We start from the raw sequence: 72,089 nt of genomic DNA, 5'->3' as shown, positions 1-72,089 counted from the left end.
AGAAAGGATACTGTCTATTTAATAAAGTGTTTCATGTTCAAGTATATCAGGTTTTACTATTATATTTTTATTAGCACTTAGGAAGTGAGTATTTTGCAGCACTGAAATTTTAGTGATAGTGTAAGACTTTACCCATGGATAAGTCAAGGGCAGTGGCTCCTTCTGTAGTATGGATTAGATCTCTAACACCTAGTTTAGTTTTCTCCAGTTTTCTGTGAATCGCCGACAAAAACACCCAGTTTGTTTGCTTTCTTGCAAGGGTGTGAACAAACTCCTTTAGAAAGTCTCCAGTATTTAAAGAATTGTGTCAAAGGGAGTTTCCCATGAGTAAGGGATACCTTGCATACATTTTGCAGATCACACCCTTACCACACCTTCTACAAATGCTGCAAGGCTAAAGTTTTCTAGAGAAGTCTCTAAGAACAACTTGCCTATAATTCCTTTTCACGTGATCTATTCACACAGTGAAAACAATGGACATTTTGGTATCTAGGATAATTGGCTATTACTTGCCCAGTTATATAGCCATTAGGGTCAACATCAGCAGTAGTACTAATCTATTATCCATGGGTGCTGACCATGCTTTTAAATGTCTAAGGACTTGTTTATACTCTGCACTGCATTTTTTTTTAAAGCTAATGTTTTAATTTATACCCATCTCACATCTGGATTTCATATTGCCCTATATGTAGTAGACATTAATCTACCTTAGAAATCAGTAAAAGTCATTCTAGGGCTTTGCATATTATTTGTGAATGACTTAGACATTTTTTCTTGTTCCTCCACCTTAATCCAGGCTCCTAAAGCTACTAAAATACATTGTATAATAACAGTGTCCTTAAATTGCTTCTGTTTATGACCAGCAGCATATTGACCTACAGCTACCATGTAGCATATTGACCAGACCATTTGATCTTCCATGATACAGTGCATTCCATAAGTTACTACCAATTCTTTAAAATGTTTAATATCTTGTATTTTAACAGAATTTTAGGAAAATTGTTCATTTTATGATTTTTTTTTTCACTATTTTCTGACATTTGTTCCCAGGTAACTGGGAAAGCTACTGGTAGTGGTCACTGTTCCTCAGTTTCCTTAAAAGGTGGTGCTGTAGGTTCAATAAAATTTCTGTTTTGATACTCAATGTCATTATTTTCACAATTAAGCACCTTCGTTTCTTTTATTCTTTCTCTCATTCTCTGGATTGTTCTGTCTTCACCTATATCTAGCTTGTCCTTCTTGCAACCTGTCTCTGTAGAACCATACTGGTACTGGAGTGTTTTTGGATGTAAACTCTTGCCACCACACCACAGCCATGTTGCTGATTAAAATTCCGATAAGTCACTCTACATAAGAATCACTTAAAAATGGGCCAAAAACCATAATATAAACCCTGAAACCAAAAAAATTGCAGAAGTTAAAATTAAATAAATAAATATATCACAGTTAACTCATAGGCAATGATTCTTTTTTTTTTTTTTTTTTTTTTTTTTTTTTTAATTCAGGATTCAAGTAGTAGAAATGATACCTCAAATTGACGAACCAGATAACATGTAATTCAGGTTCCATTATAGAAGCTAGTAGCGTAGTTACTTTATTTGTGTACTGCTTAAAATTAAGCATTACTTTGCTGTGCTCATTCGAATTATCTCTGCTTAAAAAGTAGTGTCCTTCTGTTCTGTTTTGTCTAGTGCATGCTTGAACAGTGTATTTGTCTGCTAATATACTTTCATCAAAAGGAACAAGTAACCTCTAAGGGCAATTCATCACTTTAGAAAAGTAAATTTCAGGAAAAATAAACAGACTCAGTCACACAAAAATGCTTCTAGCAAGGATGGCACTTTTTTTTTTCTTGTTCAGATATTTTGCAAATAAAATGAAGTAACAAAAGAAACATGTTTGGGTAACATCTGCTTTCTTCGGTTGTATAGATTGAAACAAAGGGTGTGCTAGAGTATTTCCCATTAATTGTTTCCATTGTCTGTGAATTACCCTGAATATCCAATTCACTTTATTCTACAGCTTTCCCATTAAAACCAAAGCTGCTAAAGTTTGTGGGCCATCATTTTATATGCTACATTTAATATGCAAACTAATTTTGAAAGGAAGCAGCACCTGCAAATTCAATTGAATTTGCATAATAAATATAGTAGAGATTGAAAGCTTGCTCTGTAGAAGACAATGATAGAGGTAGACACAGTTATGGGTGAGTACTGCATAACAAAATTTTACTAAGGTTTGAATTTTAACGTCAGAGTAGGACAAGTAGTTTACTATAAACATTTCCTGTAAGTGGACATTTTACATTAAAGCATCCAAGATTTAGTCTTCATTCCAACAGTGACAGAGGGACCATTTATTTTGTCAACACATCTTAACTTATTTGCTTGAACAGCTCACTGGCTCAATTTATTGTTTCTGAGTTTTGTAGATGATGTCTGTAATGGCTATGCTAAAGAAGCTGAAGTGGGAGAAATACCACAAGTTTGGAGCCAGGATTGGATACTTATTGAGTGTTAGACCAAGTCTAAGATCTTGACAAAAATAAAAAATAAGACAAGGCAACAAAAATGTCTTACATGTTAAGAAAAGAATCTGTAACTTCATTTCCACAAGACTTGGCAGTAAGTAAGTTTAATACTACCACTTTTTCATATTTATTTTATTTGTTGAAATTATTGAAATTTGTATGAAATGTTTTCTTTTATGTGACAGTCATAGTATCAAAAAGCAAATAAAAATGTTAATTGATATAAAATAATACTGCACTTTTTTGATATTTTTGTCTTTTTTTTTTGTCTTTTTTTTTTTTTTTTTTTTTTTTTTTTTTTTTTTTTAATAAAGAAGTAGCCGCAAGGCTTGGTGGCACATGTCTTTAATCCCAGCACACAGGGAGTCAGATGCAGGCAGATCTCCAGGTTTGTGTTCAGTATGTCTACCAAGGCCACACAGAGAAACACTGTTTAGGGAAACCAGAGACAGAGAGAGAGAGAGAGAGAGAGAGAGAGAGAGAGAGAAAGAGAACAAGCATGAAGGTGGGAATGTGGTGATATCTGGAAGGAGGTGCAGGAGTAGTGATATGGGGAAAATCTAGAAGGCAAACAAAGTATATTATGAGTAGATATGTAAAATTTTTAAAAAATATGAAAATGAACACACTTGAATTTTTCTTTAAAACTCATTTTAGGAAATTTAACTTCCTATTTAGCTATTTTACTTATTTATGAAGTGTGGTGTCTCTGACAAAAAGGAGAAGAAATATTGTGGACAAGCTTCAATCTCCTACCCAAAATCTTACATTGAGATGCCACTAAATGTAAATATATGAAGTTAAGTAACATATATATGTTTTAAAATTAAATATATATTATTATATACTAAACATACACGTAAATTACTGTACTAATATATATATATTACACATTATAATATATAGTAATATATTAATAAGAATATATCCTAATAGTTAACAGAGAAGAGGAGGACAAAAGATCATAAAGAGTAAATCCACTCATACTTCTTATGTTCCCAGGTGTTATAATTTTTCTTAGTCATTACCACTCACCCTGAGTGTTGATTTGTTATTTAACTCCTATGCATTGCAAACCACTTTCCATATATATCACATAATTAAATCACCAGAAATATATTGTTTATGGTTTTATATCAGATATGACTTAAAATAACTATGTCATACACACATACACACACACACACACACACACACACACATCTACAGAAAAGAGAAGGGTGGAAATATACTCTATATTGTATGTTTGTATACTTTATGCATATATATGTGACATAATAGTTAAAAATGATAAGCCAAATGTCAGCTTTAGTTCTTTTTTGAGTTGCTGGTCAGTAAGGTCCAAGAGACACTTTTCCCCAAATGGTAAAGTGGTTGTAATGCTTCAGTTACTCCCAACAACTTCTCGGTATGACCAAATTTCTGATGAAACATAACACTTGAATCCTAGTGTGTGGAAATACACACTTGTACTTAGTGGAAGATTTATCTATACAGACTACTGTCCATAATGTTATAGATTCTATATATGCTAACATGGGACAACAAAATATATTTAATAATATAACTCAGCTTTGATTTTTGCAAGCTGTATTAGAATAACCATAATTGGCCTAGTAAAATATGCCCACTGGTGCATCAGTAACACAAATTTTATTGAGATGAATGAGAACTTTACTACTAGATTTAATGCCTACTCCATAAGATAGGACATGCATTTCTGATACAAATAATTGATCCAAATACCTGTGTCAGGCTAGGACATGAACACTAGGGGAAAATCGAATACTATCATTTGCTAAACAGTCATAGTAATAAACTGCCACACTCAGTTCTTGTGCCTAAGCACGAACATAGGATGGCTGTGAGGTCTTAAAGAGGAGCTTCTTTTTAAAGTAGACAAAGATCAAAACAGAGACCTATAATTGGTCAATTTGTAGAGACTAAGAGACTGTGGAGCTAGGGATGGTGACACATGCCATTAATCCCAGCTCTTGGAAGGCAGAGGCAGGTGAATCGCTATGAGTTTGAGGCCAGCCTGGTATACAAAGAGAGTTGCAAGCAGCCAGGGCTATTACATAGAGAAACCCTGTCTCAAGAACAAAAACAAAGAAAGAAAGAGCAAAAGAAAGACAAAACAAAACAAAACAAAAAACAGAGGATGTGGAATTCCTAGCTCTATATGAGATATATGTATCACTGCCTTGGTCATTCCATCTTCATTCTTTGGTTGCCTGGGTTGCCCCAGGGCAGGGCTGCCATACTGTGTTTTTCTCCTCCAATATGCTACAGAAGCACTCAGGGCAAGTCATGTGTACAAAGGGGAGGCTCCTGATCTCACAGGTAGGCCTGTCTAGGCACTGTTTGCTTCCTGAAAGGAACAGAGAAAATTATAGATCAAAGCTTCTGTTTCTTTCTCAGAGCTGGCTTAAAGCACTCAGGGCAATGATTAGAGTTAGGATTAGCTCTTTTAAAATGTGATTGCTGGTGCCAGACAGCAGTGGATAATAAGGCAATGCAAAATCCTGTAATGATACTGAGGTGCTATAGGCCTTCAGTTAAGCCACTGTATTAATGGAGGGGTGATGATGAAAGCCCAATAGCAATGGGTAGACAGGCCCAGTGAGACACAGTTCCTGTGGGAAGCAGCTCAACCAGTGCCTACCAAGGCAGTTCCTTACACCTTTGGTCAGATGAACAGCTGAAGCTTGATGGAAGTCAAAACCCAGGCAGTCCAGAAATGGGCTTTCAGTGGCAATAGCTCAGGAAGCCTTTCCTTACCCAGAATATGGTGGAGGGAGTGAGAAAGCAAGAATGTATGTCATTAATCAGGAACCATATAAACCTTGGCCAGTGGGAGATGTTTCAAATGTGAATGTGTTTGATTCGCTGGGGCCAGGGGTGCCAGGAATACTTGATGTACATGTAACAAAACAGCCGTATCATCCGAGGGTGAAAGTAGTGCTTAACTATCCTGTGGGTGAGGGCAGAATTCCAGGTCATTGGGTGGAAGCGAAGACACCAAGTGTCGGTTCCCAGCCCGTGGGAAAAATCCAATCAGGATTCACCTGAAAGAGAGAGTGGGAGTTGAAAGTAGGATACAGAGACACGAGAAATAACGAATCAAGTCAGGAAATTTCTGGTCAAGATTCCTCTTTTTTTATTTTTATTTTTATTTTTGTTATTAATTTATACTTGTTACATCTCAATGGTTATCCCATCCCTTGTATCCTCCCATTCTTCCCTCTCTCCCAATTTCCCATTATTCCCCTCCCCTAGGACTGTTCCTGAGAGGGATTACCTCCCCCTTTATATGCTCATAGGGTATCAAGTCTTTAATGAGGACCAGTAAGGGATCTATTCTGATCCCTCTCTCCCTAACTCCCAAGGCAAGAAGAACACAGTAGTCTGAATAGCTCTCTGTAAGAACTTCCTTAACCCTCCAGGTGTTTCTCAGTAGGGATTTCCCTACTTCTTTCAAAGGTAAATAATCCAAGGATGGCCTGGAACACAAGACCACCTCCAGCAGAGGTCAGCAGCTGGAAGGTCACAGCATGCAGCCTAAGCACGGGATTTCTGACATGGCAGAATTTAGCAAGGCTCCCCACAACCAAGATATCTCATTAGCATGCCCCTGTCCACATTGAACTAGTTTCTTATTAGAAAAGGGTCAGGCTTGGCATCTTACTATTCTTAGAGGGTCTGCAGTTCCATAGATCAGGTAGAGAGGATGATGAAGGGAGTCTGTAGTTTGTTGTCTTATACCTAGTTTAGAGGCTATCTGGAAATGCCAGACTTTGACCCTAATAGCAGGGTTCTCCATACTTCTTTCCCCTGAAAATTCAGAATCATTTCTGAAGAAGAGTAGGAAAGATTATAAGAACCAGAAGCCTTTTATATCTGTAGTGTAATATTATTTTCTGGGCATGACAGGACAGTGAACACAAGAATGCACAGTAGTTGTAACTGTACATACAAGACCTTCAGTAGATCAAACCAGGTAAATTACCAGGATGGAAGGAGAAGAGGCTCATGAAATCCTATCCAATGACAACTGATGAATGACTGCTGGGAGAAAGATAGTACATTTATTTTAGGAATGCATCCCCTGTGAGCTAGCCTGTGCTCTAATGATGATCTCATATGCATGCATATAGTAGAAGCACTAAATGAACTCAGTTGCTTTAAAAAGATAAAAGATCACTAACATCCGTAGGGATTGAGAGAGAGGATTTTTAATTAGCATTAAAGCAACCAGAACAACAGAGCTTTCTAACTCATAAACCCAAAAAGTTAAGATTGCAGGTTGGCAGGTATGCTAGCCCAAGGCCCCAGATGATAAGTCACAAAGAATGCGGAGCTAGGAGACAAAGGCCTATTGAGTGTTCCAGGGACCGGCTGGCAGTAAAAGATAGGGAGGATACACAAGGACAAATTCCTGAAAGAAACAGGTACCGGACATGGTCGAGTGAGTAATGAGCTAAGACCCCTCATCCGATCTTATGGTGTTTGCTTAACCCCCCTTGAGGCCCGCACACAATGTTCCAGGTTTGAGTTTAACCAGATGTGTCCTTAGCTCAGATAAACATCTGCCCTCGGGTTCCGAGAAAAACAAGAACCAAGGACTGTTCCCGTGTGATTAAGTCTGACCTTACCCCAGATCTGCCTATGCAATTTGCTGATGTTCAAATGTTTGAAACAACCAATCGTTTGTGGCCGCGCCAAAATTTCCCGCTCCCCCTGACCTTTGTCCATATAAACCCTAAGCCCCTGGGCTTCTGGGTCGACCTCTCTGTCTCCTGCGTGAGATACGTGTCGACCCGAAGACTGCCTCCTGTGTTTACAGCAAGATGGGTCGTTTGTGTGTCTTTGGGTGCGCGCCATCCCGAGGCTTGAGTAAGGGTCTCCCTTTGGGGGTCTTTCAGGACAATGGTGGGAAAATAGAGAAGAAACTAGAGGCAGGGGGATGAGAAGCTGTGACGATTTGAATGAGAATAACCATCATTGCTTCATTTATTTGTATCCTAGGTCCCAAGGTGATGGGATTGTAGGCAAAAAATGAGCAGGTATGGCATTGTTGAATGGGTCAGTTTTCAGGTGTCAGAAGAATCACACTATTCCAGTATTCTTTCCTCAGCCTAGTCTCACATCTGTGTCTTAAGATCTGAGTCCTCAGCTACTGCTTCAGTGGATGCCTGTCTGACTGCTATCATTTTCCTTGCCACGGTGACTGTTAACTCTAACCCTCTTAAACTGTAACTCTCACACACCCTCCAAAAAAACCCTTTTTTCATTTAAGTGGTCTTGGTCAAGGTGTCTTATTACAGGAATGTTGGAGTATTTGATAAAAACACACTGTATGTATAATGTTGTCGATTAAAATATTGTTATAAAATAATAATGTTCAACATGCTTAGTGACAAATAAAAGTTAGTATAAGATGACTTTTATCATGTATTCATGACTCATGATTAAAGGATGAATTCACAACTCATCCTTTAATCCACAAGGAGTAAACAAACCAAGGTGTGGGAAACAAGTTGTAAATACTATTTTAAGCCAATGGGGAGTTGTAGGAACAAGATTACTTAACTTGCTGAAACCAACAATATTACTGGTAAAATAAATAGAACACTAGTTTGTGTGAATCGGGACTTTGAAAGAAATTAGACCTTGAGAAATGGAAAACAGGCTGAAAAACTGATTGTCCTGAGTACTTAACTTGAAAGAATTCCCTGGCCAAATTGTAGAGTGAAATTACAGGTGTAGCATATTATACTCTGGAGTTAAGGAAACAAACTAGAGCCCTGGGAGAGTAAGAGGCCAAAAGTCTTCTGGACTGAGGAACACAAATGAAAGCCTTGTGAGGAGAAAATCCCTAGAGGTCTATAAACACTCTCTCTCAAGAACTCAACTGAATACCAATGAATGTAACGAAAACATTGCAAATGAGGAAAGAATACACAGATCTGAGGATAATAGAGAGGCAATTTGGTTTGTTTACTCCAAAATTGAAAAGTATTATTATTCATGGGGCATGGAAGAGTAAAGAAATGTTGGCATAGATGGTTTTATAAAATAGAGCATTGCCTTATTTCAGTGAAAACAAAATAAAAGAAACTCATGGAACAAACTACTTCTAATAATTTACTCACCTCCCTCCATCAACCATACTATAATATTTTAGGTTTTACTTTATTTTACAATAAATTTTTTATAAAAGTCCTCACCAAAACTTAAGCATGACACACAAAAATAAATCAGATCTAAAGTTTATTCAATTTTGTGAACTTATTTACAACCAGAAATGACATTCAAAATGGATGCTATGAAGCTTTACATTCATTAACTATTACACTTTTAGTATTGAATATATTTTATACACTCCCCCCCATCAATAAAACTCAATAGTTCCAGACAGAATTAGTGCTAATAAAACCAATTACTTCCAATTCTTTTTTTTTTTTTTTTTTACAACGTATGTTATCTGTGATTATATTTGTGGTAGTATGAAGTTATAAAGAAGCACAAGATCAAAATCACATCTTGGTTCTAATAAAACAGTTACCTGCTTTTCAAATTAACAGGAAAAGAAAACTAATGTTCAATTGGAATCAACAAAAAACTAAGAGTTAGCACGTGACATAATATTGAAACTTCATTTTACTAAGTCTAGTATATATGTTTAAATTTTCTAAAAATACAAATGAACTAAATCAAACTTCTAGAATACAAAATGAGAGAGGATCTACCACAACTGCAATTAATAAAAGACTAGAGAGCCAGGCGTGGTGGCGCACGCCTTTAATCCCAGCACTTGGGAGGCAGAGGCAGGCGGATTGGCGTGAGTTCAAGGCCAGCCTGGTCTACAAAGTGAGTCCAGGATGGCCAAGGCTACACAGAGAAACCCTGTCTCGAAAACCAAACCAAACCAAACCAAACAAACAAAAAACAAAACAAAACAAAACAAAACAAAAGACTAGAAAATGGACTAGTTATAGATTAACATGGACAGTAAATATTAATAAATTTGAAGGTATAGTAATACAAAATTAAACATAAAAATAAGTGAAATGAAATTTACTTTTACAAATGAAAATTAGATGTTATCAGTGACTCATGAAATGAACATTTGGGCATGTGTTATGTGTATAGTGTATACTCAGTCAGAAAAATATTGTGAGATATATGGATAAACTATTGATGTCCAGCTTGGACATCAACTGGGGAAAACTGAGGTGGGGGAATGAATCCTGCGGCTGGCTGGCTAATGACCCTGTAGACTTTCTCTGAGGGCAACCTTCCAAGCTGGAACTGATAGTTACCGGCAATAGCTTCCACTGATGGTGGCAAGCGGGGGCTAGACCTGATGGCTCCTAGCTGGGGCTAGAGCTGATGCCTCCTAGCAGGGGCTTCCACTGATGGTGCCAAGCATCTAAGTAAGAAATGGAATGAGAGAAACAAAGTGCACATGCACGCACGCACGCAAGCACGCACGTACACACACACACCACACACACATACACACTCTTACACTAGACGATGAAGTAAGATGTAAGACAGACTCCAGTTGGTAGCTTTCATCAAGCCATTTCTTCTTCTTTTATTATTATCTTCTTACTTTCAATCTTATCCCTATTCTTATCTTTCTTCTTCTTCTTTTTCTTCTTCTTCTTCTTCTTTTTCTTCTTCTTCTTTCCTTATCCTTTTTCTTCCACAGTTCACATACCCCAACAAAATCTTTCAAGCAGTACAAAAATCACAATGTATTTACATTCTATTTCTGTATAAATAAATGATTACAATGGATATACGTAAGAAAATCATGTTCCACAATGCCTTCACATGATCAAGTGTTTTAGGTATTATGGGTGAGGAACAAACATGAAAACAAATTATTTCTGAGAACCCACATACATTTGTACATAAGCGCCTGGCTACATATTAAGAGCATAAGCAACCAAGGGGATGTCTCTGCCAGCTTTTCTTTACTGGCAGGCTGTAATTTGCGGTTACAAAGAAGGAATCAATTATCTTAAGACGTAATCATATGAAGATCTTAACGGAATCACAAGTCTGAACTCCTATATAAAAATAATCAGCCATGTCTATTTTAAGTCCTAAGGGTGCTCCTATTTACTCATTAATATGTTTTATTAAATTATATTAGTAAAGCTTAGGGAAGAAAAATAGAATAAAGAAATCAATCATCATCTCAGTCACCAGCCCACCTTGAAAGAGTCAGCCAGTGCTGCTATGGGCCATTGTTCTTGCTTTGCCAACCTCAAAAGGTCCCTAGCTTTATGAATAAGAGTGTATTTTCTCTTAACTTCAATTGTTCCCTAAGATTACTTGCATCAGGGACAACAGCAAAAACATCTTTACTTTACTTTGCTAAACAATCTATTCTCCCCTAAGACTTTCTACGTCAGAGCCATTAGCAAAAACACCTTTACCTGACCTTGTTGTACAATCTACTTTTCCAAATCCTTTCTAAGGGTAGTTATCATTGTTAGCAATTTACATCTGTAGGTTGTTTTCAGAGATGGTGGTTGAGTGGAAAGCAGGGACTGACTCAGATGCGAACTCTGGTGCCCCATATCTGACCACTTCCCCGTGGTGGGGAGGCCTGGTGGCACTAAGAGAAAAAATAAGCAGGCTAACAAGACAAGATTTGATAGCCTATGACCATTTAGTGGGGGAGGATGTCCCCCTCTGTCACAGATATAGGGCAGGGGAATAAGGTGAATGCAGGAGGGAGGGAGGAAGAGGAGGATACAAGAGATGGGCTAACAGTTGAGATGTAATCTGAATAAATTAATTAAATAAAAAAAGAAAGTAAAAAAATTTCCCTTTAACTATTTCCTGTTCTTTTTTTTTGTTCTTTTTGAAAATGTTTTTATCATGTTTCTTTTTAACATATACATTTATATTATTACACATGAGTAAAATAGACTACATACAGCAGGAAGAACCATGAGACAATCAGGAATTACATAAATGTTAAATTCATAGTGAGGTTTTAGTATTTCTTTTTTATTACTTTTTACATATACATTTATATTATTACATACACATATATTATATTACACTATTATATAATAATATATAATAATTATATTATATAATATAATTATAAATATAATATAATTATATAATATATTATTATATAATATATTATTATATAGTATAATATATATACATATATGTATATATATATTAAACTACATACAGTTACATACAGCAAGAAGAACCACGAAACAACCAGGAATTATATAAATGTTATATTAATAGTGTTTTGGTGATTTGTATTTGACAACCTTGAAGAAAACAACTTTCCTATCTTGATGAGCCTAAAATTCTGATTGTAAATCAATATCTAACATATCTCACCTCTATCAACTTAAAATATCTATCTAGACCTAAAAACATTTTAACCCCTAAACAACTAAGCTTATTTGTAAAACTAAACTATCTGGTCTTCAAAGCCATGAGAGACTTGAGAAGAACTAAAATTAATTACCTGAGTAAACAGAAAGTGCAGATTAGCAGCTTCCAAAGTGAAAAAAATGACAACAGTTTGCTGCCTGAACCATCACCCATAACTCTCTATAAGATTGGAGCATCATCTTCAGCTTTCTTGCTCAGCGTATCTGACAGGCATATTTGTGATGCAGGAACTATTGAGGACTTGCTTACCCTGTCTTGGCTGAGTTTGGCCATTGACTCTGCCTACATCGGAGCTTGCCCATTTTTAGACTGAATTCTGTCTGTGGTCAAAATGAGGATATTTTGCCCAGTGGCTGGTTTGCCATATTTGAAGCCATTTCTGTAAGCAGGTTCTTTGATGCTCATCATCTTTGTTGAGGTAGGCTAGGTGTTGCCAGGAATTAACCAGTCTTATTGTCAACACATATTTAAAATAGTAAAAACATCTTCAAGTGCCATATTCTGTAGCTTTCTGAGGTTTGAAGACTTACCTATTTTAACCTATTTATCTATTGAATGATATCTATCTGTGAAACGTAGGATGTATATTCTTGTGATATAAGGACAGCTTTGAAGAAAGTCTCAGATCCAATTTGGACCAGCACAGTACTTATGTAAAGCCAGGAATTCCTCAGTGTTTAGAAACTGGACCACACATGGTATTCTTACCCTGTTTAACCATTTTCCTCAATTTTATTTCGGCCCCTACACAGATACTATTTGTCCCAAATCATGTAGAAAAAAACTTAAGAGAACAACGTCTCATTTCTCTTAATGGGGGTTGAGTAGATTTTTGGTCGCTTTCTTGGGCTATAGATGGTTATTTTCATAGAGAGTTAGTTATAAGTTACTATTTGTCTTATTCAGAGAGAAATCAACATTGGACTTTCTTTATTATGTTTGGAGATTGGGGTTGAAAAGTAAGAAAGGGGAATTTAGAAACATATAGGGATAATAGGACAAAAAGATTGGTGAATCTACTCCTCAACTTAAGACCTTGTTACTCACAAATAAGATTATTTTTAATTCATTGGTATGGAATTTTGAATATTGATGCACAGTAAGTTTAAATTTGATACATTGGTATAAAACGCAAATTTAAGACCATTCTTCACACATGAGTTATATGGTATTGTAACCATATAACTCAAGTAGATACAAGGTTTACCTCCAATACTTTGAAAGTGCTATTGCAGACTGTTTAGGATAAGTAAGTTATGCAAGTTAATTGTTAGTTGATCAAACCTTGGTCATGCAATTCTTGTTCTTATTTTTCCTCGATCATTCTTTTTAGAGTTCCCTATTCTACTGAAGTTTCATTACTAATCTCTATTGAATGTTATATTGACTGACATGCCCATATTTTAACCCTTGTTAAAGCAAGTCATCACACAGAACACATGAATAAACTGGGTGTGTGTTGAAAACTACACAAATAATTTTATGTTTCATATATAGGTCATTAAAATGTAATACTATAAATTGCTATGTGGTTATATTAAAATTATTTTCAGGCAAGCAAATATATCTGCATATTCATAATCAATTGTTTTAATTATTATTGAATACCTTTAAAAACTGCTTATATGGACAACCTAATAAATAGTATTGTATCTTTATAAAACTCTACTTTCATTATTGTTATCACAAGCAAAAACATTAAAAATAATAAAGCTGAGAGAATTTACATGTATTTTACATGTCCATCATGTATCTGACTTCTGAAGGAGAATTTGTAGTAAATTATCTGTATGTAATAGTGGAACAAAGTATTTGTCAATATCAGTATCTTCTAATTGAAGCCAAATTTAATTAAAGGGATAAGAAAGTGGCTACTACAATCTTAATGAAATCCTGGAGGTCAAATAAAAGGACACTGCCAACTTGCAGCAGCTTCTGTGTAAGTTAACTTTTCACAATCAAGATTTACAAATAAAGTTACACCATTAGGTTTCATATGATTTAGGAGTCACTTTTGAATAGTGTTTTCTCAAGTCTTTGTTTTACAGTCACTCAAGCAGATGTTTCAGGATTCTGATGCAGTGTACACTGAAACTGTTGAATTAAATAAAGGTATCCTAGTAGAGCCACTGAAACAGGACCTTTTTAAAAATCTTGTATGAAAAAAAAAGTATTTAAATGAAATACAAAAGTCCATGTATTTACATTTTTGGAGTCAAATAAATCTGACAACCCCTGTTAGAAATTTAAACATTAGACATTAAAACAGAACTGTATACCTTCAGTTAGTATTTTCAAGGCCTTTAGTTAAATTCAATATATGATGCAGAAAACTTAACACAAAGTATTTATTTTGTAACTTTCAGAAATTTATTTTCAATATATGATATTCTGAATACATATCAATTGTTCAAATAAACAGAGTCTCTATTTAATGTTTAAATTATGTGTGTGTGTGTGTGTGTGTGTGTGTATGTGTGTGTGTGTGTGTGTTAAATTACCCTGTATGTGTCTGTTAGTGGTGGTGTGCATGTAACTCCGGGAGCTCATAAAACTCAAATCCCAGGGAAATAGAATTACAGGTGGTTCTGAATTTCTCACTGTGGGTGGTATATACCAAACTTAGTTCCTCTGCAGATCAGTATGTGCTCTTAAATACTGTGAAATCTTCTAGTCTCTGAACAAATGCTGATAGTACAAAACAGAATATATCGTGGACTGGTTAAGAAACATTATAATATATCAGACTATGAAGAAGAAATAAAGTAAATTTTAGAAAAATAATTACTTATGTGCTAAATAAAGGAGTGACACCTATCCTAGCCTCATTAGTAATATAAAATCAAATACTATAATACTATTGAAAATAAATCAAATGAATATCCTAGGAATGTATTTTTGATATTATACAATTGAATTTCAGCATCTTCCTAAGAACAAAGCTAAAATATGAAAATAACAAAAAGTCCTCTATAATAAACATTTAAAAATATAAAATAGAATAATTTTGGAAACTTATGCAACATATATCCACATATATATGACAAATATGTATACACATATAGTATACATGCATCTGTTGTTCAGAATCCCACACAAAGACCAAGTTTCACCTAAAAACATCTTAACCCATAAACATAAATATATATGTAAAAAGTAAAAATAAAATAAATAGACAAATTAAAAAAAAAAAAAGGCCATGTTTTAGAACTGTCTGTCATTTGCAGGCTTTCTGGTTGTCAGTTCAGACTCTGTGAACCTCTATATGCCCCAGATTAGTTCATTTTGTGGATTTTCTTGTGATGTCCTTATGCTCTCTGGCTCCAACAATCTTCCCTCTGACACTTCTGCAGATTTCCCCAAGTTCTACATCTATATTTTAACTTGGGTCTCTGCGTCCCTCTATCCTACTCTTTTCTCCCTTTCCTGTCACCTTTTCTTCAGAAAAAGGGAGCCCTCCCCCACCAATTTGCTCAATACATCAAGTTGCATCAGGACTAAATGCACCCTCTTCCATTAAGGCCCAACAAGGCAGCTCAGCTCGGAGAAAGTGACCCCAAAGATGGCAAGAGAAGTCATGTCAGAGACAGCCCCTGTTAAATTGCTAAGGGATTCTCATGAAGCTGCTCATCAGCTACCTAGGGGACCTAGCGCCAGTGAATGCATGCTCTTTGGTTGGTGGTTTATTCCCTGTGAGCCCTCATGATCTTTGGTTGGTTGTCTTAACTGGTCTTCTTGTGGTGTTCTTGTCCCCTCCGGGTTCCTCTTTGCTTCCCCCAACACCTCCAGACAACATTGCCTAATGTTTGGTAGTGGGTCTCTACATCTGTTTTGATCTGCTTCTGGGTGGAACCTCTTAGAGGACAGTTATGCTAAGTCTCTTATCTGTAGGCACAGAAGAGTATCATTAATAGTTTCAGGGGCTGGATCTCTCCCATGTCGTGGGTCTCAGGTAGGGCCAGTCATTGGTTGACCCCTCCTACAATCTCTGCTCCATCTTTATCTCTACACACCTTGCTGTTAATTTTGGATCAAAGGTTTTACGGGTAGCTTAGTGTCCCCCTCCCTTCACTGGAAGTCCATCCTAGGTATAGGATGTAGCCACTTCAGTCTTCAAATCCCTTGTTGCTAGAAGTCTTGTGTAGAGTCACCCCTATGTCCTCCAATGAGTGTACCCTGTTATGGGTCTCCAATTTGTCCCAGAGATGTCCCCATTACTTTTCTTTCTCCCAGCTCTCTCATTTCCCCACCCCCACTCTCCCCAAGCTTGATATAAAATATATGTTAACCTCATGTAATTTCCTTATTTTATTTTGAATGCTTTAGAAACTTTGATTATTTCCTCAATTTCACAAGTTTTTACTGTACATGTATTTTTTCAATATAATTCCTATTTTTAAACTGTTAAATTTATTGAGACATCTTTATATTATAGAAAGTAGCATTTTAGGCCAATATTTCATATTTACTTATATTATATTTTTGTATCCATTTTAAAATATCAAATTAGTATAGATTACTGTTGAAATGGCTATGCTATGCATTTTGCTTGCTATTACATCAAATTTGTAGTTGGACTTGCTAAACATAATAAAACATTTTCTATTTAATCTTTCATTTTTATTTAGTTTGTTAATAAGTTTTATGTATGCACATATAAAAAAGAAGTAGTATCCTTGATCTTGAGAGGGAGATGAAAGGCAATGGAGAGAGTTTAAAACGAGTGGATGAAATGATACAAAGACAGTTCTTGTATATAAAATTCTCAAAAAACTAAATAAACCAGAAAGAAAATTTGTGAGTCAACTCAACTCAGGTGTCTCAGTTCCATAAGCAAAATCACAAGCAATAAAGACCACATAGTGACCAATCTAATTGTAATAGAGCCAAGTGAGAACAATTTATAGAAAGTTAACAGGACATTGCTCATAGTAACCATTAAAATATATCCAAAGAGTACGGGGAGGATGACTAAACACATTAATGATCTTCAGGTATAGCAATACACTCCTACTTGTAGCACATGAAAGCAGAAAAAAAAAAAAGAGAAATAATAAGGGTAATCTATGATACAAAAATCTGAATTAAACAAAAATATCAGTACTAAAGAAATACCAATAAACAAACAAAGCTGACAATAAAATTTCTGTAAGTTTAAACAAACAATGGAATAAAGCAAAGATCGACTGTGACATGAAAGTGTAAAATAAAATAAACATTTCATTCTCCAAGTTGCATTGGCCAGTTTCACTGTACTTAATTTAATTAATTAATTAACTTCATACCTTGATCAAAGCTTCACCTTCATTTCTACTCTCCTCTCAGTTCCCCCTTCTTATCTCCAGTCCATTTCTATCCCTCTGTCCTTCCTTCCTTATCAGAAAAGGGAGGCCTCCCTTGCATATCAACCTGCCTTTGCGTATCAAATTGCAGTAGGACTAGGCATATATCCTCCTATTGTGGCTAAGCAAGGTAGCCCAGTTAGGAAAATGGGATTCAAAATGGGCAACAGAGTCAGAGACAGGCCCTAGTCCTACTGTTAGGAGTCCCACATGAAGCTTCAGCTGCACAGCTGTTACATCTGTGCCCAGAGACTAGTTCTATCCTGTACATACTCTCTGTTTGGCTGTTCAGTCTCTGTGAGCCCCTATAGGCCCAGGGTTATTGATTTTGTAGGTTTTCTTGTGTTGTCCTTGACCTCTCAGGTTCCTTCAATCCTCCTTCTTCCTCTTCCACAGGATTTCCAAAACTCCGCCTAATGATTGGCTGTGGATCTTTGTATCTGTGTCCATTGGTTGCTGAGTGAAGCCTCTCTGATAACAGTTATACTATGTAGTTGCATGCAAGTGTGGCAGAATATTATTAACAGTGTCAGGGAAGGGAATCCATCTCATGGCACGAATCTGAAGCTATACCAGTCATTGGTTGGCCCTGCCTTCAATTTCTGCTATGTTTTCTTTTGTTACATTTATTTTCGAATGAATGAATGAATGAATGAATGAATGAATGAAATCTTAGTCATTAGCTTTAACTAAGGTTAACAGTGGAACTGTTCTTTACACCTTTAAGAGAGAAAAAAAATCAGGTCTTTCCAAATGAATGAGAATAGGAATATTATCCGCATCAGGGAAGAGCTCATATTCAGCAGTAGTTAAACAAATAACGGACTGCATAGGTTTGTTGTTGTTGTTGTTTGTGGTGGGTGGTGGTGGTGATGGTGGTGGTAGTGGTGGTGGTGGTGATGGTGGTGGTAGTGGTGGTGGTGGTGGTGGTGTGTGTGTGTGTGTGTGTATGTTTGTGTGTCTGTGTGTATGTGTGTGTGGTTAAAGTTTGGTGTATTTTTTAGGGGGGGTGATTTACTTTGTTTCCTAGGCATGGCATTTTGTTGTTATATTGGGTTTTGGGTTTGTTTTTAAAGAAAGAATTTAGTTGGATGGGTAAGGAGTTGTGGGAGAAGAATATGGTAAAGATATATTTAAAATTAAAAATTGTTTTAAAACAATAAGAAATAAAAATAAGGAAATAAACAAAATTGCAAAAAAGAGAGACATTTTTCATAATGGAACAAAGAATAGAAAAAAGGCAGACTGGTTGGAAACTAGGTGAAACCTCTCAGGCACCTGTCTGCAAGCATAGCAGAGTGTCATGAATAGTGTCAGGGCTCTCGCTCATCACATAGGGCTCAAGATGGGCAAATTGGTAGGTGTAAGGGAGAATATTTAGCACGTAGTTAGAAATTTTGGTGCTTTTGTAAGGGATAGCTTTGATCTATCACTTTCTCAGCCTTCAGTATTTGGCTTGATTTCCAGAACCTGCATGATTTCTCTTTTGATATTAAGTCCAACTAGAGAGCTATTAGTTTCTTCCAAGGAATATGTGTCATTATTGCATCTTCAATGTTATCATGGCATGCTGCTTATGGTTTTGGCATAATAGGCATCATAGATAAGAAAGACTGTTGGTTACTTCCCTCTTGTTGATGGTTTCTTTTGGTATCATGAAAGACAGTTCACAGGGAAGAGGATTTCAGGTCAGTCTCATCTCAGGAGCTTTGGACACCCTTTTACCAACAATTCAGAAGAGTGTCACTTATTCTTGGTATACTTTTAAAGTGGCCATTGTCAGCTAGATGGGAAATTTTTATTTAAATCCTATGTGTATATTTATACACAGTCACATGTATTATAATCTTTTCATACATAATTGTATAATTGTTTTTGAGTTCTTTACATATCATTACAATTATTTCACTATCCTCCATACTTCTTTTGTATTCATCTCCTTGACTAATCCATAAAGAGTGCCAATTTCCCCAATTTGGATCATTTGCATAGTGTTGTTTCCTACTACCTGGTGAACACATTCTTGTTTGGCAGATACTCAAGAATATGGACTCACATCTCAAGATTTAGAGGTAAAAGCCTCCAATGAGATGGAACATACAACAGTTCTCCTTCAGAGTATGGATTACCTCACTGCATACAATCTTTTATAGTACCACTAAGTTACCACAAAAGTTCATGATTTCAGTTATATTTACAGCTTTACAGTGTTCTATAATATATATGTACCACATTTTCATTATCTATATGTCAGCTGAAAGAAGTAAGGTTGTTTCCAATTCCTATATATTGTGTATAGAGCAACAATGCACATGGCTCTGCAACTGATATAACTGGGTCATATCAGGTTTGTTTTTAGTTATTTGAGACTTCCCCACACTTAACCTTCATAGTGGCTTTACCAGTTTGCAATCTCATCAATAGTAAGTGAAGGTTCTTCTTTTTCCACAAAGTCCTTGCATTTATTGTATGTTTTATTGATCTTTGCCATTCTGATGAAGGTAAGATGAAGTCTCAAGATCATTTTTATTTGGTATCTTCTTTAGTAGTGACTGCACATGTTCATAAGGTGACTATGTGTCACATATATAGAAAAGAAATGCCAGTCTCTAAGGTGCCAGCACTATCAAGCTTTTGTTTGATTTTTTTTTTTTTTTGTATCACTGGCCTTTTAAATTCAGAATATCAAGACTATAGCCAGATTATGAAGCTCCAATGGAATATGTGTCTTCATGGAAGTTTAATTGACTAGAAGCTATTTTTAATCATATACTAAAAAGAATAAAATCAATAAAGAAACTGAAATGCCATATTAGTTATATTAAAATTTTGTATACTTAATAGATTGACACTAGGATTACATCATTATTTTCTTGTATTTTTCACATTATCTGAAGCCCTACCATATACTATTTCTTGCTTTCTGATTAACTGAATTAATTGAAAATAATTGTTCACAATTAATATTCTTAAATATAATATTATCAGCCTGAATAATGTTAGTTTTATGTATATTTTTATGACTAATTGTTGGTTTATTGAATAAGCAATTTGTGTGTGTTACCCTGGGGAAGATGATTTCTTTGGCTCTCACATGCCTTAACTTGTAGTATTTTCTGTAGGATTGAGGCCTCAAATTCTGTCCCCATATCCATTTTGGCATGTCTATTGGTGTTGACCTTGTTTAGCTTAATGTTTTAGCTATCCTGATTAGTTTTCATCAATCATTTTAATTTTTTTAATAGATATTTTGTGTTCCATCATGTATTATCTTGGTTTATGTAAAATATGTAATAAATATTCTAAATTATAATAAACTGTATTGCATACGTGCTGACTAGTCATTTGTTACATATGTACATCTTTGTAACAAACCATTGTTTTTGTCTAATATATTTTTCCCCTAAATCAAGGGAAAAAAATACTTGACAATAATGTGTAGCTCAGGTGGACATGGAAATTGGCATCTGTTAGATCTCAGAAACTCAAGACAAATTGCTACCTGAGGTGCTATTTCACATATCAAATCTCAGTGTTGACAGCTCTTCAAGAATTACTCGGTCTCTTTTCACAAGACTTCTCATTGCACCTCCTATCCTTAACCTCCCACTCCCAAAGGCTGGGCTTATGTTTCCCTTTCCTCAGCCTGATCCATCTCATCCAGCATTTTCTGTATGCTGGTCTCTTGGCCTCTTAGCCTAGGCTGCTGTTTAATCAGTGGTTTCTCTCTTGCTCTCCTTCCCCCAGTCTCCTCTAGTGGTCCAGTTTAGTCTCTCAGCCATGTTCAGTCTGGACTCTTTCCTTTCCTGTATTCTTCCTTGTAACTACAATAAAAATATTCTTGATTCTATGGGAGAAATTTATGTCCTCCTTCATTTTCTTCATTTTTTCATTCACAAACCTCTTTCCTCAGCTTCAAAAATAGCTGGGAGAGAGAGCAGTCCAAATTACAAAATGTGTTGTCTTTATTAAAGTAGTGAAGAAATAAATATTTTTTTCATGAAAAGCAAACAAACATGTTTCTTCAGGTCTCTGTGTAATCTCTAAGACAAGTCTTTTGTTTATTCTTTTTCTTGAAACTACATTGCAGAAATCCAATATAGTTTAAAAAATGACAGTAATGCGGTGCCAGATGTGATACTTTTACAAGTTACTCTTAAATTACTAAGAAGTAAAATAAATACAATTTACATATAGAAAACATAAATTACTGATGAAGAACATGGTATTTTTCTAAATGTCTGATAAGAAAAATATCCTATATTCATAAAGAGCCATGACACTTGAGGCTCATGCATTGTTTTACGATGTGGATTTGATCTTTGAGGATTAAAGTGACGAGAAAAATACGTCCAGGAACTTTAATTTATTTTACTCATTTCTTTTGAAGAATTTTATTAATAGAATGTATTGTGTTTTATCAGTGAATGTGAATTATAAAGTAGCATACTTCCAAGGTTAAGCAACTTGTTCATTATTTTAGCAATATTTTTGGAAATTTATTTTATCTGAATTTTGGGAAATTAGCTATATTTTTGGAAATTTTGCCAACACAGGAAATCAGGAAGAATGTAGTAGTCAACTACAAAACCTCCATGAGATGGCTTTAACAATTATCAAATATTGCACACATTTATATTTTAATTATTCTCATTAATTAATCCAGAAATTTGATACTTGAAGTAATAGCCTCATTAAGCATAGTTTACAGGACAGGAATTCCTCAGGATAATCACGGTGGGTGGTAGAATCCCTGTGCTCTATTAGAATTCTAGTGTTCTATTAGAAAGTAGGATGAGCAAGCCATGAAGCAAAAGCCAGTAAGCAACATTCCTCCATTGTCTCTGTATTAGCTCTTGACTGCAAGTTGTTGCCCTGTTTGAGTTCTTTTCCTGATTTTATTCAATGGTGAACACTGATGTGGAAGTATACGCCAAATAAACTCTTTTTTTCCCTAAAGGCACTCATGGTTTTTCATGATAACAATAGACAAATTGGTTATCCCCAATTAGGAGAAATTCATACAAGTAATGGGGGATTTCTGTGACAGATCTGACCATGTTGTTTTGGGGATGATTACAGAAAGGTTTTGGAGCGACGCCCTAGAATAATCACAGGGTGTTCAAAGCTTGGAGAGATATTCTGTTGTAGTTGGAGGAGAAGAAGGTTGAGAGCAAAGCAGACAACAGAAACCTGGATGATGATGTTCCAGAGGGAAATATGAGAGTCATCTAAAAATTCTGTTGGGGAGGTTTGCTATTTTGAGCTGAGAATCTGTGGTTCTGGTTAGCTGGGACTGAAGAATCAGTGTGATTTACAAGTCATCAGCACAACCAAAGGGAACCCTTTACGTTACTGAGGCAGCTGATGCCGATCAGCTGGAGTTAAGAAATTGGTGATGATTAAGATGAGACCAAAATCACAGAGGTGATTTTTTTTTTTTTTCTGGAAAATGTGTTATCAGAGTCAGAACATAGAAGCTATATTCCAAAGACAGCCAAAATTTTCACATGCAATGGTATCCAAACTGTGTAATATATAAGTGTTACCCAGTAGTATTCCTTTTGAAGACATGAAAGGGGTCATAAAAAGCAGCCAAGACTTGGCACTATGAGAAATCAGGATATGATATTGGATAAGGTGCATCCTCAAAAGCAATTAAAGCCCTAGTATTGACATCGTCCTGGAAAGGAGATGGCAGTAATAGATTCTCTGGAGAAAGTTCAGGAGAATCTATTAGTGAAAATGCAACCCAGTTTCAGCAGGGACCTCAGCATTATGGTGATGCCAGTACCATGGGACAACTACCATGAATGGCAGCGATGGTGTAGTGAGGTCTGATAGAGCTTAGAAGACAAAATGTGTGTGTTGCAGAAGACAATGTCAAAGTGGGTCTGGAGGAGCACAGAAGATTGAGAGTGAATTCCAGATATTAGACATTGGTTTACACTGTCCAATTTGATTTTACTTTGATATGATTGGGGCCATGCTTGTGTACTTTCATTTTAAACAAAGGACATATTTAACTAACTTGTAATTTTATAGGAGTCCACAATGAGAAACTAAACTTACAGGAAGCTTTAGGTTTTAAAAGAGACCTTGTAGGAGTCTTTAATTTCTGGAAATGGTGGAACTTTTTAAGAGTCTAAAGAGTGTGATACGACTTTCTCACGTACTCTGGTGCCTCACATTTGACCATGTCCCCTGGAGGGGGAGACCTGGTGGCACTCAGAGGAAGGACAGCAAGTAGCCAAGAAGAGACTTGATACCCTATGAGAATATATAGGGGGACGTAATCCCCCTCAAGAACAGTCATAGGGGAGGGGAATAATGGGAAAATGGGGGGGGGGGGGAGGAATGGGAGGATACAAGGGATGGGATAAACATTGAGATGTAACAAGAATAAATTAATAAAAAAAAAGGAAAAAAATATTTTATATGGGTATATTGATATTAATGCATAATTTGCAGAATCAACATGAAAGAAAAGACTAGCTAAACAGTGATGTGCTTGTATAAGGTGGACATGCAGTCATTTGTGTTGGATGGTTTTATATCAATTTGACACAAGTTAAGTCATCTAAGAATAGAGAAATACAAATCAGAAAATTTCTACATAAAATTTGTTCATAGGCAAAACTTTAGAGCATTTACTTAATGATAGATGAGGGAGCACCCAGCCCATTGTGGTTGATGCAGTCCTGGGATGTCATCCTGGGGTCTATAATAAAGCTGGATGAAGCCAGTAAGTGACATCTCTCCATGACCTCTGCATTTGTTTCTGCCTTCAGGCTCCTACACTGTTTGAATTCCTACCCTAATCTATTTCCATAAGGAACAGTGATATGGAAATATAAACCATATGAGTCCTTTCATCCTCAAGTTGATTTTGGTTATGGTATTTCTTCATAGCAATAGCAACCATCAATAAGACAGAGACATTTTTGTTTTAATAAGTCCTAAAATTATGTGACAAATTTCTGGTCCAATCAATCTTTCACATACTCCCTCACTCTTTCACACAACCTGAGATCCATGAAACATCCATGTTTTCTAATGAGGATTCATTATGCATTCTTCCATTCACTGGTCCTTTAATACTAAACTTAAGTGGTCTATTGAGACTAAAAGTTTTGAGATCATTCTTCCACGATCAATTAAGGCAGTAAAGTCAGGTTTTAGACTAATATTTCCCCAACCTTCTAATCTTTGTGGCAGACTTGGTGACCTTTCCAGCTCTAGCATTCTTCTTGCCCATGGTTATGATGACACCCATAACAATTATCTATTGCTCATCATGAACAACAAAATGACACTAAGGAACACAGCCCAAGAAGCTCTCAATGCAACGAGCTTCTCGGGAGCTACATAAACCATGGCAGCATGAAGAAATTTCTGGAATTTAGGGCCATCTTCCAGCTTCTGACTAGGACAGCACACTCACAAGCTGTTTAGTTAGTAATCCTGCACAGGAGCACAGCCAGCATGGACTTGGTCTCAGCGGTTTAGCATAATCACCTGAGCAGAGAAGCCAGCTGCTCCCATTGACGGGTCGTTTTTTTTTCTGTCAGTATCAATATTGCTGCAGTGAACATCAATGACAGACACAGTTGACATGGAGGTCCATAATGTTCCCTAGAAGAACTTCATATGTAATATCTCAGTGCACTTCGAAATATTTTATTTTGAATGACATTGACTGGAACAAAGGTGAGCACCATGCCAGGGTTGAGAATGCCATTCTCTCCTCAGCCGACAAGGGCAGAACCAGGACTATCAATTTTTACAGACTCTTGGAGAGGTAGGCGCAAAGGCTTGCCAATAAACTATGTTGATGGAAGAGTGCCATTCACAGCTTGGAACAGTGTGGTTCCACTAGCACTGACATCTTCATGGGTCACTTTCCATCACTTTAGTAAAGGAATTTTCGGACTTAGCTCCAGCATGTTATCAGAATCTCTACCAGAAATCAGTACAAATGCTGCTGTGAGTAGCACTTAACTGCCCCTCACCCAATTTATTTAGGTATTGAATCACTTTGCAGCCTGATCCAAACCCCTCCCTCCTCTCCCCACAGTCCACCCTCACAGCCCACCTCCCACCATCCTCTCCTCTCCATCTTTTCTCTCAGTGCTGATACTGCATTCTTTCACATTTTCTCAATATCTCTTCTGGTGGTAGGAGGCCAAAAGTGATGAAATTATCCAGATCTATATGGCCAATATTAATATCCATTGCAGCACTTTTATTACTCATTTTACTTTGATTTATCAGTAGTAGCTAAGACACATATATTCTGATGGAAAACCACTGTGGAAATATATAGTGGTTGTTTTATTTAAAATTATGTAATCTATTATCAGCTGTAACAGCATGGTCTGGTGCTTTGTATTTGATTATTAATTATTTTGCCTTCTCCTCTGAGGCCTGCTTGCTGTCTTTTACGAGAAGACACTCAGATACCCCAAAGAGACATTTGTAGTCATTGCTTCAAAATTATCCTTGCTTGGCTGAATAAAAGGCCTACACTCCTGGGCAGGGCAGAAGTGAGAGGTGGAGCTAACGTTCCAGGCTTTGGGGACAAAAGGATGATGGGAAAGAGAGACAGATAGAAGAGAGAGAAGGAAGCAGAATCACCGTGGGCCATGAAAGAAAGCATACCCAATGGACAGCTCATTCTGAATGGCTGTGGGGCAGCAGGGACTGTCTCTGACAGGAACTCTGGTGCCCAGACTCCATCACTTCCTTTGGGTGGTACACAGAGGAAGGGATGCAGGCTATCTGGATGAGATCTGATAGGCTGCAGTCATATGGTGGGGGAGGAGGGAACCTCCTGTTAGAGGTCTAGGGGAGGAGAATAGGGCTGAAGAAGGAGGGTGGAAATGCGAAGATACAATCAGAATGTAACATGAATAAAGTATAATAAAGTAAAAAAAAAAAAAAACAGAAAGAAAAGAAAGGAAACACATAACTGGGAAGTATCCCTGAGGTTCAGCCTGAAGAGAAGCAGCCCACATGGAAAGCATGAGCAAGTATGGGAGTAGTATATGTGACAAGTATCCCAGACAGAAATTATTAGAGCAATTGGCATGGCGTGTGGGGCTGAAAGGTAAAGGTAGTGTGTGGGGTTAGTATCTGCCCAGCCCCAGGTAATATAAGGCTTATCTAAAATCTATCAGGGGTCTGTATATTTTATTCATTTGATAGCAGGTTAAGTAATACTCTCATAATATTTATAGGCTTTTAAAAATAAAAATTAGTAATCATTTTATACTTTCTACCACAATCACCCTGTATCTCCTTAAAATATCTGACTATATTGAATAAATTTGTTTTACAGGAATAACTCTCACTGGTAATACAGGGTGATTGTTTTAATATAATATTGAATTGATTTTGCTTTTGAGCATTTTTACATTAGTGTCCACCTTCAGAATTCACGTGTCTTTCTTTTCTGTGGTCTATCTTTTCTTTATATAGATAAAAAAATTAATTTAAGTGATTCCTGCTTCTTTAAATGTGATTGAACGCATACTTTCCTCTGTATTATAGAATAATTTATATTTTTAGTAGCTCTTCTTTTAATTTATTATTTGCCTAATTTTGACACAGACTGGGATTTTGATATCAGTTGAACATTTTCACACACTATTGGACCACAATGTTACTTTTCAATTTAGTTTGGTGAGACAATGTATCTAGAAGTTTTCCCAAGTCTGAAATATATAATATGACAGTATTTCCTTATTCCCAACATCGATTGATGTCTTAGTTAGGGTGTCTATTGCTGTGAAGAGAAACCATGACCTTGGCAACTCTTAGAAAGGACGACATTTAATTGGGCTGCCTTAAAGTTAGGAAGTTTAGTCCATTATCTACATGACAGGAAGCATGGTGTGCATGTAGACATTGGGCTGGAGAAGGAACTGAGAGATCTACATCTGGATCAGCAAGCAGCAGGAAAAGAGCCACTTTGAGTATTGAGCCACAGATTCTGTGTTTGAGCATCTGAGACCTCAAAGCCTGACATACTTCCTCTAATAAGACAGGACTTACTTCAACAAGGCCACACTTTCTACTAGTGTTACCCCCTATGGGCCAAGCATGAGGGTATGGAGGCTATTCCTTTTCAAACCATCACAATTGAGATTGCTTGAATTTATGAAAAGCATGGTATATCCTATCTTATTTTATTTATTTATTTATTACATTTTTTATTAATTTATTCATATTACATCTCGATTGTTAGCCTTTCCCCTGTTTCCTCCCATTCTTCCCTCCCTCCCACTTCACCCCTTCTCCCCTCCCCTATGTCTGTGATTGAGGGAGACCTCCTCCCCCTATATATGCTCTTAGAATATCAAGTCTCTTCTTGGTAACTTGCTATCCTTCCTCTGAGTGCCGCCAGGCCTCCCCATCCAGGGGACGTGGTCAGAAAAGGGGCACCAGAGTTCCTGTGAGAGTCAGGTCTCACTCTCCACTCAACAGTGGAGAATATCATGTTGGTCGGCTTATTTTTATGATTTCAACTTGAGTGTATACTTTTATTAGGTGGCCTAATTAAATGTTTGTTGATTTTATGTTTAATGACAATCTCTCTCTCTCTCTCTCTCTCTCTCTCTCTCTCTCTCTCTCTCTCTCTCTCTCTCTCTCTCTCTCTCTGCATAATTCCTGGTTGTGGGCATCTGTATCTGTTCCCATTGCTTCATTAAAAAGTCGCTCAGAAGATCACTGAATAAGGCTCTGATCTATAAGTATAGCATCTCCCTTTCTGCTCCCTAGCTGATCCTCCCATTTCTTCCACCCTTCTTCCAATCCACCTACAAAATACACATCTATTTCTTCCTCCCAGGGAGATTCATATGTTTCCCCCAGTCCCTTCCTCTATAATCAATATCTATACATCTATGAATTGTGATTGGTACCATTCATTTAAAGGCAAATATCCACATATAAGTGAATGCACATCTTAGAGTAAGTTTGTCTTTGTTGGCCTGGGTTATATCACTCAGCATAATTTTTTTGTTGTTGTTCCATTCATTTGATTGTAAATTTCATGATAACATTTTATGTTATATGTATATGTACATATTCTTTATCCTTTTTAGCCATGGATCGGTTATTTTCAGTTCCTGGATATTTTGAGTTGAGCAGCAATGAGAGTTGAGCAAATGTCTTTTTGGTAGGATGAAGCATCATTTGAGTATATGCTTAAGCATGGTATAGGTGGATTTTGAGGTACACCAATTCCTAACCTTCTGAAGAATCATTGTTTGATTTTTCACAGGGTTTGTACAAGCTGCATCCTCACCAGAAATAGAAGAGTGTCCCCCCTATGCCATATCTTTGCCAGACTGGCCTGTTATTTTTGTTTTTAATCTTAGCCATTCTGAAAGACATAAAATGAAATCATTTTTAATTTATATGTTCACTGTATATCCCAATTTTAAGTCTCCTCTCTCCTCTCTCCCGAGTCCCTCCCTCTCACCCTCTTCCTTCTACCTCCCTTATCCTCAGAAAAAGAGATTCCCACCCCTGAAACAACCCAACCCAGCACATAAAGTCCCAAATGTTTGAGTGCCTCCTAATCCAACAAGGCCAGGGAAGGCAGTCTCAGTAGGGCAAAGTGATCGAAAGCAGGCAACAAAATCCATGTCATAGACCAACCACAGCTACTCAAATTACTAGGTACTCACATGAAAATCAAACTGCCCACATATTACATGTATGTAGAGCCTAAGGATAGTCCATGCATATTCTCTGGTTGGTGCTTATCTAGGTTATTTGACTTTCTTAGTCTACTTGCAGTGTTCTTGCCCCCTCTGGGTCCTTCAGTCCTTCCCTCCCACTCTTCTACAGGATGCCTGGAGCTTCCCCTAATGTTCCCCTAATGTTTTAAAGTCTCAGCATCTGAATCAATCAGCTTCTGGGTGTGGCTTCTCAGATAATGGTTAAATTAGGCTCCCTTCAGTAAACATAGCAGTGTATTGTTAATGGTGTCAGGGATTGGATTTCACTCATAGGGTGGGTCTCAGATTGGGCAGGGCATTAGTTTGATTTGCATTTCCCTGATAACTGAGTATGTTGAACAAGTATTTCAGTGTTTCTCAGCCATTTGAATTCCCTCTATTGAGAATTCTCTGTTTAGATATATACCCCATTTTTAAATCGGATTACTTGTGTAGGTGTTTTTTTTTTTTTTTTTTTAATACATATGGTTCCTTTAGTTTATATATATTTTGGATATTAATCCTCTATCTAATGTGGAGTTAAAGTAAAAGTCTTTCCCATTCTATAGGTTGCTGCTTTGTGAAAATATGGTGTTCTTAGTCTCATAGAAGCTTTTCAGTTTCATGAAGTCCGATTTATTAGCTGATCTTAGTGTGTACATTCTCAGTGGGTTTTCTGTTCAGGAAGCCTTCTCCTGTGCCAATGAGTTCAAAGCTACCCTCCACTTACTATTCTGTCAGGTTCAGTGTGTCTAGCTTTATGTTGAGGTCGTTGATCCATTTTGTCTTCAATTTTGTTCAGAGTAATAATATTTATAGTTTTACATTCTTCTACATAGAGCCACCCAGTATGACCAGCACCATTTGTTTAAAATGCTATCTTTATTACAGTGTCCCTCTATTTTCATCTCCTATGAATCCCCCAGACAGTTCCCTTCTCAGCCTCCCCCAACTTGTTGCTTTAGCTCAATCTGACCTCCTTCGCATATTCTCTGATAAACCAAGGACCACTCTTGCCAGAGTAACAAGTAAGGTGAAGGCATGTCTACACCTCTCCTTTGGCCCCTCCAGACCTAATTCCCCTTGTCTCATCCAGAGCTTTGTGTCATTAGTATGTAGGTTACAGGATGTATTATTTTGTTTTTCCTCTATGGAATTGAAGGAAAGAATGGGTTATGTCTCAGAAGATTCCTCTACCTTCTTTGTTCCAAGATCTACTAGTGAAACATTAGCTTAGTGCAAGTAAAAATGCTTCCTGTACCTTTGATGAGGTCAATTTGTCTTGGATGCTCCACAGGATTGATGCAACTTCTTAATTGTTCTCCAGGAGAACAACTATCTTCCTTGGTCATTGCTAAATCGTCATCACTTTTGTTGAGATGATAAAGGCTGAGAAATCCTCAAGAAGCATCTCATTCAGGTCACTTCTTACAACTTCTCACCAGAGATTTGCAATTAGATGCCATAAGCTCAAATGTGTAGTGATAATATCAATCAATCATTTCCTTATGAGACAGAGCAGTACTGGAAGCCTTATGCCGGATTAATTTTCTGATTATTTTAGAGCACTGTACTGTTAGCTAGCTGGTTTGCTTAAAAAAAAAAAAAACTTTAATCTTTTACTTATGAAAGTCATTTCTTGTACCAGTAGCAAAAAAAAGTTCTACCTTAAAACATTAATGGTAAAATATACACAGTTTGCTAGCATATCTGAAAACCTTCAACAACATAAAATTGTTTATTGAGTCTGCCAAGTACAAACTTTTGTTCGTGTGATAGGTCTGAGCACATGGCATATTTACGTTAAAGGAAGGCTTTGCCTTCTCTGCTCTCAATTCTGAGAAATGCTGCCAGCCTTTCAGGAGAGCTCTTAGTTTGCTGTCAGCAGTGCAGCAGGGAGACTTTGCCTAGCAAGCTTCATGTCATTGGAGGCATAACTCTTAATTACAAAAAATCATGGTGGAGTTAAAAAACCTACAGGGAAATTAAAAGACTTGCAGCCAAAACCCTTGATAAGGAGATCTACTTTACACAAATTAAATTGACTTATGTTACCCAAACAGGCTCAGTGATTTGGGAAGTCTGTCTCTTTTGCATTGCAGACAGTTGTAACTACATAGTTCATTAGCTTTAAAGATATAGACATGCTGAAATTAAAAAAAGAAAGTAGTCTTTCTGATTTAAAAGGAAAAAGTAATGGAAGATCGACCTACTTAAATTAGACTGTGAATCTCTTGAAAGAAAAAGTCTTTATGTGTACATTTTCTGTAGATGCAAATTTTTCAAATTCCTCTTGTCTAGTATTTTTTACTTTGTAATTTTCATAATTCAAATGATGAAAATTAAAATGTGTATACATATATGTATATAAATATCTCTCTCCTCTCTCCCCCCCCCCGTGAGTGTATGTATATATGTATATATACAGTTCAGCTACGAGTTTAATTATTGTGGTATGAATGGAAGTTCTAATGAATGAAGCATACCAAATGAGATGTGTAAGTCTATAAAGCAGTTTCTTATATATGTGCTTATATGGACATATTGCATTTATATGTGATAAAATTAAAGCATCAGTACTTGTAGAGATTAACTATCACATGTCATAAGAGTCAAGAATAGGAAGACTGTAAGAATTACTCAGAAGAATCTAATGAGTAGGCAACATGTCCAAAATAGGTCTTTCAAGGTGTTTACAGAAAAATAACTTTGTACAGAGACATGGAATTTACAGACATATCACATACAGATTGTTTCAAGTGCAAAGGAGATCCTCAGAGAGTTGTATACATAATGAAAAGATATGCAAAGGTAATGCAAAGGTATGCAAAGGTAATGATGGCATTGAAATATAGAACTAAAATGAAAGAGCTATAGAAAAACCTAAGAATCAAGTCTTGGACAGGCTAATGCTGCATGTCATAGTCTCTCTACAGTGACACCACCAACAGTGTATAAAAACTGACCTTGGGGCTGAACTCAGCTATGAAGAAAGTATTCCTGAACAAGAAACAGACTGGTAATCAGGAAAGAAGTTGTGTGGAATGGAGACAAATAAACTGAAGTAAAACCATTCACTTGGTGTTCTAGTATGCCCTGACTGCTAGGTCAGTTGACCTCCTTTATGAGAGATTAGTCAACAAATCCCTGCAAAACAATCAGTGATGTCATAACCTCATGATGCTGCACATACACTCTTGCCTTTACTTTGCTGCCTTATATTTCTCTCTCCTTCTTTCCTTCCTTTCTTCTTTCCCTCCCTCCCTCTCTCCCTCCTTCTCCCCCCCTCTGTCATTCTTTTGTTTCTTTTTTATTTGTTTTGTTTTATTTTTTCTTATACTTGCCAGTGATGCTTTCAGGTTCAAAATGCTTTCCTAATAATTGAAGCATATCACACGCACACACACACACACACACACACACACGCACACACACACACACACACACACGTACACACACTCGTAAGTGGACACAATTTTATGTGAAAAATATCAGGAGGATTGATGATATTTTATTCATTAAAAAATAGAAGCATATTTAACTTTGAATTTAAAAAAACTCATAAATTCTCAAGCTTCATTTAGGTAACATTTGAAACTTAGATACTTACTTGTTTGTTGATGATTTTTCAAAATAAAAACAATTAAAGCACTATACTTCCTCACACTAGCATATACCTTTCAATCATATATTTATACTGGAAAGTATGGATAAAATTAGAAGTAGATAGTTTCTAAGATTTCATTTACTATGCATGTAGTTATTACAAATTCCAGGGCATAATAATAAGGTCTAATTTCATTTTGTATAAGAAATTGAAAAGACTAGACAGAGAAATGCTGCAATTAAAAGATGAATCTTTGCTCCTCGGAAGAATTTTGTCTTCTCACATATTCCTGGTCGATTTTAGTTCAAATCTTTAACACACGTTCCTTACACACCATTTGTATACCAACAATCTGAACACCTTATTTTGCCTTTTACATTTGAAATTATAATTACTCATCTCCTTTTCTCTCACAGAATTATGCTTCCAGGAAGGGCAAGAGATGTGTTCATTATATACATCAATAGCCACTTTAGCATTAGGTACCCTAAAGAAGCTCATACAGTTTAGTAGTAGCTACTTTCTTTCTTGTGAATTCTGGGTGACTTTAAACAAGGTTCATAAATATTAAAAGCCAAGTATCTGTTAAGGTGTGCAGTGCATTCTTTTTTTTTTTCTCTGAGAGTGTCAAGATGAGCAATCATTTCTCTCATGTCTAACGAGCTCCTCTTACTACATGGTGCAGCGTCATGGCTATTTCTTCTCTTGTGTCTAAGTGGTTTCATTTGCACTAAAATACCATGCATAAAACCTTCAATATAAAATATAGAACACAACATTTATTATTTTATTTTAACTTTATTTATTTATATATCTAATGTTACATTTTACTCCCCTTGAACATAAAAAAATTCTCAGGAATTAAGTGTATTATCCTTGGCACCTATGTGATCCGTGACATCTGAGGACCAAGCTGCAGAGAGGTTCCACTGAGGAGGCAAACATCACAGTTGTCTCATTGGTTGGATGAGAAATTCAAACTAAAGCCTTCTTCTATCTTCCTGTCTAACCTAAAGACAAGATAAGAAGTGTGTTTGTATCATTTCTTCTAACATAGGTCAAATTGTTGGTATACAAATTGTGTGTAAGGAACGTGTGTTAAAGATTTGAACTAAAATCGACCAGGAATATGTGAGAAGACAAAATTCTTCCGAGGAGCAAAGGAGAAATACTGAATATGTACTGCAAGTATGTAAAATAAAGTTTATATTTAATAAGCGTAATGAAAAATAAAAAGGGAAAGCTTAAGATGACTGGATTTGTGGTGAGTGGTTAGACCTTCTGTTATGTAGTATTTGGATACATGTATTCTAGAATCTAAAATAAATATTTACATGCCTCATTCAATTTTGGTACAGCTCCTCATACTTTTATTATTATTATTTGTTGTTGTTGTTGTTTTGGTTTTGTTTTGTTCAAGATAGGGGTTCTTTGTGTTACAGCTCTGGTTGTCTCAGAATCTCTTTGTCAAACATGCTGGCCCCAAACTCATAGACCTCTGCCTGCCTCTGCCTCGTTAGTGCTACAATCAAAGGAGTACCGTACCTCACCTGACTGATTTTATTATTCATTAAATTCTGTCAACTTTACCAAAACTCTGTACTGGTTTGTTATTTAAATATATTTCTCAGCTAAATTCAATATAATTATTTTAAGTCATGTACTATTTCAATAGGATATATTTATCAACTTTTTCCTATGGCTCTTTCCTTTTTTTTCTTCTTTAAATGTAATTTTTCTACCTTTCCTAGAATTGGGTATTTTTATTCTGTAAATTTCTACATCTACAATTGTGTGTTTTTATATCTTTGGAGTAAAATATTGAGAGTAAAACTGTTAAGACATATCATTGTTTGATTCAAATACTGTTTTCTGAATAAATTAAATTAATCTTAGGGAAAAAATATACTTTCATGATAAAATAAATAAAAATCATAAGAGCTGACCTAAGATTAAAAGCAGTTGGTATTTACAAAGTGGAAAACATAAACGTTTTAAAAATATACTTCTGATCACAGGAACATTTTTATCACTTGGAAATGAAATTGGATAACTTTGCAGATGCTGCAGAGGAAGCATTACTGAGCATTCAAGGCTAGATGGTGCACCATCCAAACTCCTGTTAAATGTCATTAACAGTACAAAAATTCATGACCTCCGCATCACTTTGACAATGACAGCCCAAGGGAGACAAGTTAAAGTTTCACTGCAGGCAAAGATAAATTTAGACTTTTTGCCAGTGTGCACTCCCAAACATGAGCATTTTTGAAATATTTGGAGTTCTGTAATGCAATTGAATTTTCCTTATGACCTTTGATAGATCTCTGGAATTTATAAATCACATCATTCTATAATATATTGGCTTCACTTCTTTACAAGTTAATCAATACAGAAACATGGAGTAAATAATGATAGGAGACAGCAGAGTTCACCTCACTGTTTTAAAATTATATGACTGCATGAGTGGAAAAGCCCTGACAGGGTGAGCATGAGACTACCAAGCTCTGGCATTCCCTTGTAGACATGTCATCCAAAGGTTAGGGTTATTGCGTGGTCAAAGTTTTCTCATTTTCCCCACTTTGTTAAACTCTTTCTGTTCTAAATCATTTAATTTCAACTCTTAGACTGTAGTAAGAAATGATTTAAAAGGAAAATACACACACACAAACACACACACACACACTAAATACACATAAAATAAAACTCAGTATGGGTTTTTGTTGTTGGTGGTGGTGGTTTTTTTTGTTTTGTTTTGTTTTGTTTTATTTTGTTTTGTTTTGTTTAGACAGGGTTTTTCTTTTCTTTTTTTAATTTTAATTTTTATTTAATTAATTTATTCAGATTACAACTAAATTGTTATCCTGTCACTTGTATCCCCTCATTCCTCCTTCCCTTCTGCTTTCTCAAAGAGCCAGCTTTTGGTTTTGTTAATTCTTTGAACTGTTCTCTTTGTTTCTAAGTATTTATTTCTGACCTTAAGTAGTTTGACTATTTCTAGCCATCTACTCCTCCTGGGTGTGTCTGCTTCTTTATGTTGTACACCTTTCAGGTCTCATTGTCAGTGAATCTTTAAAATAATAAAAACATTTTAAAAAGTGACATTCTGTATGTCTCTGAGATTTTTGAAGACCTTATTTAACTCTTTTACCTTCTCTTTCTATAAAATTATTTATATCTGTTGAACCTATGATGTATATTCTTGTGATAAAAATAGACTAGTAATTGATATGACCATGATTTGATCAACTAACAATGAACTTGTATAACTTATTTATTCCAAACAGCTTAAATAGCACTTTCAAAGTATTGGAAGTAAGCCTTGTATTATAATTGAGTTATATGGTTACAATGCCTCATATTAGAGTAGAAATATATATAATGTTTGTGCTTCTTTTGATTCTAGACTTTTCAGGTATGCTGTTAACTTCCTAGTATGAAATTTCACTAATTATTCTATGAACACATTTAATGTTATGAACTTTCCTCTTTGCACTGGTTTAGTAGTATCCAATAAGATTAGGTATGTTGTACAATCATTTTCATTGAATTCTAGAAAGTCAATATTTTCCCTTTATTTCTTCCTTGACTCACTGTTCACTGAATAGGTAGTTTTTCAGTTTTCATGATTTTTTAGGCTTACTGTTGTTTTTTTGTTTTTGTTGAAGTCAAGTTTTAATTCAAAGTGGTCTGATAAGATGCAGGGAGTTATTTCAATTTTCTTATTCTGTTAAGACTTGCTTTGTCACCAGGAATATGATTCAAAACCATTACCACCTAGGTACCTTTACACATGATCACGTTTACAACGTTGGCTCTCTGTGCAACATAGCTTCTGTATGCTGTTCCTGACCCAAGAACAGCCCCAATGCCCAGTTAATCATTAAATAAATAATGTTATAAAGGCTTCTCTCCAGCCTGGTCTTATGAAGGCATTTTCTTAATTGAGGGTCCCTTCTTTCATAAGCTTCTAGCTTGACCTAGTTGACATAAAACTTGCCCAAACAGGCCCTTAATCTAGAGGAGAAACTTCGAGACCTCAAGGTTCCACATTATCTTCAATAAAGTCTTACTTAAAATTTATTTGCTAAAACAAATTATCATAAAATAAATGAGGAAATGAGGAAGCACAGAGCAGATGATTTACCTTTTGCTACCTGTGTGAGCCAAACAGATTCCAAAACCAGTAGTAGCTCAAATGAGCACATATTCATTTTTGGAGCAGCTGGCAATGTTTTGTAAAAGCTGGGCTCCAGAAATTAATTATGAATATTAAGAATAATTCTGACCTGGGTTGTAGCTGCACTGGTTCATTTTTTCCCTAGGCCTTTATGAGGCCCATTTCTCTTTCTATATAACTGAAAAGCAGGAATTTCAGAGTATAGCATGAAAAGCCTGCCAATTCATAATGAACCTATACAAGTAAGACATCTGTTTAAGACTCCATGACTTTAGTCTTTTCATGATTGGAACATGCCAAATTATGAACACCATATGAAGTACTAAATTGCTTTGGCTCACTTTCCATTGTTAGTTAGCTTATATTTAAAAAATAATCTAAATTAACAAGTTTATCAAAATTGAGTGATTGAATTTTGCATGTATTCAAAACAAAAAAGCAGATATAATAATTAGTGCTAGTGTACAGATATAAATTTCAAGTCAGCTATGTTACTTGTGGTGGTAATAAAATTAACTTGGGAAGATCTTCTTGTACAGATTTTGCAGAAGTTATTTTCTATTTTTATTCATACACTGTAGAAGAGTTTTTAATAAACTACATGGCTGTTCTGGCAAAGAACCACTTCCAAACACTTTCTTGGTCTATGTAATCTAGTTGGAATGCATAAATGCTCCTGATTACAGTATAACCTGGCTGGATACTAAAATCGCCTTAATACACATTTTGATAGCAAACTTTGAGCTTAAGTATAGTTATGTAGAAGTAGACATGTTTGAAAGTAATGTCTAATTGAGGGTCAAAGTGACAAATCAGAGAAAGATTTAACACAATGAGTCATGAGAACATGACAGGAAAGAGGCTTCTTAAGATCAACATAGGGTGAGAAAATGTTTTTACAGAGAGTTTCTTACTGGGATAGTTTTACAGAGACAGGCCTATAGATTGTACGTTTTTTTTTTTTTATCATTTATTTAATGGCTAATATCCACATATAAGTGAATACACTCTGCATTTACTTTTATAGGTCTGGGTTGCTTCATTCATTTGCCTAAATTTTTAATTTTAATTTTAATGATAACATTTTTTAACAATTTAGTAATGTAATACTCCATTCTGTCAATGCACTTTTTAAAAATTCATTCTTCTTTTGATGGACATCTAGGTTTCTAGTTTCTGTTTACAGTTCTAGGATATTATGAATAAAGTATCAATTAACATGGTTGACCAAGTATCATTAGATTCAATTCCATTGTTCAACAAGGCAATTCTTATTACTATTGCTCTGTAGTATAACTTGAAGTCTGGGATGGAGATACCTCCAGAAGTTCTATTATTGTATAAGATTGTTTTAAAATATGTTCTGAGCAGATTTATTCATAGCAACTAGATGCTGGAAACAACCTAGATGTCCAGCAATTTAATAATGGATAAAGAAACTGTGGCATACTTACACACTGAAATACTACTCAGCTATAAAAACAATGAAATCATGATAAGTTGGGGGAAAATGGATAGAACTAGAAAAGATTACCCTGAATGAGGTAACCCAGACAAAGAAAGACACACATGGTATGCACTCACTTATAAGTGGATTTTAGCCGTATAGTACAGGATAAGCACACTACAATGCATAGATCCAAAGAAGATAATTAACCAGGAGGATCCAAGGCAGATTCTTAGAAGGCACTTGCATGGGGAAATAGAATGGGCAGAGGTCATGGTTGAAGAGAGGGAACTAAGTAGGGGAGCAAACACAGAGAGATATGAGGGGGGAGATCAAACCTGGGGAAAGCTAGGGTGGGAGAATAAAAGGCCTGTAGAGAAAATAGAAAACCTGGGTAGGGGTTCTCTGTGACAAGTTGGAGTCCGATGTCATGGTAGGCTGCCAGGAGGATTTGATAAGGACTCTAACAGAGATTCCTAATAACAGTCACCGCAGGGAGTGAAGAAGGTATCTTCTACCTAGAAAAGTCTCCAAGTAGAGGGAGGGGAACTCCAACCCAGCCACACTAAAATTTTGATGCAAAATTCACCCTGCCTACAAGATGTGTAAGGATAAATATAGAGGAGATAAAGCAGAGATTGAGGGAATGTACAACCAATGCCTGACCAGTTCAAGAACCACCCCATTGGAAAGAGCCAACCCCTTACACTATTAATGATACTCTTGCTATTATTGCAGAAAGGAGCCTAGAAGAGTTGTCCTCTGAGTGGCTCCACCCAGCAGCACCTTGACATAGATGCTGAGACACACATACAAACATTGGGCAATACATAAGAAAAGTTGGGGGAAGGAGAAAAGGACCTGGATGTGACAGGACCTTCACAAGAAGACCAACAGAGCCAACTAACCCAAAACCCTTGGGGCCTGCTGAAGTACCAACCAAGGACCTGGATGGACTTGACCTATGCCCCATAAAAAAATGTAGATGATGGTTATCCCAGGATTCATGTAAGGAGAGTGGGGGCTCTCTCTGACATTGACTTTCTTGTCAGCTTTTCAATCATTCCCCTGGCAGGACTGCCTTGCCAGGTCACAGAGGAAGAGGATACACTCATTCCCAATAAAACTTGATGAGCAGCAATAGATGGGAAAGGGACTTCCCTTTTCTGAGGAATAGGGGAGGGGGATGTGGGAAAGAAAGGGTGAGTAGGAAGAGGAGTTGAGGAGGGATGAGGCTATGATCAGGATGTAAAGTGAATAAGTAAATACATTAAAAATAAAATAAAAAAGCAATTCCAGTCTTCCCATTTGTCTCTCTCACTCTTTTTTTTTTTTTTTTTTTTTTTTTTTTTTGTGGTTAAGAAGAGGACAGAGACTCAAGGAAGATGTATACTTTGATCTATGGGAATAATATGTGCATCTCATTTTTTTTATCTTCAAACTTGTATGAGCCTTTAGCAAAGTAGTGAATGGTTCATTCTTCTTCTGTGGCAAACTGTATACTCACTCTCTCTCTCTCCTTAAATAGATCACAGCACTTTCTGTATTCTCATGTATTTAATTCCCTGTCCCTCACTTCATTCTATGCTCTTGATTTTTTGTTACACTTTGTTGAACAAATAAAGAAATATAGAGGGAACTCATCTTCTTCCTCCACAAATCCTTAGTAACTAATTCTTTACTATCTAGGAAATGGAGAATTCTTCCTCTCTCCATCCCCATTGATACACTCTTTATTGTCTTTATTAGAATTCTGTAAAAAAAAAAAACCCACCACTTTATTTCCTCATTAGTGTTTATCTCCATTCTATCACAGATTTCTTCAAACTCATTTTGTTTTATACCTTTTACCTATAACATCATCAATATGTGGCAGCACCAAATATACTCATTTTCATTGTTTTTTCATCATCCACAGTCTCAGAAGTCCTTCAATTTCCATTCTCTTGTACTTGTAGCTGTTTTTACTTTAGCTTCTCAGCAGCTTGTAGATAAATTAAGTTGTCTTAATAAAAAAGGAAAGAAATTAAAAAGTGGACAACATAAAAGAAGGACAAACTAACATCATATCAATGAAAAGTCACTCAGTCTCAGCTTTACTGCAATTCTCCATTCCAACTTGGAAGTTACTTTATGCTAACTACAGTCTGTAAATATAGATGTTGCCATTTCTGCATAACTCCTCATACATAAATATAATCATATGCAAATATATATACATTCCATTTCTTCCACATTAAATTGTAAGCCTTATAATGTCAAGCCTACTTTTTCCAAATTTTGTATAATACTACTGTGTTTATGTAGGCTATATGTATGTTTTCAGGATTGACCATTTGGTATTGGGTAACCAACCAGTCTGCTCTTCCACGGGGAAGTATTTCTCCTCCTCTCAGCATTTCTTAGTTTCCTCTAGACGACTATTTTACGTTGCCCTTCCACGTTAGAATGTTTATTGGTGTCATCCTTGTTCAGTTCACATTTACAAAGTCAAGTTTACTTTCTGGTGTATTTTCTGACATTTCTATGAGACACAATCACATAGCAAACTCCCTGGTCCTCTGGACCTCACATGCTTTCTTTCCCCGCATTGATGAGGATCTCTGATTTGATGAGCTTCTGGTACCTTTAGAATGCTGAACCTTGCCTTAGGAAGCATATCAGTGGAGGCAGTCTTTGAAGATATGGGCCTCATGCCACTTACTTCTATCTCTAGCTGAAAACATGATGTCATCTTCCTGCTCCTGGTATCATGCCATGCCTCCCCTGCCACTATAGACTATCCCTCTCCAATCTTAAAATAAGCTTGATTTCCTCAAACTCAAAAAAAAAAAAAAAGTCTTTTATCTGTCATAGCTCAGTGGATAAAATGTTTGTTGTGCAAGAATGATCACCTGAGTTTAAATTCCCAAACTACATGTAAAACCCAGAAGGATGTGGCAGTACCTACAATCCTGTTACTCCTACAGGCAGATGAGAAATAGAAATAGGAATGTCTGGGGAAGCAAATGTGAGGTTATCTTGATGTACATAATGAAAAACACAGGATATTATGTCTAAAAAGACAGAATGTGAAGACAAAAACAGAGGTTGTTCTGTGACCTTCACACATTTTATGGTACTAGGCACACACCCACATAATTCACACATTCACATGTGCCTTCACACACACACACACACATTACATGGAAACACAAACTGACATCAAATGTATATATTTAGTGTAGTGACAGCAGCGCTAAGTGACTGAGCCCATTTATCTTTCTTGCAGACAACCTGGATTCATTTCTCAGCACCCACATGGCACTTAGTGGTCATAAGTCAGAGTTCTTAGTACTCTCTTCGTTTCATTGCAGACACCAAGTACCAAGCACACATGCAGTGTACATGCATAATACAGTCCAAATACTTATATGCATAAAATAAAGATAAATGAATTGTTTTAAAATGTTAATAATATAAAATATTATTGAAGTGACCAAAATATTTTTATGCCTGACTATAAACTATCTGATCGAATCAATTATAATATCATCTAAACAGGTTATAGTTCCTATATAGGTAAGATTTTGTAGATTTGAGGATCTTAAACCTAAAAAGAACTATTTTCTCAAGAAATAGATAATCTAAGTTAATGATTAACTGGCCCTGCTATGTTTTAATTTGGACAATCCCAGGGTGAATATAGCTTTGGACCAATGAGAAAGAACACAAATCAAAATTTTATATTTTAAATTTTTTCATAGTTTGAATCAGTCTTCTTAAGGAAATATGCCTTTGATAAATTAATCATAAGAGGTCAGCCCAAAACACATACATAAAACAGCAACACTAAATGGACTCAAGAAGCTGTTATACATATATATATGTGTAAATATATACATAACATAAACAATAATTAGAGAAGAGGTTATATATTTGAAAGAGTTAGAGAGGCACAGGATTTGGAAGAAAAGGGGGAATAGACTTTCACACGAACTCTGGCGCCTCATATTTGACCATGTCCCCTGAATGGGGAGACCTGGTGGCACTCAGAGGAAGGACAGCAGGTTACCAAGAAGAGACTTGATACCCTATGAGCATATACAGGGGGAGGTAATCCCCCTCAGGAACAGTCATAGAGGAGGGGAAGAATGGGAAAATGGGAGGGAGGGAAGAATGGGAGGATACAAGGGAGGGGATAACCATTGCGATATAATATGAATAAATTAATAAAATTTAAAAAAAAGAACAAAAGAAATGATATGACTAGAGTAAAACCGCAATTTTTACCCATCCATTTGCATAGAAGAATATTTTAAGAACCTTTAACCTACAAGCAACTAGAAGGTGTTATTGGAAAAATCCATAGCCTTAGCAAAAAGGAATATAAATATTCTGAAATAATTTTAGAAAGTAATGATGAAGAAGCTTTAATGATAATATATACATTATAATTTTAACCAGGCAACTGCCTTAATAGTTGGTGTGCTTAGTTTGTGTTGGCTATTATCAGCCTCCATTCAAAGTGTTTCTGCTAATTTATATATTTTTGCAGCATATTTCCTTGTTTATACACAGAGAGATAAACTGTTTTGTGCTATTATTCCTACATGGCAGAAATTAAAAGTATGAAAAGAAATCTGCCAGTCTTCAGAGGAATTTTAATCCAGCAACATGGGTGATTTGATCACATCCAAAGACCTCTAGGTTTGTGTGACCTGGCTGGAAGGAAGACATAACCACAGGCCACTAGTACCTCTGTCTGGTATACAGTCACACATTTAGTACATACCTTTAACCCCCAAAAATGTAGGTGAGGTTAGTTTGTGGATGAAAGCAGCCATGTTTAAAAGTGAAATATGATTGAGAGGCAAAGTGACAAATCAGGGAATGATTTGACGGAACAGGATATGACCAACTATCATGACAACACAGTTTAAAAGGAAGTGATAAGAGATAGTGACACGGAGGGAGAGATAGAGGAGGCAGTATTTCTGGGAGAGTTTTATAGAGTCAGGTTGAAGAGAGAACAAGGTAGAAGAGAAGGAGCCAGAAAATCAGAAAAAAATAACAAGAGCTTCATTTTATTTATTTATTTATTTATTTATTATTTTTATTAAATACATTTCTTTTATTACATGTATAAAACAAACTACATACAGCAGGGAGAACCATGTGACAATAATGAGTTCTATAAATCTTACATTCATAATGGTTTGGTTATTTGTATTTTTCCAGCTTGAAGTAAACATCTTTCCTGTCTTGTTGGGTCTAAATTTCTGAATGAAATTCAGTATATATCCTATCTCAACTCTAATAATTTAACTTTTTTTATCTTTTTTTTTTTCATAATACATAAAAAGGTTTTATTTGCAGGGGAGCAAAAATTTAATCAAACAAGCCAAATCCCATGTCATCATCTGACTCTTCAGACTCCTTCTTCTTCTCATCTTTCTTCTCCTCCCCTGCAGCAGGGGCAGAACCAGCAGCCTGAGCTGCTGAGCCAGGGGCAGCAGAAACAGCTACAGCCCCACCAGCAGGCACACTGGCGAGCTTGCGAACACTCTGAGCAATGACATTCTCAATGTTTTTTCCATTCAGCTCACTGATAACCTTGTTGAGGCAGGCATCATCCGCCTTGATGCCCACACTGTCTAGTATCTTCTTGATGTCTTTGGTGCTAGGAGAGGAGTTGCCCCAGAGGGCAGCCAGCAGGTAAGAGGCGACTTAATGCGTGTCCGGAGTGCGGACAAGCTTCACTCATGTGACCTTAGTGGCGTCAGGCAGCTACTTTTTTTTTCTTTTTTTTTTTTATTAATTTATTCTTGTTACATCTCAATGTTTATCCCATCCCTTGTATCCTCCCATTCCTCCCCCCCCCATTTTCCCATTATTCCCCTCCCCTATGACTGTTCCTGAGGGGGATTACCTCCCCCTGTATATTCTCATAGGGTACTTCTTTATCTTGATACTAAAAGTTCTTATCCCCTAGCCAACTAAACTTGATTGTAAAACTATACTGTCTGGCATTCGATTCCCCTCAGAGACTTGAGAAGGAATAAAACTTAAATTCCTGAGTGAATCAGCAGTGCAGGTTAGCAGCTTCAAAAACGAACAAATTGACTTGGCTTACTGCCTGAACAGTCACCCAACACTCTCTATAACATTGGAGCCTCATGAGGCTGAGAAGCTTCTGTAAGGCAGAAGACACTGTCAACAGAACAAAGTGACAGCTTACAGACTAAGAAAAGATCTTCACCAGCCTCACATCTGACAAAGATTTAATATCCAAAGTATATAAAGAACTCAAGAAATTAAACACCACCAAGCCAAATAACGCAAATGAGAAATGGGGCTCAGAACTAAACAGAGATTTCTCAATAGAGGAATATCGAATGGTTGTGAAACACTTAAATGCTCAAAGTCTTTAGTCATCAGAGAAATGCAAATCAAAATGACTCTGAGATTCCATCTTACACTCATCAGAATAGCTAAGATCAAAATCTCAAGTGACAACACATGCTGGTGAGGATTTGGAGAAAGAGGAACACTCCTTCATTCCTGGTGGGAATGCAAACTTGTACAATCACTTTGGAAATCTATCTGGGGATTTCTATGGAAACTGGGAATAGGGCTTCCTAAAGACCCAGCTATTCCACTCCTTGGAATATACCCAGAAAATGCTCCACCACACAAGGACATATACTCAACCATGTTCATAGCAGCCTTATTTATAATAGTCAGAACATGGAAGCAGCCTAAATGCCCCTCAGTAGAAGAATGGATAAAGAAACTGTGGTACATTTGCACTATGGAATACCCAAACTACTGTAGTAATCATGGACAATACAAGTAGTAAACATCGAACCCCTACTCTGATCTACTCAACGGACAGGACATTCTCAACAGTTATGTGGAGAGTGCGGAGTGACTCTGATATGAACTATGGTGCCCCATATTTGACCACCTCCCCTTGGTGGGGAGGCCTGATGGTATTCAAAGAAAGAATAAGCTGGCTACCAATATGAGATTTGATAGCTTATGACCATATAGTGTGGTAGGAATTCGCCCTTGGTCTTAGACCTAGGAGAGGGGGATAAGGTGAAAGCAGGAGAGAGGGAGGAACGGGAGGACAAAAGTTATGGGATAACAATTGAGTTGTAATCTCAATAAAGTAATAAAAAATAAAATTAAATAAAAAAAGTTGTGAAAAAAGATATGATTCACCCCTCTGGTTTAATTTAATACCTGTGATGATGTTGCTTTTGTCACATGTACAACTTCCAAATAATTAGAATTGATAATCACTTCATTTTATTATATATTAGTTCATATACTATGTTAGGATATATAAAATTTAGAAAGCCTTCATCTAAGTTTTTAAAGTTTTGAAAGTTACAATTTTTTTATTTTTTGAGACATAGTTTCTTTGTGTAATTTTGGATGTCCTGGACACACTTCGTACACCAGGCTGGCTTGAAACACACAGAGAAATAAGTTATAATATTATAAATGTTTTATATTCATAATTTGATATACTAAAATATAAGACTTGTAGCAAATATTCATCAATACCCATTTTTATAAATCCATTTTTTAGTTGCTATTATCTTGAATATGTATTTTTAGTTTGAATATTTTCAAATTATTACTAGTATTCTATTTCCAATGACTCAGGTTAAATTTTCTTGTCCTTTTCTTCCTTCTCTTTATTTTTATTCTTATTTTCTCTCCTCCTCCTTCCTAATTTTCTCCTGTGCTTCTTATTCTACTGTTATCTTTCAATTACTCCTAAAATGTATCTATACATGCTTTCATGCACTGTCTTCCTTTAAAATTTTATACACACCTCCAAAACTATTTGAAAGCAATCTAGGGGTTTATTAACAACACTAAATCCCACTGGCTTTGAGAATAATACTATCATACAGTAGAAGTAATTTTTATACTGGCTAGATAATATTCATTTTTTTAGTGACTTTGTTTTACCAATTAGTTGTAAGATATTAGTAACTCATTGTTACAAAGTCATTCAGGGAGGGGCTACGATTGAGATGAAAAGTGAATAAATAAATAAATAAAAATTTAAAAAATATAAAAAAAAATCAAAGTAATTCATAATCAGTATGTAAAAGTTAGGGGATGTTACATCATTTCTCTGAGCACGGCAATTTACTTTTAAAGACAATCTAGATATGTTGCTTAGATTGTATTTAAACTTGCTGTCACCATTAATTTCCAAAGTACTTGTATGCGTCTACTTATGGTTTGCTTTTTCAACTAATAATTTTATACTTACTTTACAATTACCATAAAATTGTTTTTACCTATCTCAAATCCTATTTCCTTCATAATTACTTATTTTTGATCCTAACACCATTGTATATCCATTGAGGAATATTAGTATTCTTGAGTCATTTCTGATGACTTTCTTTGCTCACAACACTTAGTGGTCACCAACACTTTACTATTATTTTTCATTCCCTTAATAGTACTACCTTGACCATTAATTCAACATCATTTGAACACATGATTACAGTGACCAATTTGGTGTTAATTGATATATTTTGATTGAATCATAAATTTCCTTATTTATCATAGAACACGTTTTTAACTAGCTGCTATTGATATGATGATAATGTGCATGTATACTGACAACATATACCCATATGTGTATGTTTAGCTCAGTCACATGGTAAAAACAAAAACCCTAGAGAAGGAGTAAGGGAATCCAAAATAACAGTAAATCCATAAACTCTGCCCACTATTTAAAAGAAAATATAAAAACAAGTGCTTAAACCTCTCTCAGTCAGTGCTCAGCTGAAGCTCATTAGACATCTAGTAAGGCCTTTGCTAGGGTGCAAGGGAAACAACTTATATTATTATAAGGATAATTATGCTGCCTATTATATAGTGTGATGTATAGAAGGTCTGCATTCTTGGGAGGAGGAGAAGCATCTACGCTGCTGTAGGGATAGTCATAGGATGTATGACTGAGTAACCCATTTGGATAAAACATGATTTTAATTTGAATAGATCAGGACATATGTCTCCTCCCAGGTCTGGAGATAACATTCTTCTGACCAAAGAAATAATATTTATACTAATATACCATTGCAGTTGCAATGTAATTTTTCCTCTCAAGAGGTAACCCTAAGATAATTTAGGAGATAGGCAGAAATTGTGTATGTATGTATGTATGTATGTATGTATGTATGTATGTATGTATGTATATGTGTGTGTGTGTGTGTATATATATATATATATATATATATATATATTAGCTGTTCTACAAATGGGACGGTTATGCATTGGGTTTAAATTTATATGAAGTCTCCAGGAATATAAGTTAATTTAGATCGAGATAAGACACTAGGACTTCCTTCAAATATTCCTGAGCAGAGAATCAAGGATGTTTCTAAACTGCTGCTCTTGTGGTCACTTCTCTAAGCAGCCTGTCAGATTTATACATCTTGTCCTCATCATTCTGCCTCTGAAGATGTAATCCTAACTGCCATTAGGAAAATTGGCCCAAAACTGATTTAGTTCTTTGAACTGAGCAGGGCAGAATGCTGACAGTTAGAATACTCCTCCAGTGGATCTATATAAAATACACTAACAGTGCATCTGTGGTTTTATTTGTATAGCTGTCACAAAAGATGGGGGAAGAAGCTTTCCTGGATAGGTATAAGACATGCGTCAGTAATATTGCAGAATGACACTGTGTGTTGGTTTTGTAGGGGTTTATTCTTATACTTATTCCTCTTAATTAATATTAGTTAAAATTTATTCCCAAAAGTCCTACATAATATAGGTTAGAAAACATGGTGATAAAATATACAAATAAAATAAATTAAAATAAAAAGTGCAAATCTACACCAAGAAGCTATAATATATAAACAGTTTATAAAATTTAATCAAAATTTATCATTCATCTCCAGGTGTATAAATCAAGAAAATCTGAAGAAAGTTTGGAAATATTTATAAGATATAAAACACATACATTGTTCGGCATCTAATTTTGTGTTACACAGTAACTTCCTTAAATACAACATATATCTTGTACCACAAAATATCTGTGCTTTCAAATTTATCTTTTTGACTAATTAATAAATCTCTTTTGGGCAGTCTCTTTCCTGAAACTAGTTCTTCAACTGCATCTAGTCTCTTCTTCAATATGTGATATCATAAGCCAGTGTCACGACCCAATTATTCACAAAACAAAAAAATAAACTCTTTTTTTGTGCACTTCTTTAAGGTATATTTTAAACTAAGTTCACCTACTGCTTTTGAATCCAACTCTCATAGCATTATCTTTAGAAATCTTGTACCACTGATAACTTTCTCTTTATTTTATAAAACAATCACTTTTTACCCCCATATCTTTCCTCTCTATTTACAAAATATACTATGATACTATGTTCCTCAACCTTCATTTCCTACTGAATCTATATCAATACTGCTGCTCAAAAAAATAGCTGACATATAATGACCTTTAATCCCAAGCACTCATGTCTTGGGCCATACAAAGTGGAGAATCAAAGAAATGTTTGAGAGAGTATAACAGAGATAAGAAATGACCGACTCTTAGGAGAACAGAGAGAAACCAGAGGCTACTTAAGAGCAGTTCAGGGAGAGAGATGGAGAGTTTGTGATGATACAGTACCATTTTGGAGGATGGTATAGTTTGGCAGAGTTCCCTTGAATCCAGTTGAGTTTGTGCAGTTCAGTTCAAGGAGTCCAGAGGCAGACAAACAGAGCAATTCAGTCAGACAATTTGAAACAGTCATCTTGGAAAGGAGTTTTAGCCAAAACAACTGAGTTGAACCAGCCAGCCAGAGTTCAGAAAGAACTAGAAATCTTAGTTTATTCAGCAGTAGTCTCAGAGGCTTAAAGCATTCTATTAGCAGATGGAGGCTGGAAGCTGAATCCTTCATGGTCCAGGTTTGCAGAAGACTAGATTGTGTGGAGGCTAGAAGCTTCCAATCAGAAGACTAGATTGTAGGAAGCTCGAAGCCTCCAGGCCTAGAACTAGGAATACTTAGATAGAAATGCTTTGGACTTGGCCTAAGCTATGTATTCATAAATCTTGGGTACTGTTTTCAGTTCATCCCATCACCCGAGGAAATAAAAAGCATTTACAGTTTTCAACTTCCAGACTAATAATCAATCACAAGGTGGATCCACATTTACACACAGATACACAGACACACACACACACACACACACACACACACACACACAGGGAGGGAGATAGAGAGAGAGATTGAGAGAGAGAGAGAGAGAGAGAGAGAGAGAGAGAGAGAGAGAGAGAGAGAGAGAGAGAGAGACAGACAGACAGACAGACAGACAGACAGACAGCAGACAGACAGACAGAGACAGAGACAGAGACACAGAGACAGAGACAGAGATACTGGACTGGGACTGGAACTTGCACTGGCAGTGACACCAGAGACATACCTAGTCCAAAAAGTTTACTTCATTAAAAGCCTACCACTGGGAACCAAGCATTCAAATAGCTGAGTTTTTGCATGCCATTCTTATTCATACTACCACATGTTAAGACATATATATATACACACACACACACATACATATCTACATGTACAGACACATGCACACATACACAATCAAATGTTTGCTTTTAGTTCAGTGCATTTCAACCTGGGGGTCATGACTCCTTTGTGGGTCAAATGACTTTCACAGGGGATTGCCTAAGAGTAATGAAAACACAAATACTTACATTACAATTCATAACAATAGCAAAATCACAGTTATAAATCAGCATTGAAAATGATTTTATGGCTAGAGGTGTCACCACATGAGGAATTCTATTGAAGAGTTGCAGTATTAGGAAGGCTGAGAACACTCTTTTAGATGACTTTTTTAAAATAAGAATTTTAGTGAACTGTCATGATACTGTTTAGTCTTTAGTGGACTGTTTAGTGTTATATCAAGGGAAATAAATAAGCACATTTGTTTAATTTTAAGAATTTAATGATCAAAAAATAGAATAACCCTTATTGGACTGCCACATAATAGGCAACAAAGTTGTAAGTTCCATTTGACTGATCATGAAACTATTTTTCAGTCATTCAGTAATTGATATTTAATATTTTTAGCAAAACTCATGTTTTCCTTTAAATTGTGTACATTTATATACTATTTGTAGAAAAAAGAAAATGGCATGTTAAGCAGCGACATTTACAATTTTCTTTAAAATTGAAAACCTTTGCTTCATATAACCATAGCAAACATAGAAATGTCTAATGCACAGTGTATGTAACTCTGAGTTGATAAATGTTTCCAAACTCTACTTACATATGCTATCAATAGAACCTGAGTAATGAAATTGTGTGCTGCTCATCTCTTTATGAAAGGAAATTGGATATATGTTTAATTCCATGTTTTATAAGAATCTAAAACTTTGACATAGAATTCCACTACCTCAGGCCTGGATTTATAAAGCTAAGACTATTATTAATAACTTGAGGTTTCAATAGCAGTAGTAGCATTCCTACAGGACTATGTGGATTTCTGTTCTCCCTTTATCACTATTGTGAAGTAATTGTACTTGGGATGAATAATAAATCTGTCTTATGTCTTCTCAAATATTTGTATGTTTGTCAGTTTTGACTTTTCAATAGCATTTTTAGTTGCACCATTATCCAAGCTTGACTAAATATAATTTCTTTTGACATTAAAACTACAACTCAGGTGTTGGTAATGTGATTGTAATGCTAATACTTCTACCACAGGCATCGCTGTACTATAATCAGTAATAAAAGCATACTGAACTGTTGTGAAAACTCCTTGTGCCTGCATTACCTTATACTCTTTGGTAACCTTTATTTCTGGATGAAAGTAGTTTACAATACTGTATCAGTTATAATGAGCACCAATAAACAAGCTGCTTTGCCAAGGGCAAATATAATTCCAAGCAATAAAATTGGCTCTATGACACTGTATGTTCTATTCTTCATTTCAGATTCATTAACTATTATGGAGATCAATCTCTTTGACACGGTACATTTCTAACCACATTTATGCCAGAATATGTACTCATTAGCATACTTGAACTCCAAAGCTAAACTGACAGGGTTTTCTTTTTGCTTCATAATATCCAAAATAATTTGAGAAACAAGCCTTAAGGATTGTGACAACCACAGTACTTAAGATATATTTTCTTTATATACATGCATATCTTTATGCACAGCCAATCCATTTTGGGAGTGTGTTTACTAATCATATGAAAATATTATATATTTTTATTTTAAATAAAATAAATGCAATGATTTTGCACATTATTATAAGTGGCAATGTTTAGAATCACCAATGCATTGTTATTCTTTCCTCTCCTCAGGTAGGTAATTTTACCCATGTAAATAGATTAAATATTTATAAATCAATGTTAATTTACAAGATTTATTACCTGAAAGCTTTTCTCATGAAAACTTTCAAAAGTATTACCTAAAAATTTTAAAACTTTCAAAGTATTTTATTCACATATTATGTTTGATATAACACATTGGAATAAAATTACAAATAGAGAAGAAAAATAGAATAAAATGCTACCAAATACAGCTCATCTATGTATCTATAGAATCACTTCTGTTATTAAGCTCACAAAATCTCAGATTCAAATGTAAAACACCTTGAAGAGAATCATATAACTACCACAGATGAATGTATAGTTAGCAAGGCTGCTCTGGAACAGCAGTGAATTTTACTTGTTCTAGCTGTGGTGCTAGAGTGAAAAAAAAATCTGGATGTGTAATTGGGTATTTCAGAAAAGAAACTACAAAAAACAACAACAACAAAAAGACACACCAAATGGGGGAAAACATTATTATAGCAGGAGTTCCTGTAATACTCATAATATTTTTATACTTTATCTCAATTAGACTTTAGTAGCACAAGAAATGTGCGTATTTCACTTTTCTGTGTCGGGGTAAAACATATATCAATAACAACTACCGTCTTAGTTACTTTTTTATTACCGTAATATGACACTAACGCCATCTCAATTTAGAAAAGAAAGTTTATTTTTTGCTTACAGGTTCAGAAAGTGATTTCATAACTATAACGGCAGAAAGCGTGGCAGAATAACAGTAGGCATGGTGCTAGGGGAATAGCTTACAACTCACCTGCGGTGCACAAGATCAAGGCAGAGACATAATGGGAATGAAATCGGCTTTTGAATTTTCACAGTCCAACTGACATACCTCCACCAGCAAGGCCAGATTGACTACTTATTTCCAAATAATTCTATCACGAGGGCTAAAATATTCAAATATATGAGTCTATAGGGACTGGTATATATATATATATATATATGGAGTAAAGATGAGATCCATGTAGATTTCTATTTTGTCACTTAAATAGATATAGTTTTTTATGTAGCCCTACTCAAAGAAAAGGTAGAAGCATCAAGACTCAATATAATCAATGCAAGTCAGTACATATTTTTAATCCATCGTATCCTAAATCAGAAGAATGTATTACTTACTTCAACCCTATTTTCATATTTGTACTGAGTATGATTTCTAAGGCTAGCCACTGAGTAGCATTCCAAGTGTAAAAAGCAACATATTTAATGTCTCACCTAGGTAAAAAAGCACACAACAGAAATCATTTTTAGAGAATTATAATACATTATTTTCTTTTTTAAACTTTTATGACAGAGTTGGTTGCTATAAAATATATTATAATATATGTTTAAGCATGATGACTAAGAGAGAAAAAGGAATCCATAAAAAAAAAAAAATGACACCTAAGAGTATGGGAGTGTGTCTCTTGGGAGTGTGTCTCTTAGAGAATCACTGACTTCTGGTTTTGTTGCTGCTGTTTTGTTTTTGTTCTTTTCTTTTGTCAAAAAAAAAAAAAAAAAAAAAAAAAAACCAAAAAAACCCAAAAAACAAACAAACAAACAAACAAACAAGGACTATATTTAACCATGAAATAGTTTTAGATATCTATAACCTATGATTTATACTCCATAACAAATGTGGTAATTAACCACAATTATTGGCTGAAACACATTTTCTAGGAATGTTTTATTGTTGTTTTTGTTTGTTTGTTTGTTTTCTTCAAAGAAAGGATGCATGAATATTTCCCTGGTATAACTACTTTAGAGGCTTAACAAACTCCAGCATCTATCATGGCTTTGTTTCTTTCCATACTGGCATTAAAGCCAAGGTCTTGCCAATGCTAAGAAAGCACTCTACCACTAAGATATAGTCTCTGCCTGAGATTCTGAAACTTTAGTGCTAGCAATTATCTGTAATGGGTATATGTGTAGAACTAGTCACTTCCTTTTTTATCTCTGGTTAGCCGTCATTTTGAATTGATGCTTATAAGCAACCAGTTATTTGTGGATGAATAAAAATAAAAAAAATATTTATGAGAAAATCTGGGAAATAAAAAAATTATAATGATATATTTAAGATATATTGGAGACTAGAAAGCTGGGTGTCGTGGTGCATGCCATTAATCCCAGCTCTTGGGATGCAGAGGCAGGTGGATGTCTGTGAGTCCAAGGCCAGCCTTGTCTACAAAGTGAGTCTAGGAAAGCCAAGGCTGTTACACAGAGAAACCCTGTCTCAAAAAACGAAAAAGCCAAAAACAAGAAGAAGAAAAATAAGGATAAGAATGAGAATGAGAGGCCGGACGTGGTGGCGCACGCCTTTAATCCCAGCACTCAGAAGGCAGAGGCAGGCAGATCTCTGTGAGCTCGAGGCCAGCCAAGGCTAACACAGGAAGACCTTGTCTTGAAACACCCGCCCCCCAAAAAAGAATGAGAATTAGAATGAGAAGGAGAAGGAGAAATGATATATTGGGAAATCATCAACATGAAATTATATCCATGAAGCCAAATCCCAGGGTGTATTGAACTCACCTTGGGAGGATATCTAATAATCAATAACTGATGCTTAAAATTCAGTGCTTTATTATAGAATTGTGCTACCTGTTAACCATCTGTCTATATAAAACGGAGTCAGGAATGACTCGAACAATCATTTCATGTGGAAAACAATGTACTTCAGGAAATTATGCAAGTGTTCAGATCTCAGATTCTGGTATTACTAAGGAATTTTATTCTACAACATTAGAGAAAAGAGAATAAAAGAATATGTACCATATGACTCACAACTAAACTTCCAACTAATGTAACTATTAACACTTATGTATTCATGTTTAATAGTGTATATTATAGCAGTCTAATGCTATTACAATGTTTAAAAAATTAATCTCTAAACAACAAATGTTCCAAATAAAAATTCAAGTTTTTAACTGCTATAAAGAAGTTCTTGATTATATTGACTAATTTATTATATTAAATAATTAAGATAAAGTTATGCAAATGGTATTAGCATATAAAATTTAATTGCAAAGTTAAATTACTTGTGTCAAAAATTATAAGATGAATGATGAAAACATACTGGAATTTGTTTCCAACATTCCTGCTGAGCATTGTTATCTATGGGGACACAAATGCTTAGCTAGGTCATGATTTAGCTTCTGTGAGGTCAATTATATCAACTATCATTTTCTTTCAATCCTACTTATAGGGAAACAATAGTAAAACCTTTTACCAAGCGGATGATTTATAATATTATGATCAATGAAAATAACTCTCTAGCTTTTTTTTTTTTTTTTTTTTTTTTTAGTGTGTAATTGTGTATTTTGTTTCTGTTTTGTTTTCTGGGAAATTTAACATCTTTCCAGGACTATGAAGAAATGACATTTGAATTACAGCTCTTAGGTTCCATAGCCAGTGTAGTAATGAGATAGCTTTATTAAGAAAACATCATCTATGCCTTCTCTTTCTCATACTTCTTCTCTCTAGGATGGAGATTTTGGTTATTGAAAGTAACATGCCTAAATTTTGACTTTGGAGAAAAAAAGATAGCCATCTATAGCTTTGACCCTTGCTAATTATTATTCTTTTAAATGTTGGTAAACCATCAGAGCTTTGAATTTAATATTGGGGCCAATATTGAAAATCTTTCCCAGGCCTCTGCAGTTGTATTCTTCATTTAAAAAAAAAATTCTCAATAGAAAATAATCCTTTGCTGTGTTAGCCTTAGTTAAATGTCTAACTGTTGGAGTATATGAGGATATGTGCATAAAATTCAAGTGGCATTTATCAGAATCTGTTGTGTGCTTGATAGTATTATATACTGAGAGAATGGTCAAAAAAATAAAAATTGGTGGGTAAATGTTGTTCAAGTGACAGTGATTTTCCTGTGGATAAGGTGCTCAACTTAAGTATATTGTCAGAAAAGATTAACATTTTGGTGGTACTAAAGGGCTAGTGTTGAATCATATTGACTAGGCTGGTTTTGAGGTTATTTTTGTAAAACTGTTTCTCTAAGCTTCTTAACCTGGCTATCACACATATAACTGAGACTCTTTTACATTTGTTTACAAGGCTTTACAACACAATGTTGAGAATGTTAAGTCTGTTCTTTTTAAATTTAATTTAATTTTATTAATTTATTCATATGACATCTCAATGGTTATCCCCCTCCTTTGGATCCTCCCATTCCTCCCTCCCTCCCATTTTCCCCTTACTCCCCTCCCCTATGACTGTGACTGAGGGGGACTTCCTTCCCCTGTATATGCTCATAGGGTATCAAGTCTCTTCTTGGTAGCCTGCTATCCTTCCTCTGAGTGCCACCAGGTCTCCCCATTCAGGGGACATTGTCAAATATGAGGCACCAGAGTACATGTGAAAGTCATACCCCACTCTCCACTCAACTGTGGAAAATCTCCTGCCCATTGGCTAGATCTGGGTAGGGGTCTGAAGTTTACGGCCTGTATTGTCCTTGGCGGTGCCATAGTTTGAGCAGGACTCCTGGGCCCAAATCTGCCGATCATAATGTACTTCTTGTAGGTTTCTAGGACCCTCTGGATCCTTCAACTTTGCCATTCTCCCATGCTTCTCTCATCTAGAGTCCCAGTAGGATGTCCTCCCCTCTGTCCCAGTTTCCTGGTTAGTGAAGACTTTCATGGGACATGCCCCTTGGGCTAGTATGCAGTATAGTGAGTATATACCATTTAACTCTTTCCGCTTCTGGGTTAACTCACTCATTATGATCATTTCTAGTTCAATCCATTTGTCCACAAATTTCGGGAATTCCTTGTTTTTAATAGCTGAGTAGTATTCCATAGTGTAAATGTACCACAGTTTCTTTATCCATTCTACTGAGGGACACTTAGGCTGTTTCCATCTTCTGGTTATTATTAATAAGGTTACTATGAACATGGCTGAGCAAATTTTCTTGTGTGCTGGAGCATCATCTGGGTATATTCCAAGGAGTGGAATAACTGGGTCTTGAGGAAGCCCTATTCCTAGTTTTCTGAGATAGCACCAGATAGATTTCCAAAGTGGCTGTACTAGTTTGCATTCCCACCAGCAATGAAGGAGTGTTCCTCTCTCTCCACATCCTAGCCAGCATGTGGTGTCGCTTAAATTTTTGATCTTAGCCATTTTGATGGGTGTAAGATGGAATCTCAGAGTTTGTTTTGATTTTCATTTCCCTGATGACTGAGGAGGTTGAGCATTTCTTTAAGTGTTTCTCAGCCATGTTAAGTCTGTTCTTAACCCTCTATGTTATCCTGACTCCATATTTGCCAAAATCCCCAACTTATTTGCTTTTTAGTTCTATTTTTGTTACATCTGAACCTTCTTCATCTCTCCTGCACCTCTGCCTAAGGCTGAATCTCCTATTTCCTCCTCTAAGTCCTTCTCCCCTGGCTGGCAGGAAGTCCTGCCCTATTCTCTGCCCAGCTCAGTGACTGGCTGTAAACTTCTTTACTGACATACAAGGAGGTCATTTGCGGAGTAGATTTTATACAACATTGAGAGATTCTCTTCTTAACAAGTCTTGAAAACAGATATGGGAGATACAGAAATTGGCATTTGAATTACACAATGACCTTATGCCAAAGGCTTTCCTATAATCCTGACTCATTTATAATCACCTTTTTAGGTAATGTCTGTAAGCCCCAGACATTTAGGATAAAGAGCTTGTCAGTTGCCTATAGTTTATGGCTGCATTACTTACTGGCAAGTAATTAAACTCATAAAAGAAGTGAATATATTTTTTTTTTTGCGTATTTGAGTGAAAAGTTGCAAGGTTAAGCAAGGCATAGAAGTATGATTAAAGTTTTCATGTAATGTTATAGCTACAATATTATCTTTATCAGAGTGAATGGCCAACGAGTCCTCATATTCTAGCCAAGTAATAAGCCTAAGCAGATGTTAGCTCACTTAGCCCTGGCAAACAAACAGTGGGCATCCATATGGATGGTCTTTGAATCCATTTTGCGTGATTTATGGTGTATCTTGCTGCAGGTTGAACTAAACTAGACATGAGCCTTATTTCATGAGTACAGTGGTTCATGAAGATCTGTGGAGTTGATTTAAAAAAAAAAAAAAAGGTCACTAGACAGGTCTTTGGGAGTATTTTTGTGAGGGGCAATCTTTTTCTTTATCTACCTATATACATCTTAAAGGAGTAATCTAGGAGTATCAAATAAGCTTTGCCTAAGTTTATCAGGACAATTAGCTAGTTGTAATGAAAGAATTTTATGCTTGATTTATAATACTGCCCAAATGCCAGGGTTAGTGATGCTGTCAGCCTGAATGTACTAAGGAGATGTAATGTACTTCAATTAACTACTTTTTTTTTGAGACAGAGTTTCTCTGTGTAGCCTTTCTTCAACTGGACTCATTTTGTAGACCAGGCTGGCCTCAAACTCACAGAGATCTGCCTGCCTCTGACTCCTAGACTGCTTGGATTACAACCATGATCCATGACACCCAGCTTAACTACTTTTCAGTTACTATGATAAATAAATAACTGTGACTAAGACAATTTTTAGAAGAAAGAGTTTTACTTGTCTTTAGTTCCAGAGGGATAAGAGTCTATCATGACATAAAGAGAAATAAGAAAATTGAGGACTCCCTTCTTGAACCATGAGCTTAAAGCAGAGAGAAAGAGCTAGCTGGGTATGCCTGGAATCATTACTCTTTCAAAGCCTTTTTCTAGTAACATACTTCCTCTAGCAAGACCACACATTATAAACATCCCAATAGCACAACCAACCAGGAACCCAAGTTTTCATATGCCTGAGACTCTGGGGAATATTTTACATTCAAACCACCACCATGCTCATTCCAGTGAAATGATACCAGGTCTCAACAATATACAAACTATGTCACATATGTTGTTTGGTTTTCCCTGCTGCTGGGCTCTCAACATGGCTGATGCTTAGCACTGTACAAAGAACCACATTTTCCCAGTCCTTTAGTTGGCTAAGGTGCCAGTGGACACCCTTTGAAATGTCTGTTCACAACCGAACATTGGTCAGGCCACTGCTTTCTTAGAAGTCAGCAGCTGGCTTCCTCTTCACTGGTGACAAAGGTAGCTATGGTTACCTGCCTGGAAGTCAAGTTCTAAGGGAGGAGGGGAACCAGTCCTTCCCCCCCAAAAATAATGACAAACTGTGGATAGTCATGATGGAGGAATGGAGTGCAAGAACATTTATTTCATGAATCAGACTTTATAAATCTTGTTCAGTGGGAGAGCTTTCAGGGGTGAATGTGTTTGATTCACTGGGGATAATGGTGCTAGCAATATTTTATTTATATGCAGTGGTAGAGAAGAGGAACACACTACTTAATTATCCTACGAGTGGGGAAGGAACTCTAGGCACAGTTAAAGGTCATTTGTTGAAAGCTAAGATCTCTTTAGCATAGGGTGAGGTATTTCCAGGAATCCCCATGTGACTGCTAAATAGGTTCTACTGGTAGAAAAGGAGTTGAACTTGCTTTTCCCCCTAAGGACTGGTTGACATACATCAGATAGAGGATGTGGGGATTCTGGCTCTGCAGATCAGCCAGTAGAGAAGGAGAACTGCTGACAAAAGGAGTTCCCCTTTTTGCACCTAACTCAGGCAGTGTCCAGTAATGCCAGACTTTGACCTTAACAACGTATATTGGGTTTCTAAAACAGTTAATGTATTTAAACATCTGAAAGTAAAAGAAGGCCTTACTGGCTTTGCTGTTATACCTCAAGATGTGAAAGTTACACTGATGCTATGGGGTAAACAGTTGTGGTGGGAAAGACTTGTGTGAAATGATTCGGCACAAGGTGCAGCGTAATGCACCCCACTGGAGTGCACAGGACATTTCTGCTGAGATGAAGGCATAGTACTATATACTGCACTTAAACATGCTGGGTAGCAAAGGAGAAAGGAGAGAAAACAAGAAATGTGCAGAAAATAAAGACAAGTGAGTAGATTCAGTATGGAAATAATTATCACAACCTGTTTCAACTTAATTGTGGATGGGGCATGAATCAATCAATATTGAGCTATAAATTTTAATAAAAGCCAGGAGTTAAGAAGGAAGGAGAAGGAGAAGGAGTAGGAGGAAGAGAAGAAGAAGGAGAAGGAGAAGAAGAAGAAGAAGAAGAAGAAGAAGAAGAAGAAGAAGAAGAAGAAAGAAGAAGAAGAAGAAGAAGAAGAAGAGGAGGAGGAGGAAGAGGAGAAGAAGAAGAGGAGGAGAAGGAGGAGAAGAAGAAGAGGAGGAGGAGGAGAAGAAGAAAAGGAGAAGGAAAGAGGAGAAGGGGAAAGAGAATTAGGAGAAGGAGAAAAAGAAGAAGAGGAAGAAGGGGAAGAGGGAGGAGGAGGTGGAAGAAGAGAAAAATCTAATCCATATACTGGCTTATTCTTGTCACATCATGTGTATAGTAGATCTGAGTGGATGGGGTTAGAGTTTGCCTTATTTCCCCTGAGGACTGTAACAAGGGCTTATGTTCTTTTGCCATGAATTGAGATTTACCTTTACTCCAAGAAACAAACAGAAGAGATTATATTTTTTTCCATTGGCAAAAACATGGCAGACTTGTTTTGTTTCCACCTGGGAAGCTTAGGCTAGTGGGAAATGGGATGGTTACTTTATTGGGCATCAGATTGAAGAATAATTGGCTGTAGGAAGTTTTTGACACTTCAGAAGGGTCATTCTACCTTATGCAGTAGATTGTACACTGATCAAAGCCACTGAATTATGAACTTTCTTTGCTCCATCTGTTACAACTTCTCCATAGGCAGAGGTTTAAGCTAAAAAGATGAAGACTGATGGGATAAGGAAAACCCAGCATCTTCTCTTCTGCCACAGGCCAGCAAGCAGCATGTACCTAAAGGGAAAGCATAAATTTTGAATTTTCTGAGATGTTTGAATTCCTGTGAGAAGTATAACTTTGTAGTCACTGGACTAAAATGATGGTGGTTAAAACTATGACTGTGAAAATTCATATATGTATGTATGAATGTATATACTCCCACCCAAAACATAAGAGTGGCTGCATTTTCAGCTGAAAGTAAAGGTAAAATGTATCAATCAAGAAAAACTATTAATGACAAAAAGACAAAGTGTTAAAGATATTTTCTAAATATATTAATGAATTCTGGTTAATCAATGAACAATAAACCAAACATTATTTTTTGAACAACACAAATGTAGAAATATCTGTGCTTAGAAGACATAAGACTTCTTACAAGAGTCCACCAAATGTAATTGTGGTGCAGTAATTGTTTTATGCTTCAATTTTATCTCTAACTCAATCTCAGCTTTCCAGTGAAGAAAAATGTAAGGCTTTGAGGATGGATGCTCAGAGCACAACTATAACAGGTCATGGTTCCTGTGGTAGGGTAGACAGGGAAGTAAGAATATTCCTGAAACCTATAAGGCATCTACACTGGCATACACTGCTACAAACAACAAGAGCCCTTGACTGTAACAAAGTGGATAAAGAAAGCTGGTATAAGAGGCTGTATTCCTAAGCCCACAATGTCATACACACACTTATGTTCACACTCAAATACACAAACACAAAAACACACACACACATACACACACACTCACCATATGATAAATATTTCTTTGTATACATGTCAAAGAGTCTTCCTATAATTATAATGGATATCAATGTCAACCATAAAATCAACAACAACAACATATGTTGAATATGGGTTATATATATGTTAAATGAAGACCACAAATAATTAGATTCACAACTATCATTTATATGTATATATATGACTTTTTCTATTGTAACAGTACACAATAAATTAAATTTAAGTTATCATTAAAATGATAACATTAAAATTGTAATAAAAACAATATAATCACAAAATGGAAATTTTACTTAAAAGGCAGTCTTTATGCAAAAGGAAAATTGAGAACTTAAAATCATGGCTCCCAAACAAACCAAAATTATTGTTAAGAATTTAATGTTGAATTGTGTATGTATGTATTAATTTTATATCTACAAAGGGAGAAAAAGATGAATAAAAGTATATGCTGTTACATATACAGTATGATTTAAAGTGAATTTGAGAATATGTTGAGTTTTTTAAATCCAAGATAACTACTTTCATTTATAGAATAAATGGAATTCTTATTTTTACTTTGATCTGAACACAACATGCTGATGCAATTGCTACTGATTTGGGTTTGGGAATTTTATTTTATTAGAGATCTGAAAGACAAAACAATATGCTGCTTTCAGGCTAAAGAGTAAAACTCAATTATTTCTAGTTTGACCATTGTTTCTTGCTACCCTACAAAGTATTGAGGTAAGAAATGGCCTTTGCCTCTGTTGTAATGACTTTGTAACTTATAGGTACCAAAGGCTTGTTCTACTTGGACTCATCTACTTTTTGTTTCCAGATTACACTCCACTTGCTCTTACTGCTACCATAAATCTGAATTCTGAGTCCGATGCATATTAGTTGTAGCTGGATGCATAACTACATGCTGACCTTGTCAGCTTCCTGACCCCACTTCTGCATGTATGTGTTTCACTGGGATTTTTCAGCAAAAATTTCATTGACTAAATGGCAGGAAGTCCTTTTGTTATGATGTTTGTAACAAATGGAAACAAAAGTTTCCATATAAGTGTCTAATTTAACATTTATAATAACAACATACCCAAAGTACCAAAATAATGCTTTAAACATCAAATCAAATGTCTTTTATAAATTAATCAATTGAGATAAAGCACCTTTGGATAAATAGTTGCCTGATGCTTTTTCTTCAAAAAAAAAAAAAAAAAAAAAAATCAGTTTAGTTAGCATTCTTACAAGAAGTGATTCTATGTTTCAGTTTCAACTATAGTGTTAATGTTCAATTTTACCAATATTCTTGAAATATATTTTCAAGATTTGTACAATAAAATTCATTAAAATGGATTAAAAGTTTTTATTAATATTTAAAATACTTTCTCATTAATCAGGAGCATTGACAATGTCTTTCCCCTATCTCTCATTAGTATAATTGGTTTAAATTTTTAGAAAGAAGTTATATATAATTATGTGTATGATTTTTGAGTTATTAGTGACAGTATCATAGAATAACTGATTATCCACTTGGATATCCATCTATAATAAATATTTATTTTTATTATTTATTTTTATTTGTTGCCTTATATATGTTGAAATTAGGAATGATCTGCCTAATTTATATCCACATCAAGTAGCATAAATACTTTTGTATTATCAAACATACTGATGAAAAATAAGTCCCCATTTTACACATTTGACTTTATCATGTTTTATTTTAAATATTGATGTAAGCTTTCATCTCCATAATATCTCCAGAAATAATTAAAATAATGTTTTTTAATTGTAAAAATGGCTGGAAGTTCTTTAAATGAACTCAGTAACAGGTGATTGACATTTTAAAAAGTCCATGTTTTAAGATTATAGAAGTAATCTGTCTTTATCTTTCATCTACCACTTAATTGACTCATTTTTATTTTGTTGAAAGTAAAAGACAGAGATGTCTATTAATATAGATACTCACATCATTTTAAGAAAATTCACTCTCATTAAAATTTAGAGCTGTAGTTCCATTGACATTTCCTTTATAAGCTGCTCAATTATCCTCATTGTGTCTTTGCTCATTAAAATTTGTTTCACCACAATACCTCCTAATAATGTTAAATTTGCTAACACTACATCAAAGTACTTTAACACCGCTCAGATAGAATAATCAACCTGGACTCATTTTGTTTCTGCCAGTCCAGACAGGAGTCCTTAAAAACAGAGTTGTCAAACACCAAAAGACCAAGAAGAACTGACAGTTGGCCTGTGTCGGGAACTAAATTCAGTGATTTTTCTCTTAGACCTCTTGGGAATTTACCTAGCAAAATCCATTTTCCCTGAAATCTGACTAAAAGCCATGTGTTTCTGAATTACTATTACTTAACAGTCTACAAAGTGAATTCCCTATGTGGTGTTATCTATGCTTACTCTGACTAGAAAAAATGGCAACAGGATTTGGAAAGAGAATTTCAGTTAAAAATGAACTGTATTCCAAAAATAAGTGTGGTGCCCAAGCCATCATGGTACTGAGTCAAGGGCAAGGGACTGCGGACTTAACACACACACACACACACACACACACACACACACACACACACACACTAAAACAGCGGGTCTTTTTTGCTAAGAGAGCAGCAGCAGCAGCAGCAGCAGCAGCAGCAGCAGCTTTTATTCAGTGTCCAAAGAGCCTTTTTATAGGCAGCAAAGCAGGAATACCACTTGCAGGTGAAATCCCTCAAGAAGTGATTGCACACAGGAGGGAAAGTCCCGAGGAGGGGAGGGGTGTGTTCTCAGAGCAGTAAACATGACTAGCTAACCAACATAAACACAGACAAGGAAGCTGCTAGAAGCAGGACATGAAACAGCAAGACAGGCAGGCAGCCCAGTCGGGCCTTGTTCCTTCAAATAAGTGAATCATGAAGTAATTAACCTAATTTTAAAAAAACAATGATGAAAATACAATAACCTTCATTATCCACTTGACTCAGTATAAAAGTAACACACACACAGACACACAAAAAAAATATCTTCTTGGTGTCTCTGAGGATGTTCTCCAAAAGGTACAGCTAAAAAGGGAAGATCCATCCTTGATCTACATAAGACCTCTTTACAGGCTGGATTTGCACTGAATAAGTTTCGGAAAGGTAACTGAGTACTGGCATTCATCTCTCTCTGCTCCCTGACTATGGGTACAATGTGATGAATGCCATGGCCTGCTGTTATATTTTACATATCTTGATCGAGAGTACCATCAAAATGGCATTTAAATAATCTCTTTTCTGATATTCCTTATTGACAGGTATATCCTGAAAAAAAAAAAAAAGAATAAAGTAGCTACTATAGATAGGGAATGTATACCTCAGGTAGAAACAGCACAGCATCTTAAGACAAAGCTATAGCGTAAGGGATGGAAAAGTCATGATGCCCGTGACATAGCTGAGGCCTGGGAAAAAGTCTATGGTGCTTCATCCAGACTATAGATACTCATCTGTTCATCTATCCTGGAGAACTGAAGAATGTGGCTGTAACCTAACAAATTGTTCCTTGGTCCCCACCCCAACACATATTTAATTTTCATTATGCATTGCAGGAATTAGAAGATTACTATAGTCATAAAATATCAGGTAAATATGCTCTAATAAATGGCTTTTAAATAATGTCAATCAATAACGTCAATCAATAGTCTTAAGTTACTACCTATGTTTACTCTGACTCAAGAAAAAGGGAGACAGAATTTGGAAGAGAATTTTAATAAAAACTATGTGAAATCTAAAAATTGCATTGCATTCTTGAGAGCATTTTACAGAACTGATTCAGTAATAACTAATGTCCTTGGAAACTCAAATTGGCCTCATAGGAGATACTTGTCTTCTATAACCTCTCCTCATGATACATTGTTTGATGTCATCATTTTTGCTATCAAAGACACTTTGAAGTGCCAGTTGTTAACAGTCAAAAGCTTTATTGCTTTGTAAACATGCAATGTTATTTATGAACTCTGTTCTTTCTTCATGATCTAAAGACCTAAACCATGTAGACACATATGTTCAGATGTTGCAAAATTTATATACATTTTTTGTTGTTTTATTTGAAAAGAAATGTATAATAATAGGGGAGTAATTTTTTTCTCTTCTTTTTTTAATTGAAACTAGATTCTTCTCTCATACACCACATCCTTCTAGCTACCCCTGCACCACCACCCCCTCTACAACCAAGCCTACTCTCCCTTCACTTTCCTTCAGAAAAGAGGGGCCCTCCAGGAGGCAACAACTAAACACAACAGAAACAGAATACAATAAGGCTAAATACCATGTACTGAAGCTGTACAAGACCACCAAATAGGAGGAAAAGACCCAAGAGTGGGCAAAAGAATCAGAGGTATACCTGTTTCCACTGTCCCACAAAAACATTAAGACAACAGCCATAACATATAAGCAGACAACCTGGTACAGACCTCTGCAGTGCCTGTGCGTGCTGCCTTAGCCTCCATGTGCTCACGTGAGCCTTTTTTTTTTTTTTATTCTCCTGGTATCCTCCATCACCTCCGACTCCTATAATAATTTCTCCCACTCTTCTGCCAGGCTTCCCAAGCTCCAAGGGCAAGGACCTGATGAAGAATAACAAAGTAAACTCTCCACATGATGTCTGGGCTGTGTGTCTCTGCGTATGTTTCCTTCTGCAACCTGAGGAACCCTCTCTGGTAAGGACTACGTAAGTGTCAATGTATGAGTATAAAAGAATTTTATCTGGAATCATTTAATTAATATTTTTACACACTTATTTTTATTTGTTTTTATTGGCCAGTTGTGTTTGGTCTTACTTTTGATATCTGAACTCTCCAGTCTCCGGTTCCTGATCATCCAGGTAGTGCAGAACATGGCCTCTGTCTCCTGGGCCTCAAGTTAAATCAGATATTTGTTGGAAACTCCCACAAGTTCTATAGAACCTTTGCCTAAGCACAATTTGAAGGCAGGAAATATTGAGATACCAGGGCTTTGGGTTTGGGTTGATGTGTGGGCTTTTCTTTCCAAAGCTGGCAGAGTATCTTCCCATGGCAAAGACTTGAATGTGTGGATGCTGCCACTGATACCATTGCTTGGCTACAAAAGGTGGCCAGTCAAGACTCCTTTTCTTTATTTACCAGGAGTCCTCACTAAGGCAACCCTCATATATTCCAAGAAGGTTCCATTTTCTCACCAGGCCCCAAATACCTGACAATTCCAACTATCTCTCCTTCCATTCTCTCTGACCAATCTCCCCAGAACTGGATCCCTCACACTTCTGTCCACACCTTTCTTTGCCCAGTCCAACAACAAAATCTTTTCCATTTTACCTTCCAGAAAGATCTATGAATACCTAACTCCGGACACCTCCTCTTTACCTAACATTTCAGGGTCTGTGTATTGTAGCTTGATTATCATTTACACAACAGCTAATAATCACTTATAAGAGTGGATTTACCATATTTTCCTTTCCAGATCTGGTTTACCTCATTCCATATATATATATATTTTTTGTAATTGAATCCATTTACCTACAAATTTCAGGATTTCAATTTTTAAACAGATGAGCAATAATCCATTCTGCGGATGCAGTACATTTATTTTTATCCACTCTAGAGTTGAATGACATCTATGTTGTTTCCAGTGTCTGGCTATTTTAAATAAAGCCAAAATGAACATGATTGAGCAAGTGTTCTTGTTGTAAGATAGAACAGTGTTGTTTGGGTGTGTGTCCAAGATGGTATAGTTGGGTCCTGAGGTAGCTCAGTTTCCGATTTTCTGAAGAACTTCCGTATTAATTTTCAGAGCAGCTGCATGAGTCTGCACTTCCACCACCAACGGACGAGTGTTCTCCTTGATCCACATCTTTACCAGCATGAGCTTTGATTTGTGTTATTGACCTTAGTCAATTTGACAGTTGTAAAATGAAGTCTTAGTTTTGACTTGCATTTCTCTATGAGATAAGTATTTTGGACATTTCTTTAAGTGTTTTTCTGCCAAATGAGAGTCCTTTAATGAGAATTTGTACCCTATTTTTCTCACAGAAGGAATTTGGCAATTTTTTTTCATGTTTTGTGGAATAATTTGAAGAGTATTGGGAATAACTCTTTGAAAATCTGGTAGAATTCAATGTTAAAGCCATCGAGTCCTGAACTTCTGTCATTGTTGGGAGATTTTTAATAACTGCTTCTATTTCACTATAGACTACAGGTCTATTTAACTTATTTACCTGGCCTTGATTTAACTTTCAGAAGAAGTATATCAAGAAAATTATCCATCTATTTTAGAAATTGCAGTTAGTGAAGTACAGCTTTTTAAAGTGTGTCCTTATGATCCTCTGGGTTTCCTCAGTGCCTGTTGTTATATTCTCATTTTCATTATTGGTTGTATTAATTTATATAGTCTGTCTCTGTGTTTTTCTATTAGTTTGGATAAGGGTTTGTCTCTCTAGTGAATTTTCTTAAAGAATTTTTTTTGTTTCATTTATTCTTTGTATTGGTCCCTGGTTCTATTTTAACAATTTCAGCCCTGAGCTTGATTATTTTTTTTCATCCACACTTGTGTGTGATTACTTCTTTTTGTAATATAACTTTTAGGTGTGCTGTTAAGTTGTGAGGATGAGAAATTTTCAAATTTTTGTGTAGAAACTTCTGTATGTAGTAATATACATTTAAATCTTAGCACTGATTTCATTGTGTTCCATAACTTTGGGTATGGCTGTGCATTCACTTTCATTGAATTATAGAAATCCTTTAATTATTTTTTAAATTTCTGTCATGACCAATTTTTTATTAAGTAGAAAGTTGTTCTCAGTTTCCATGAGTTTGTAAGCTTTCATTTGTTGATATCCAGCTTTAACCCATGGTGATCTGATAGGATGAAAGAGTTATTTCAATTTTCTTGTAATTATTGGGACTTGTTTTATGTTTGAGTATGTGGTCAATTTAAAATAAGTTCCAAGAGATGCTGAAAAGAAGGTATATTATTTTGAGTTTGGTAGAATGTTCTGTAAGTATCTGTTATGTTTATTTTATTTATAATGTCAATTATGTCTAGCATTTCTCTTGATGACTCATCCGTACTTGAGAGTTTGGTATTGAAGTTTCCCACTATCCGAATATGAAGAAAAATATGTGATAAACTTTAATAATTTTATTTACAAGCTTGTTTACCCCTGTGTTTGGGGCATAGAAGTTAAGAATTGAAAAGGAATCTTGGTGGGTTCTTCCCTTGATGCATATCTAATATCTTTTTACATCTCTCTTAACTAATTTTGTTTTTATGTCGACTTGTGAGTTTTTTGTTCGCTTGTTTGCTTGGTTTCTGCTTTTCAAGACAGCCTTCTCTGTCTAGCTTTCTCTGCTCTAGACTTACTTTGTAGGCCAGGCTGGTGTGGGACCACAGCAATCAAACTGCCTCCGCCTCCCCGAATAGTGGAATCACAGGCCTGCTGCACCATGTTCTGCTTATTTTGTTAAATATTAGAAGGGCTACACCTGTGTCTTAGTTTTAGTTTCTACTGCTTTGAAGAAATATCATGGAAACTCTCATAAAGAAAAACATCTATCTGTGGCAGAAAATGAGGGAATTTTGCCCAGTGGCTTGTTTGCAGAATTTGAAGCCATCTCCACCAGGAGATTCTTTGATATTCATCATCTTCTTTGAGGCAGACTGGGTGTTGCCAGGAGTTAAACTGTCTTGTTGTCAGAGAATCTTTAAAATATTAAAATCATCTTTAAATGCCATAGTCTGTAGATCTCTGAGGCTTTTGAAGACTTTACCTAACTATTCTACCTGGGCTTATTTCTGCCACAGACATAATAATGCCTAAATATGGGCTAGCTTGGATGCAGGCAGAGTCAACAGTCAAACTCTGCCAAGACAGAATAAGCAAGTCCTCTATAATTTCTGTATACAAATATGTCTGGCAGCTACATTGGGCAAGAAGGTTGACAATGATGCTCCAAAGTTATTGAGAGTTTAGAGTAACTGTTTAGGCAGCAAACTGTCTCTGTTTTTTTTTTTTTTTTTTTTCATTTTAGAAGCTGTTAATATACACTTCTGGCTAACTCAAATAATGAAGTTTTATTCCTTCTCAAGTCTCTGATTAGGTTGAAGACCAGATAGTTTAGGTTTTTTAAGTAAGTTTAGTTGTGTAGGTGATAAAACATTTTCGCTCTAGATAGCTGTTTTAAGTTTATAGAGATGAGATATCATAGATATTGATTTTTTTATGGACCATGCCGTCTTTTTTCAAAGTTTTTATTTATAAATGTATGTAGCAACCATCTATAAAATTTCTGTCATGTTTAATTTAAGACATTTTCACTATTTGTTATACAAAAGAAAAAGCTTCTCAGTTTTTCTAACTTTTAATATTTATACATAACTAAGTCATGTGTTTACATTCAGAATTTTATACTCACCAAGATAGGAAAGATGTTTTCTGCAAGGTTGCCAAATACAAACAGCCAAAGCACCATGGGTGTAACATTTATATAATTCCTGGTTATTTCATGGTTCTTCTTGTTGTATGTAGTTTATTTTACTTATATGTAAAAACGATAAATGTATATTCCAAAAAAGGAAAAGAAAAGATAGAGTGCTGTGTGTCTGTGTGTGTGTTAGAATAAATATAGTAAAGGCATGTCATGTGTCAATTGTGGAATCCAAAATAAGGGTAGTGTGTGTCATTATCCTATGTTATTCTGTCTATTTTTTCTGCATGTTTAAATTTTTCATAATAATAATGTAAACCAATAAAAAAAATCTAATTTTGACTTGTTTACAGTTTAGAAGTTTTTACCATATTGTTATGGAGAGAACCATGGCAGCATTCAGGAAGACATGATGCTGGAAAAAGAGCCAAGAGTTCTATATCTGACTGGACAGGAAACAGAAAGAGAGAAGAGATACTGGGGCATGACACGAGCATTTCAAACTTCAAAGCCCACCCTCAGAGACATAGTTTCTCCAGCAAGGCAATGCGTCCTAACAGTGCCACTCTGTGATGACCAGCCATTTAAATCTATGAGTCTATAGGGACTATTCTTATTTAAACCACTAAAACCAGCTTTCATCTTCAGTCCATTTGCTTCGAGTATCTTTTTTCAATCCTTTATCCTGTGATATCATCTGTCTTTCACATTTAAGTATGTTTCCTGTCTGCATCAGAAGGATGGATCCTTTTTTCACATCCGTAGTGTTAGTCTATCTTTTTGGTGCACTTAAGACCACTGGTACAGATATAAAACAAATAACAATGACAGTTAACTTTTGTTTTCTTGCTGTTGTTGGTAGTGATGGTAGTGGTGGTGGTATGAGCTTTTAAGAAGGGAGTAAATTAATTGCATTAAAATACTATGTTTACTTTCATATATACTCATAATGCGCTGGAAACTACATTATGAAATGAAAATTCATACATTCTTGTCCCCTGAAAAATATATTAATGAAATAAATGTTATGTAAACATAGACAGAAAAATAAACTTAACTGATCTGGAGTGGCATTTACAAAAATAAGACTGGTGCTAATTTAAGAATCAACAAAATAGAACTTGTAGAGGTGACTTTTAATCATTTCAATTCAATAAATGTGTTATTTACTCTTATTGAAATGTCACTCTGAGTATGTCATCTATAAAATGTTATGAGATCACTATGTTTTTCACAGATATCAGTTACCTTCTTACATTTATTTCCAAATGCAAATATTACATCATAGCATTAATGATACTACTGAGAAAGTAGCTTGCTCTGCAGGTGTACAAACTGCTAATTGACATCTAGTTTAAATTAAGTCAACATCTCTAGTCCAGTTTGCAGAACCAACTAAATCTACTCTAGAACCTCTAGTTATGAGATTGCAATTACTTATGAAAATTTACATTTAAAATGAATAAATCTAGCAGGTCTTATGCATTCTGAGTCCTGGGATCTGTGGAAGAATATGGAGACAAACATGGAGAGAAAAGAGATAGGGACAATATCTCCCACTTCTAATCCTTAATGTCTGGAGAATGAATATTTTGTTTGAAAAGAAAAGAAAGGAAAGGAAAAGGAAAAAGTAGAGAAAAAAGGAAAAGGAAGAAAGTGGGCAATTTTGTTTTTAATGTTCACAGATTAGTAACAGCAAAATTCAGGAGCTATGAGATCATGATGATCTCATGAAGGAGTAGTAGAGTATCAACACCCAGGTTCTCTGCTTACAGCAGAACTACGTCACATTTCCTGAAAACAATGACTTCCAGCTTACCTGCGGATAGTAACCGATCATATAGAGTTACTTAAACATTCTGTATCATAACAAAAGAATAATATTCCAACTCTATGTTTTATTTGTAGATTTTGCAAGATTACCTTTAAAAAACATATAATATCAGAAGTCTTTCTAGCAGATGCGAAAAACACCCACTAATACACATGTGTGATTCCAGGAACAAGGTGGCTCGAACAGGAATCAGGAGATGAAAGTGAGTCCACAGATATCCAAGGCCACGTGTTAGAGTTCTATGGGTTCTTTTCCACTGAAATTTCACTTCTTAAAGTTTTACATCCCACTTTAATGTAGCCCACTCTCTTTTCTCTTCCTTCTCCTACCCTCCCGTCCTAATCCCCCTCCCCCTCCTCTAGTCCTCAATAAAGTGGAGGCCTCTTCCCCTATAATCTTACCCAGCCTATCACGTCTCATCTGGACTACCTGTATCCCCTTTCTCTATGTCCTGTCAAGGCTTTCCTGTAAAGGGGAAGTGATCAATGTGTGGGCACCAGAATCTATGTCATAGATAGTCCTTTCTCCCCATACTATGGGATCCAAAAGAAGACTGTGCTGCCTACACATTACATCTGAGCAGGGGGTCTAGGTCCTCACCATACATGGTCCTTGGTTGGTGCATCAGTATCTGCAGGGCACCCATCCG

General features: G+C 35.7%; 1 protein-coding gene across 1 annotated transcript; it reads right to left on the bottom strand.

Annotated features, from left to right (window-relative positions):
* Positions 1-43,652: 43,652 nt before the first annotated feature.
* LOC127202019 (60S acidic ribosomal protein P2-like) lies at positions 43,653-68,627 on the bottom strand. The gene is made up of 2 exons (XM_051160609.1): positions 68,543-68,627; positions 43,653-43,990 (listed from the first exon to the last, which is right to left on the bottom strand). The coding sequence occupies exons 1-2, from the start codon at positions 68,625-68,627 to the stop codon at positions 43,653-43,655; spliced, it is 423 nt and encodes a 140-aa protein (XP_051016566.1).
* Between the last annotated feature and the right edge of the window lie 3,462 nt (positions 68,628-72,089).

The sequence above is a fragment of the Acomys russatus genome, chromosome 18, assembly GCF_903995435.1.
Source record: "Acomys russatus chromosome 18, mAcoRus1.1, whole genome shotgun sequence".
In the NCBI taxonomy this organism is placed as follows: domain Eukaryota; kingdom Metazoa; phylum Chordata; class Mammalia; order Rodentia; family Muridae; genus Acomys; species Acomys russatus.
Note: the sequence above shows the minus strand (reverse complement) of the source record. Positions and strands in the feature narration are given on the sequence as shown.

Bases quoted from the DNA above. Each gene is read 5' to 3' on its own strand.
- LOC127202019 (XM_051160609.1), bottom strand. From the start codon at position 68,627: ATGGTGCAGCAGGCCTGTGATTCCACTATTCGGGGAGGCGGAGGCAGT. The intron at 43,991-68,542 runs GTAAGTCTAGAG...ACACGCATTAAG, and splicing joins ACACCAGCCTGGCCTACAAA to TCGCCTCTTACCTGCTGGCT.